The sequence below is a fragment of the Miscanthus floridulus genome, chromosome 4 (assembly GCF_019320115.1).
Source record: "Miscanthus floridulus cultivar M001 chromosome 4, ASM1932011v1, whole genome shotgun sequence".
Lineage (NCBI taxonomy): Eukaryota > Viridiplantae > Streptophyta > Magnoliopsida > Poales > Poaceae > Miscanthus > Miscanthus floridulus.
The window spans coordinates 103,457,264-103,529,352 of record NC_089583.1 but is presented as its reverse complement, the minus strand read 5'-3'; the positions used below and the strand labels follow the sequence as shown (position 1 = coordinate 103,529,352).

The following is a 72,089-nucleotide window of genomic DNA, read 5'->3' as shown; positions in this document are numbered from 1 at the left end:
GTCTAGATACATTGTAAAAACAATGCATCTATAAAAGCCAAAACGTCTTATAATTTGGAACAGAGGGAATAGTTTTAGTTTTCGTATATTTAGTTTCAAGTGATCGCAAAGCCAATTTGGTCATAACCTGATCTTATATTATTATTGAGCAGGTTGTGCGTGAAAATCAAGTAGTTGTGGTTGTTGGTGAAACTGGTTCTGGGAAGACTACTCAACTGACTCAGTATCTGCACGAGGATGGATATACTACCACAGGAGTTGTTGGCTGTACCCAACCAAGGCGTGTGGCTGCCATGAGTGTTGCTAAGCGAGTCAGTGAGGAAATGGAGACTGATCTGGGAGATAAAGTTGGATATGCCATACGGTTTGAGGATGTCACTGGTCCAAACACTATAATAAAGGTAAACTACTTGTGACTTGTTTACAGGTTAAAGTTCAAGCACCTTTAGACCTTTTTTTTCCTTCTATAATGTCAGGCTTTAGTATAGATATAGACCACATGTGTTTCCTCTCAGTTATAGCCTATAGGAAGGCTTATATTTAGCCCAAATAACATATGTCTTGTAGCCTAATAACTATTATTTGTGACCATGTCAGACTGATTGGCTGAAACTTGGTGCAGATTTACGTTGTCAAATTTACTTACCTTTGGTCAAGTTTAGTTGCTTAGCATGAGGTTTCCTGTCTTCCTGACAGTAACAAAATTATTTGTGGGTTGTTTGCAGTATATGACAGATGGAGTGCTTCTCCGTGAAACCTTGAAAGATGCTGACCTCGACAAATATCGGTATGTTGATAACTTGTCCCTTCCTTTAGTATTTTTTTATAATTTGGGATGTACCTCAGATGGTCTGAGTATGGCTTGCCATACTAAAGTTTTTTACCCCATTCTTTTGCAGTGTTATTGTCATGGATGAAGCACATGAAAGATCACTCAATACTGATGTTTTGTTTGGTATACTGAAGAAGGTTGTTGCACGTAGACGGGATTTTAAACTAATCGTCACATCTGCAACCCTAAATGCAGACAAATTCTCCAAGTTTTTTGGAGGGTAAGAAAACATGATAGGTACCTTCACTCCGAGTAAAATCTGCGCCTTACTTATCTCTGCAAGCCTAGTAACTGCTATCTTTGTTTGCAGTGTGCCTGTATTCCATATTCCCGGCCGGACATTCCCAGTTAACATTATGTTCAGCAAAACACCATGTGAGGACTACGTGGAAGCGGCAGTGAAGCAGGCCATGACTATCCACATAACCAGTGGCCCTGGTGATATCCTAATCTTCATGACTGGGCAGGAAGAAATCGAGGCTACCTGCTATGCGCTTGCTGAACGCATGGAACAGTTAATATCATCATCCACCAAGACTGTGCCCAAGCTAGAGATTCTGCCCATCTACTCACAGTTGCCTGCTGACTTGCAAGCCAAGATTTTTCAGAAGGCTGAAGAGGGCGCTCGCAAGTGCATTGTTGCTACCAATATTGCTGAGACCTCATTAACAGTCGATGGTATCTTCTATGTCATTGATACTGGGTATGGGAAGATGAAGGTGTACAACCCACGGATGGGTATGGATGCCCTTCAGGTTTTCCCCGTCAGCCGGGCAGCTGCAGACCAGCGTGCAGGTCGGGCAGGAAGGACTGGCCCTGGCACATGCTACAGGCTGTTCACAGAATCAGCCTACCAGAATGAGATGCTCCCTAACCCTGTGCCAGAGATCCAAAGGACCAACCTGGGGAATGTGGTGCTTTTACTGAAATCCCTCAGAGTTGAAAACTTGCTTGACTTTGACTTTATGGACCCACCGCCCCAGGAGAATATCCTCAACTCAATGTACCAACTCTGGGTGTTAGGTGCATTGAACAATGTTGGTGGCCTTACAGAAATTGGCTGGAAGATGGTGGAGTTCCCGTTGGATCCAACTCTGGCAAAAATGCTTCTTATGGGGGAGCAGCTAGAGTGCCTTGATGAGGTGCTGACCATTGTATCCATGCTATCAGTGCCCTCAGTCTTCTTCCGGCCAAAAGACCGAGCAGAGGAGAGTGATGCAGCAAGGGAGAAGTTCTTTGTCCCAGAGTCTGACCACCTGACACTCCTGAACGTATATCTTCAGTGGAAGTCTAATCAGTATCGAGGCGACTGGTGCAACGACCACTTCCTCCATGTCAAGGGTCTCCGCAAGGCTCGTGAAGTGAGATCTCAGCTGCTGGACATACTGAAAACCCTGAAGATCCCCCTGACATCATGCCATATGGAATGGGACGTGGTGAGGAAAGCCATCTGCTCTGCGTACTTCCACAACTCTGCCCGGTTGAAGGGTGTTGGGGAGTACGTCAACTGCCGGAATGGGATGCCGTGCCACCTGCACCCCAGCAGTGCGCTATATGGCCTTGGCTACACTCCTGACTACGTCGTCTACCACGAGCTTGTCCTGACCACCAAGGAGTACATGCAGTGTGTCACTGCAGTTGATCCGCAGTGGCTAGCGGAGATGGGCCCCATGTTCTTCTCTGTGAAAGAGACAGACACCTCTCTTCTGGACCACAAGAAGAGGCAGAAGGAAGAGAAGACGGCGATGGAGGAGGAAATGGAGATGCTGAGGCAGGAGCAAGCAGAGGCCGCGCGCATGGAGAAGGAGAAGGAGCGGGAGAAGAGAGCTAAGCAGCAGCAACAGGTTGCTATGCCAGGCCTGAAGAAGGGCGCGACTTATCTGAGGCCCAGGAAGATGGGTTTGTAGATAAGACCTGATAAAACTTTAACAGTCTCCGTGATTTTGTTACTAGGCTGAGGGAACTTGTAACGTAGCCTGCACAAGCAGCATGTAAGAACAACACGTGTATGTGAATGTATACAGCGTCGACATGTGAAGAAAACAAGAGAGAGAATCGGACCTAGATTTTGCATCAATTGATTTCGGCAGAGGTAGCTTTTAAAACTATGCTGTACATTTGATATGGCCTCTTAATTTTTTGAAACAAGTATGGCCTCTTCATGGATAAGATGATTCTCTCCTAAAACGGATGGTGATAATTTTTTGAAGGTGATAAAAAATTGATACCAATTGCTAAAACGGACGGTGGATAAGATGACTCCCTCCTAAAACGGGCGGTGAAAAAATATTGCTAAAATAAAGCTAAAACCTAAAACAGACGGTGAAAAATATCAAATGCTACAACGGACGTTGCTAAAACGAAAAAACGGACGGTGATACAAAAAGACGGTGAAAAAAAATTAAATTGATATCAATTGCTAAAACGGACGGTGATAAAAAAAGACGGCGAAAAAATTAAATTGATATCAATTGCTAAAACGGACGGTGACAAAAAAAAAAGACGCTGAAAAAAACTGACATCAATTGCTAAAACGGACGGTGCCAGAAAGAACCTAAACATCGTGGTTGCTGCCTGGTGCCTGCTCGGACGGTGGGAAAAAAAATGAAACTCATATTGTGGCTGCTGAGATTCGAGCCCAGGTCTCTACGGCCACAACGTAGAATTCTAACCACTAAACTACAGCCACTTTGTTGAATGTTTTTGTGCTATTATGATGATCAATATTCTACTCATTTCAATCAATTACTTCTGCAACCACTTATTTTAAGTTCACATAAATGTAGATACGGCAAAATTTAGATTTAGATGATTCCCTTCATCAATTGATTTTGGCAGATTCACAAAACACCTGCGTCCATTGCTTTTAAAAAAAACGTAACTTCGAAAAGGTGCTCCAGCTCCTGACGGCTTCTGCGCCAAGAGTAAGGGATGGCAATGGGGATATACCCGTTGGGTATCGCCGGAACGTTCTCTTCCCCGCTATGAAGAATTCATCCCGTCCCCATCCCCATTAGCTGTCTCGGGTATAGATTCTTGCCCATCCCCATACCCGTCGGGTATCGGTCGGGTAACAGATACCCGACGGGTACTGCATACCTGATAAACAAGGACACTTGGGGTCACAGCTTTGCAATCGGAGACGTTTCTTCTTCACCCGGGTATAAGTGTCGGAGTCTCGGAGATACCGAGGAGAAGGAGCGAAGTTGCGAGGAGGACGAGCAAAGGTGGCAGAGAGACCGAACTGAGGAAGCGAGGGGCACGAGCGCTCGTGAGACAGGCGTGCTTGTGCTACTGACGGAGATGGTGAGGAAAAATTGAACGAGGGTTCCTAGAACACACAAACTATATATATGACTGTTCAGATTTGGACCAAAATACCTATGTTGAGTTTCTTTGGGCCTAATACTCGTATGACAGCTCAAATAGTCGGGTTCCCCAACGGGTAACGGGGACGGGTAAACAGGGAACGTTTCCGTACCCGCTATACCCGTCGGGTATGGATTCTTTCTCATTTAGATGCCCGCGGGTAAAGATATGATCCCATCCCCGTCCCCTAATGGATCAAATACCCGTCGGGTATCGGGTATCGGGGCCCGTTGCCATCTTTACCAAGAGCCGGAGCCTACGAAACGGGCCTTAAAAAAAGCAGCATGAATGGCAAACACCTTTCTCTAACCATATTATCGGTGTTTCGGACCGGCGGGCCCTCAACCAACTAGTAAAAATACACTGCGTACCCCTAATCTCGGATGGTGATGCAAACAGACACAAGGTTTATACTGGTTCGGGCAATGGGTGCCCTACGTCTAGTCTGAGATACCGAACTTGTATTCCTTGCACCGAAATGCTCATAGTAGGGGGTTACAAGCAAGGCGAGAGAGGGAGTTAGTCCTAGGTCTCTGCGTGGAGCGATGTGAGTTACTTGAGATGCTGATCTCAGGCAGTGGGGAAACGTGCGCATTACATAGTATCGGGCGTGTGTCTGTCTACCTCATGAACCCGTCTATGCCTGAGTGTGTGAGAGCGTGAGAGTAAGTCTATCCTCATATATGTGTTCGTCTGTATCGTGTGCTCGGGTCCCCTAAAAACGGCCCTGGTCCCTCCCATTTATAGTTGAAGGGGGTCAGGGGTGATACATGCGTTCGCTATGCGGCGTCCTGTGAGCGGAGGTGGCGTTTCCGAGCCCTGTAGCTTGTCACTGTGGCGGTATGGTCAACGGAGCGGTCCTGTCCTTGATGCACTGGAGCAACGTGTCGGCCACGCCCGATCCTGTGCGACGTGGGAGCTCCAGTGATAGCCTGACGCAGGGCATGGCGGATGACGTGTCGGTTGCTGTGTGCTGATAGTGTAAAGAGCCGAGGCTCAGTTGGTGCCAAGGCCGAGCCGTCGTGGGGGGCTCGGCGGGCGCGAATCCCGAGGTTGCTGAGACCCTGAAGTAGACTGCTGAGGTGTGGGGGAGCAGTTGGTCTTGTACATTGATTCCGAGGCTATAGTAACCCAGACCTGACTCCGCATGCCACGTTGTCCCTGGAGCAGGAGTTAGGTTGCACAGTGTAGTACGGGCGCCGGTCGTGGGTACAGCACCGAGCACAGTGGCCGGTAACCCCCGCCCGGTCCTATCCTAGACGGCATGGCTTCGATGTGACTGGCGTCCAGTCGGCCACGCTGCTATGTCGAGCCATCGTTCGGCTGATATCGCGGGAGCGGTCGAACACGCTGGACGGACGTGACATCTTGTCTGAGAAGTTGGTTGAGGCGGGGGCGGCGGGGTTGTTGAAGGGTCGAGATGGTGACTAGAGGGGGGGTGAATAGTCTTTTCTAAAACTTAATCGCGTCGGCTAACCGATACAAATGCGGAATTTAAACTAACGGTCTAGCCAAGACTACACCCCACTATATAGGTTCACTAGCACCTTGCAAAGATAACAATTAAGCAATAAAGGTGCCAGGCTAGCTAGAGCTCTCCTAAACAATTCTAGGAGCAAGGTTACACAAACCTATGCCACTAGTACTTTAAGTGACAAGGGAGCTCCTACACATGCTAGTAAGCAAAAGCACAAAGCTAACTAAGCTCACTAGCAATGCTCAATAACAAGGCAACCAATGCCTAATTAGAGAGCGCAAATACTTAGCTACACAAACTAAGCAATGTGACTAACAAGGTTACTAAAACCAAATTAGCCACGCAAGGGAGCTACTTCTATGCTACACAAGCAAGAAGGTAATTAGCAAGCTACACAAGCTATCTAATTACAAGAGCAACTACACAAGCTTAATATATATAAAAGTAATTGCAAGCTTGTGTAACGGGGATGCAAACCAACGGGAAGAATAAGGTTGACACGATGATTTTTCTCCCGAGGTTCACGTGTTTGCCAACACGCTAGTCCCCGTTGTGTCGACCGCTCACTTGGTGGTTCGGTGGCTAATTAGCATCACCCGCTAAGCCCGCACGTCGGGCGCCGCAAGAACCTATCCCTTGAGTGAGGGTAGCTCAATGACACGCTTTACTAAAGTTGCTCTTCGCGACTCCCACGGGGCAAGCACAAGTGCCCCTCACAAGCACTTCTCCAGAGCGCCGCACAAGCTTCTTGCGCGCTTCGACAGAGACCACCACCAAGCCGTCTAGGAGGTGGCAACCTCCAAGAGTAACAAGCACCACCGGCTTGCAACTCGATCACCTAGTGCCACTCGATGCAACCTCACGATGCAATCGCACTAGAATCGCTCACTCACACAATCGAATGATCACTATCAAGTATGTGTGTGATGGAGGGCTCTCAAGCACTCACAAGCATGGACACTAAGTCCCCTTCGGTGCTCCGCACCAGCCATGGCCGAAGGCCACTTCTATTTATAGCCCCAAGGGCTAAACTAGCTGTTACCCCTTCACTGGGCAACGGTCGGGCCGACCGGACGCTCCGGTCGAGTTGACCAGACGCTAGACCTCAGCGTCCGGTCGCTCGCAGACGACCATGTGTCCCGATTCCAACGGTCACTTGACCTGACCAGACGCAGCAGCTATAACTGACCGGACGCTGGACCCTCAGCGTCCGGTCATTTCCAGTAAGCTCCTGAGCATGACCGGACGTGTCCGGTCAAATGCGATCGGACGCAGCCAGCGTCCGGTCACACTCCAGCTACTGCGTCACCGTACGTTAGCCTGACCGGACGCAGCCTTCCAGCATCCGGTGCATTCAGATCTAGCGTCCGGTCAGTTGACCGACGCCGGCATCTTCTCCATTCTCTTCACCCTTGCTTAAGTGTGCTAACCACAAGAATTTGCATCCGGCGCAATAGAAAATAGACATTCCATTTTCCTGAAAGCGCTGACATTTCCCACCCCTGCAAACACCACCTCCTTTGTAAATGTGCCAACACCACCAAGTGTACACCACCATGTGTTATGTGTGTTAGCATTTTCACAATCATTTCCCAAAGGATGTTAGCCACTCAACTTGCCACGCCACTCGATCCTAGCGATAATGCAAAGTTAGATCACTCGAGTGGCACTAGATGACCGATATGCAAACAAGTTTGCCCCTTTTGATAGTACGGCCATCTATCCTAAACCCGGTCATAAACTTCTCTACACACCTATGACCGGTGAAATGAAATGCCCTAGGTTATACCTTTGCCTTGCGCATTCCATTCCATCTCCTTCAACGTCGATGCAACACATGCACCAACACGATCAACAATGATATGATCCACTTCATATCATCACATGATCATATTGGTTCATCGATCTTGACTTCACTTGCTCTTCACCGTTGCCATTGTCCATCGGTGCCAAGTCTTGCTCAAGCTTCACCGCCACACGGTCCATCACTCCAAAGCCTTCGACTTGCCCTTCACGCTTGCAACCGGTCCATCAAGCCAAGTCTTGTCTTGATCTTCTCCACCTTGATCACATGACTCAATGTCATGTCTCATGTTCATTTAAGCTCCTTCATCATCACATGTGTGAGCTTCACAACATCTCCAAGCCATTTTCACCTCTATGGCATATGTTGCTCACACACATGTACCTGTGGACTAATCACCTATGTATCTCACATAAACACAATTAGTCCACCTAAGTTGTCACTCAATTACCAAAACCAAACAAGGACCTTTCAGTTGTCTTGCCGAGCCAGCCTTGAGCGAGGCAGAGAATCGGCGTCTCGTCTGAGGCTATACGCGCAGGGCCTCAGGCGAGACGGAGAATTGGTTCCCCGGCCGAGGCCTTTCGTGCGAGGCCTCGAGCGAGGCGGAAAATTAGTAGGCCGTCCGAGGCCTTCCGTGCGAGGCCTCTAGTGAGGCAGAGAGTAGGTGGCTTCAGACGTGGCTGGGGTTTAGCTAATAGTTGTCCCTTGGCTTTGATTCTGACGGGGTCTAAGTGATTTTTTTATTGTTGCTTAGGGGACCCCTTCTCGTGGTACCCGACAGTAGCCCCCAAGTCTCAGGGAGAGTGTGAGCGCTCTCTTTGAGGTTTTGTCGAGACTCAGCTTGCAGCAGCTCCTAGCGGGATGGTGTTTCGTACTCGAGGCCTCGGTGGGTGCGTGCGAGCGCACCCGCTGGGTGTAGCCCCTGAGGCCCTGGAGGAGTGGATTTATTCCTCCAGGGGCTTGTCTTACGTTGTGAGAGGGGTTTTATTGTGTTTGCCGAGCCCATGAGTGTGAGTTTGGGTCGCTGAGCCTCGGCAAGTTTGTAAAAAGAGCCCCCTAGCCTCTGCGTGGAGCGAGAGGGCCATCAGAGGTTCCCCTGGCTTTTTGTACGGCCCTCACATATCCTTTTCATTCGGAAGGAGGGGTGGTGGGTGCCATGCTACCCTCGGTGGGCACGAGCAAGGACACCCCCGGTGAGCTGTTATCGGGTAAGTCCGAGTGGAGGCCCGTGCCCCGTTCGATAGGGGTCGGCTAGCAGTCCAGAGACGCACTCCAAGAGTACCAAAGGGCTTCTCTAGTGGGTGCCAGGGGCGTTCGATGGGCCCCGGTGGCTCGGTGCCTCCCTATGGTGGGATCCCATTCAGAGACCTCCCTGCTGGTCTCGGACACGACTTAGGGTGTCCCGAGTGATCGTTTGCTCAGGCCTTGGCCATGCACGGGCTTGCCCATAGTTGTCCCTAACTCTGTTGCCCTGGGGCGGCTATCAAAACCCTCTGGGGCCCAGCCTTCGAACCCCAGGACCGTAACAGGCTCGATGCCCTTTATCGTGTTTTTTTGGGCCTTTGAGCGCGAGCTCGGGTCGCTTGTCTTCGTCCTGGGTGCAGGAAGAGCCCCCGAGCCTCCGCACGAAGTGAAAGGGTGGTCGGGGGTTCCCCTAGCTTTTTTGTGCGACCCTCAAGCATCCTTTTTGCTCGGACAGAGGGGTTGTTTGCCGAGCCCCCTCGAGTGTGAGCTTAGGTCGTTGGGTCTCAGCAAAGTTGCAGGAGGAGCCCCCTAGCCTCTACACGAAGCGAGAGGGCCATTAGGGGTTCCCCTGGCTTTTTGTGCGACCCTCACGCGTCCTTTCCGTTCGGACGGAGGGGTTGTTTGTTGAGCCCCCCTCGAGTGTGAGCCTAGGTCGCTGGGTCTCGGTAAGGTTGTAGGAAGAGCCCCCTAGCCTCTGCACAGAGCTAGAGAGCCATCAGGAGTTCCCCTGGCTTTTTGTATGATCCTCGCGCATCCTTTTTGTTCGAAAGGAGGGGTTGTTTGCTGAGCCCCCTCGAGTGCGAGCCTAGGTCACTGGGTCTCGGCAAGGTTGCAGAAAGAGCCCCCTAGCCTCTGCATGGAGCGAGAGGGCCATCAGGAGTTCCCCTAGCTTTTTGTACGACCCTCGCGTATCCTTTTCATTCGAAAGGAGGGGGAATATGCCAGGCTACCCTCGATGGGCGTGAGTGGTGGCACTTTCGGTGAGCTGTTATCGAGTAAGTCCAAGTGGAGGCCCGTGCCCCGTTTGATAGGGGTCAGCTAGCAGTCCAGAGATGCACTCCAAGAGTACTAGAGGGTTTGTCTAGTGGGTGCCGGGGCCGTTTGATGGGCCCCGGTGGCTTAGTGCCTCCCTATGGTGGGATCCCATTTGAAGACCTCCCTACCGGTCTCGGATATGACTTAGGGCATCCCAAGCATTTTGCTTGCTTAGGTCTTGGCCCTATATGGGCTCGCCCATAGTCGTCTCTGACTCTATTGCCCTAGGGCGGCTGTTGAAACCCTCGGGGGCCCAGCCTTCAAACCCCTAGACTGTAACGGGCTCGGTGCCTAGTTCCTTCACTCGAAAGGAATCAGGTAGGGGATATTTCCCCCATCGGTTTGGCAACAGCAGGCGCGCCTTTTGAGGCGATTTTCTCGGGGAGGCGGAATGGCGCCTGCCACTGCAGTGGTCGAATGCGACACCGTGTTAGCAGATGGAACATAACTATTCACACGATTAATGAGGAAAAGGTGGGTACATGGGCGGTAAAATCGGATCTAGATTAACTATGCCGAATCTGAGGGAAACTTTCTCGATTTCATCGCCCGCCCATTTCACCTCCTTCCTGCATAAATACGCAACAAGCCTCGCCCCTCCCCTCCTTACCTTGCCTACATTCGCCTTTACCGCCTTGAGCCGTTGCTAGAACAGAGAGCGCTGGGGAGAAGAAGAGAGAGAGGTGAGGTAGAGAGAGCAAGAGAGGCTCACCGCCATAGTCGTATTCTCCGTCGCACCCATGGCTGACGTCATTGTCATTGAGGCAGACCCTTGGGGTCAGTCTGATGTGTCCGTGGAGATGCTCCAGTCACTCGTTGATGATGACCTTCTTCATCCGGTTACCGACCCCAATAGGCTGGAGTGGATCGCTCCATCGGGCGAGCCAGAGCCGAGGCCACACGATGGCTACGTCATGAGCTTCGTATCCTTTCACGAGCGTGGCCACAGCCTATCGGTGGACTAGTTCATGCGAGCGCTCCCGTACTACTATGGTGTGGAGCTCCACAACTTCAACCCTAATTCCATCACCCAGGTGGCCATCTTCATCGCCGTTTGTGAGGGGTACCTGGGGATCGCTCCCCATTGGGAGCTGTGGCTCCACCTTTTCCGGGTGGGGCATACTACCAAGCCGATGGGTACGTCGAGCACGAGGAAGGCGGTGAGGGCTAGCGGATGCACTCTCCACGTGTGCTAGGACCGTCAGCACCTGTACATCCTAGCCTAGCTCGCGTCAACCAATCACCGCTAGTACACCAGCTGGTTCTATCTCTGCAATGACGACGGCATACTTCCCCCCTACACCGAGCGGATCGTGGAGAGCTATCTGGAGAAGTGGAAGTATGGCGTCCTAAAGGAGGATCGGCCCAAGCTGCAGCCGCTCCTGGAGGGGCTAGAGAGGCTGCGGAGCCGCTGCCTTACGGCGGCTGTGGTCGTGGCTGCCTTCCACCATCGGAGGGTGCTGCCGCTGATGGCTCGACGGTGGCGCCTATTCGAGATGAGACCGGATGAGCTGATCGAGGGCATCCGGATGTCCGCCTCCACCCTCTCTGATGAGGAGATTCTTTGTCGGATGAGGGAGACGGTGCAGGCAAAGCTGAGGAGTGGTGGCCTGACCCCCATCGCGATGCACCCATCGTGGGGGTTCCTCTCCCTGGTAAGTCACACGCCGCTGCAGCCCCCGAGGCCTCCTCGTTCCTTGCCATTTTCTAGTCCCTTATTTGTGTTCGCTGTTCCTTCAGGGGATGAGAGACGTGCGAGCCTCCCTGCCGCCCGTTCCTGAGGATGCAGCGTGGCAGGCGGTGAACCGGGCGCATGCCGAGGCGTAGAAGAAGCGGAAGGATGCCAAGCAGGCAAAGCGCAAGAGGAAGACCCTTGAGCATGAAGAGCTGGAGAAACACCGCCTGTGGTAGAGGCAGGAGGGCCTCCCGGTGGAGGCGTCTCCATCATTATCACTGTCGGCGGATTCTTCGGGCGATGATGACGTGAGCGAGCTGGGGCGGGTCCCCTAGACCATCTCCCTGACATCAAGGAGACTGCGCCTGGGGCATCGGTGAGTGGCCTGGCACTCCTAGGAGGAGGAGGAGGAGATGCCTCGGGGCCGACGATCGCCCGCCCCGGGGCCGAGGCCGACATGCCTAAGGCGTGGGCATTGGGAAAGCGCGCCGTTAGCCCGGTGGGCTCAACAGCAGAGGTGGAGCAGGTGGCAGCGTTGGTGATGCAACTGCCCCCGCAGAGGACCGAGGGGGCGTCGGGGTCCATCGAGGACCGGCCGGCACCGGTGGATACAGAGGCCGTGCCTCCGCCGCCACCACCGCCCTCGTAGAGGAGGGTCGCCGTGCCGAAGCGGTTGCAGCCCTGCTCGAGGTAAGCCTTTTTTCAGCATAGTTGCAGCATCTTTCGTTCGTTCTTTGGTCACATGCTAACCTCGTAAGTATCTTGTCTTTAGCTGGAAGCATCCTGCGGAGGTGCCCGCCCTGGCGCCACTTAAGGCGCTCAAGGTGAGCCCCAGCTCCACCACCCACTGGGTGGTGGAGGCGCAAGCCACCATACAATGTGGCGCGGCTTCGGCGAGGGCTGACCTGAAGGAGCCGGTCGCCCAAGGAGAGGCTGCCGAGGTGGCCCCTACATAGGCAAGGGAGGGAGCACCTCCGACCCGTGAGGCCGAGGCCTATGGGTCAGATGAGGCCAAGGCATCCTTGGTTGCTGAGGCCACCGAGGTTAAGGCCCCCGGGCCTCCGAGGCTGAGGTGATAGAGGTCAGGGTGCCCAGGACCACCAAGGCCACAATGGCGGGGGCTACAGCCCCTAGGACCACCGAGGCCACGGTGGCGGAGGCTGATGTGAGCGCGGTGAAGCCGACAGCCCAGGAAGTGGAGATGAAGGCGGTAGAGGCCTCGGTACCGCCCCTGGTCCAAGGCCTTCCGCTGTTGTAGGAGAGCGCCCGGGAAGTAGAGGTCCATTCGATCTCCTTCGACGATACTTCCTAGGGGAGGGAGGGGGCAGATGCCGAGGCGGTCAGCACCATGGAGTAGCCTACTCCGACCTCCGGTGAGGGAAGCTCGGCCCTCATGCGGGTGCAACCCAAGCCCCGCGGGTGGGATCACCCGCCTGTCTTATGGCGGAGCCAGGGCGACCCTGAGGGGGAGCCTCTGTTCGCCCTTGAGGATGTGGCCGAGGGGGGCGTTGGGACACCTTCGAGCAATATCACCAGCTAGTGGAGCGGTCACTACGAACAGCGCTGTTCGTCATGGCCGACGATCTGCCCGGGGTCGCCCAGGTACGTGCCTTCTTTTCTCATGTGGTGTCCCCTTTTACCGAGTTTTCTTTCAGTGCATGACCCCTGTTCTGCTTATCCAGGAGCTCGAGACCTGGTCCCTTGGGAAGTCAGTGTTCCTTCGATGGGAGAGGGACATCTAGGACCAGCTCCAGTGGCAGAAAGACTTGCTCGCTCACGCCAACGAGCTTCTGTCGGCATGGAGCACAAAGGTGGAGGACCTCCACCTACGCGGTGCCGATATGAAGGCTGCGGTGGCGGCGGCTCAGGAGTAGGTCGCCCCCTTGGTGGCGTAGGTCAAGGAGTTGGAGGAGGAGCTAACCTGCGTGGCCAGTGATCGGGACGCCTTCAGGTCCTAGGCTGGAGAAGCCACGGCCTCTGTTAAGGCCCTTGCTGGACAGCTGGGGATGGAGCAGGGTGCACACCAGCTGATGAAAGGTGCCTTGGATGAGGCCCTCAAGGTGGTTGAGGCTTCCTGGACCAAGGCTGTGGTCTAGAGGGGAAAGGCCGAGGGTGAGTTTTATTCCCCTTGTTTTATTTGTTTTTCTTGTGTTCGGCCCCTAACTCCTTGGTGTGATGCAGAGCTAGAGGAAGAGGCTTCTAGGGTGACCGAGGCTTTTTGGGTCGAGGTCCAGCGCCTAAAGGAGAAGGCCGAGGCTTATCAGGTTGAGTCCCAGTGCTGGAAGGAGAAAGCCAAGGCCTCTCGGGTCGAGGCCCGACGCTGGGAGGAGAAGGCTGAGGGTGAGTCCTGTAGGCTTTTGCCCCTATTTGGCTTGTTTTCCTTTGTGCTCAACCCCATTTAGTTTCTTTTGGTGCAGAGTTGGAGAAGGAGGTCACTCGGGCAGCCGAGGCCTCTATCGCAGTGCAGGCGGTGCTAGAGACCAAGACTAGGGAGCATGATGTGCTGAAGAGTGCCGCCCGTACCACCTGCGAGGCCTTAGAGGTTAAGGGGGTCCAGTCATGTAGCTCCCTCGGGAGCCGCCTGATTGCGTTGAGCGGCCAAGTGTGCGAGCGACTCTAAGGGGTGCTGCACATGGGCGTTAAGCGTGCCCTAGCCATCATCGCCTCGCACTACATCGACGTCGACCTCAAGGCCATCCGCGATGGCTACGTCCTACCTGATGATGATGGGGAGGCCAACGAGGAGGTCGCGAAGTTGATGGAGGCAGCGGAGGGCCTCGGCACGACGCTAGCCAAACTGTTCGAAGAGGAGGTGGTCCCTCCCACATCATCCGCTGATGCTGGAGACCCTGAGCCTTGACCTAAGCCCAAGAGGCCATGTAAATAGATTAGGGATTATGTTACCCTATCATAACGCTGGTGGCCGTCGAGGCCTTTTTAAAGTAATCATGCGTCTACGCTTCTTTAATCGTTTTTCATTGTATTTTCAAGCATCTGCCCTCTGTCTCGTCTCTGAACAAATCTCTTGCAAAAAACTTCCTTAGAGCCTAAGCTACCCCTCGGGCAAAAGGTGGTGAGGGAGTGCCGTAGCCCAGAGGCGTAGGCCGTCTCGCGACTCAGCCGGCCTTTTGGCCTTGAGACAGTCTTTCAGTCCTTAGGTTTTTTCACAATCGATTTCTCAGAGCATGCTAGAGAGTTTGGCGTAGGATTTTTTTCGAAAAATGACTAAAAAATGGTGCGTGGGACTTAGGGGGGAGTCCCCCCTCTTGCCCCCAAGGGAGGCTCAGTTCTACAGAGGCAGAGCCGTGTCCTGTGCGAGCCCCGCAGTGGGCACCTCTATAGAGGCAGAGCTGAGTCTCCCTTATGGTGTTATCGTAATGCCGAGGCCCATAATGGGCTCGGTGGGTTTCTCAAAAAATTAGAACAATTAAAGAACGCTTCTTAATTGTATTTTGAGAAACAATGTATATAATGCTTGGGAATTTAAGGGTAAAAGCGACATAGTTGTTCTATGTTCCAAGCGTTGGTGAGGATTTCGCCCTTCTCGTTGGCTAGCTTGTAAGTCCCGGGCTTTAGCACTTGGGCGACGATGTATGGTCCTTCCCATGGTAGGGTTAGCTTGTGGCAGCCCTTGTTGCTCTGCCTCAGCCTCAGCACCAGGTTGCCCACCTTCAGGTCTTGGCTTCGAACACGCCAGGCTTGATAGCATCATAGAGCTTGCTGGTATTTGGCTGAATGTAGCAGCGCAACGTCTCAGGCTTCCTCCAGTTGGTCGAGGGCGTCCTCGCGGGTAATGCGGTTGCTCTGCTCATTGTAGGCCTGAAGCCTTGGGGAACCATACTCCAAGTCAGTGGGAGGATGGCCTCAGCCCCATAGACCAGGAAGAACAGTGTAAACCCCATGGCTCGGCTCGGGGTATTCCTTAGGCTCCAGATGACTAACGGGAGTTTGGCAAGCCATTTCTTGCCAAACTTCTTCAACCAGTTGTATATTCTCGGCTTGAGGCCTTGTAGGATCATGTCATTGGCACGTTCTACTTGGCCATTCGTCCTAGGGTGTCCCACGGCCGACCAGGCCACACGGATGTGGTGGTCATCGCAGAATGTCAGGAACTTGCAGTCGGTGAATTGCATCCCATTGTCAGTGACGATGGTGTTCGGAACCCTGAACCTATGGATGATATCAGTGAAGAATAGCACCGCTTGCTCGGATTTGATTTGATTGATCGGACGAGCCTCGATCCACTTGGAGAACTTATCGATTGCTACCAATAGATGGGTGTAGCCCCTAGGGGCTTTCTGTAGAGGCCCAACCATGTCCAGCCCCCACACGGCGAAGGGCCATGTAATAGGGATGGTTTGGAGGGCTTGGGCTAGGAGGTGCGTTTGCCGCGCGTAGTACTAGCATCCCTCGTAGGAGCGTACTAGCTTGGTGGCATCGGCAACCACCGTCGGCCAGTAGAACCCTTGGTGGAAGGCGTTCCCGATGAGCATCCGAGGCACTGCATGGTGCCCATAGGCCCCTCCGTGCAAGTCCCAAAGTAGGGCTTGGCCTGCCTCGGTGGTGATGCATCGCTGGAGGACGCCAGATGGGCTTCACCGGTATAACTCGCCGTGTTGAGGATGTAAGTCTTGGCTCACCGTGCAAGCCATCTGGCTTTGGTCCTATCTGCAAGGAGCTCTCCTTAGATGAGGCAATCAAGGAATGAGACCCGCCAGTCCATGCCCTGGTTGGCCTCAGGAGGCTCTGCGTTTACTTCCATAACCTTGGTCTCGGCCACGGGGGTCTTGGAGACCGAGGGGGCCTCGAGTCCTGCAGTGGGCTCGACCGGTGGGCCCTCTTCTGCTGCCAAGGCGTAGTTGATGGAAGGCTCATGGAGATCTCTGGCGAAGACGTTCGGGGGGACCGGGGCCCGTGCCGATGCCATCTTTGCCAGTTCGTCCACGGCCTCATTGAATTTTTGCACGATGTGGTTGAGTTCGAGACCGTCGAACTTGTCTTCAAGGCGATGTACTAGCTTGTAGTATGCCTCCATCTTGGGGTCATGGCAGTTCGACTCCTTCATCACCTGATCGACAACGAGCTATGAATCGCCCCGTACGTCGAGACGCCGTACCCCAAGTTCGACGGCGATCTGCAAGCCATTGACGAGGGCTTCGTACTCGGCTGCGTTGTTGGAGGCGGTGAAGTGGAGCCAAATCATGTAGCGCATGTGTACTCCGAGGGGTGAGATGAAGAGCAGACCCACACCCGCCCTAGTCTTCATCAAGGACCCATCGAAGTACATGGTGTAGTATTCCACCTAGATTTGGGCAGGTGGCAGTTGGGTGTCGGTCCATTCTGCCATGAAATCGGCCAAGACCTAAGATTTGATTGCTTTTCGAGGTGCAAAGGACAAAGCCTCCTCCATGAGTTCGATGGCCCACTTGGCTATCCTACCTGAGGCCTCCCGGTTATGGATTATCTCCCTTAGGGGGAAAGACGACACCACGGTTATCGGGTGGGATTCAAAGTAGTGATGCAGCTTGCGTCGAGCCAAGACTATGGCGTAGATCAGTTTCTGGATGTGGGGGTAGCGTGTTTTGGTCTTAGAGAGTACTTCGCTAATGAAGTAAATAGGTCGTTGGATGGGTAGAGCATGCCCCTCTTCCTGCCTCTCGACTACTATGGCTACACTGACCACTTGGGTCGTGGCGGCGACGTAGAGCAAGAGAGCCTCGCCCTTGGCTGGCGGTACCAGGATGGGTGGATTGGTGAGCAATGCCTTGAGTTTGGTGAGGGCTTCTTTGGCCTCGGGGGTCCATGAAAAGCGTTCTGATTTCCTCAAGAGGTGGTATAGAGGCAAGCCTTTTTCGTCAAGGCGCGAGATGAAGCGGCTCATTGTCGCAAGGCATCCCATAACCTTCTGTACTCCCTTGAGGTCTTAGATCGGCCCCACGTTGGTCACGGCCGAGACCTTATTCGAGTTGACTTCGATGCCGCGTTTCGAGACTATGAATCCTAAAAGCATGCCTCAAGGGACCCCGAAGACACACTTTTTGGGGTTAAGCTTGATGCTCTTTTCCCTGAGGCATCTGAAGGCTATTTCCAAGTCACCGACGAGATCACTGGCCTTCCTGGACTTGACCACAATGTCGTCCACATAGGCCTCGATGGTCTTCCTGATGTGCTCGCCAAAGACATGAGTCATGCACTGCTGGTATGTGGCCCCTGCATTTCTGAGGCCGAACGACATAGTCACATAGCAGTACATGCCAAATGGTGTGATGAAAGAAGTCGTGAGCTGGTCGGACTCTTTCATCTTGATCTGATGGTAACCGGAATACGCATCAAGGAAGGATAGGGTTTCACATCCCGTAGTGGAGTCGATGATTTGGTCGATTCGGGGTAATGGGAAAGGGACTTTTGGACACGCTTTGTTTAGACCCATGTAGTCTACACACATTCTCCACTTCCTATTTTTCTTCTTAACTAATACGGGATTAGCTAACCACTCCGGGTGGGATACTTCTTTGATGAATCCAGCCACCAAAAGCTTCTGCACCTCCTCGCCAATGGCCCTGCACTTTTCCTCGTCGAATCGGCGCAGGCGTTGCTTCACCGGCTTGGAGCCGGCCTGAATGTCTAAGGCATGCTCGGCGTCCTCCCTCAGTATGCCCAACATGTCCGAGGGACTCCATGCAAGCATATCGGCATTCACGTGGAGAAATTCGACGAGCACGGCTTCCTATTTGAGGTCGAGGGTGGCGCTGATTGTAACAGAACCGACCAATTATATGAAATTAAGTAAGAAAATCATCCGCTAGAGCAGACGATTTAGCAAACTTAAGCCCGTATAATCCGGTAGTCCGTGAAATCACGAAGGATTTCAAACCAACTTCTATTCCAGCCAAGATCGTAATAAGTTTAGCGGTCACCATCACATATTACATAAAAGTTCACAATCTTAGATACATCAGAGTTTCAACATAGTTATTACAAAACAAGTTCGAATAAAAGTAGCAGAAGCCATTTGTTCAAACCACACACACACTCACGTGGAGTTCAAATATAGTGCCAGCGAATGATCATCTCCAACAAAAGCATCAGACGAGACGTAAGGAATGACCATGCCCATGGTCCTAAGCATCACCCATCGCAGGATAAAGGCAGTTGATACAGTAGCCGTAATACATCTGCCCATCTGCAACAAGTGGGAATAAAACCCTGAGTACGAGAAGGTACTCAGCTAGACTTACCCGACATAACCGAAAATAAGTGACACCAAGAATTATGACAGGCTTTATAGTAGGGTAGCTGACTCATTTGCAAAAGAAGCATTTTTAGCCTTTCAAGAACCTTCCTAAAAGCATTATTGTCAATTTAATTATTATTAACCTGTTGACTAGATTTGCACCTATACTAGAGCAAACATGTGATTAAGCAGATAATGATAACCAATGATCATTAAACAACTTCCATACTGTTATATTCACTATAACTGTCCAAGTGTTCCATAAACATTTACTATGATGAAGTAACTCAAGTCAAGTGCTCACTATCCAGGAGCGATGACGATTCGAATCGATTCCTAACCAGCTGGTGATTTATTCCTTACACAAACCTCACTCACCCGCTAAAGTGAGATATTGATCACCGAGTCAACTATCCAGGAATCTTGAGTTTGCCAGGAACCACATGTACCCGGGGGCCGACCGACTGCTTTTTGGTCTTATCATCTCGCCCCCGTGTCCTACCACACCTGCTCCGGCACAGTGCATTGCGGGCAATCTACTCAGCCCGAATAATCTCCCAGCTTCACGGTCAGAAGGTACTTTATCCGGCCAGCTAAATGTAAGACATGCGTTCAACATGACTCGAGGCCCAACAATGGTCGATCCTTAATCGACACAGACGGAAACACTACAGTCCAAAACTCTGCAAGTCTCCGTCCGGTCTCAACTTCATTTAACACTTAGTTATACCATGACTTCATAGTCATTCAAGCAGATCCAGGTAACCACCTATAGCTCGTAGGTGACCGAAAATCACCCGACTTCTACCGGTCTAAGCCAGCTAAGCATTGACTCGACTGCGGATACCCGGGTAACAAGGATATAGTATAACAAAGGTAGACAAGGTATAATGCAGCAACGGTTGCAAACAACTCCTGAACATAATGCATCAATTAAAGTAAAGCATTTAATTAAATAATTGCAAACTAGGAGAAAAATGCTCCGGGGCTTGCCTCTCTCGAAGGAGCTCGGGCGGTGATCGGGGCACTCCGGAAGTTCCTTAACGTCCTCCTCGTTGGCTTCGGGCACTTCCTGCGGCTATACCTCGAGCTGCTCCTCGGACTCCTCGAGTATGACGACTAGGTTCTCGGTTTGCAATCCTGTATGATGCAATGTGCGTAAGTGCTTATGAAATCGGTGCTTCGGATGAGATGAATACAAGGGATATGTTTGAATGCAAGGTAGTCAACACTATCCAAGAAAATATACTACAAGCACATGTCATCTACTGCATTCTCTTCTACTACTAATATGTTAATTCAACACATTCTATTAAATGCTTCAAAGATACACCAAAGCTTTACTAATTTCTTAAACACACATAAAGCAACCCTTAATTAAACCCTAATTAATCATAGGTTTGAATAGCAACCTCTATTTTTCTTGCTTAGAAAAATCTTAGAAAATTACTACAGCACATTACTACCCTAAGTAGTCTACCATCAGATTTTTATGGTGTTTGAATGAGTGGGTTAGCCTACACAAAAATAACAAGCTATGGCATGATTATGAACATGAAAATACTTTGTACTGTGAAAAGTGTCAAACAACAGAGTTAGTATTTTTCCTATGTTCTTCATAGCATACAATGACTGTATAAAAATTATCACATGCATGTTTTATACAAAGTTTGCCCTCTAGCTAAAATAACAAAAATCAGCCATTAAAGGTACTTGAACTACACCTCAAAATTTTTCCACAGCACATGCATGAAACATATTTTTCCTAGGAAGTACATTTCATAAGAAGATTAACAAACTTAGAAATCATATTTTTCTAAAGCCTATAGATTTTTCTACATATTTTTCAAGTTATCAGCAATATACATGATTAAATAAAAATTCTACAGCAAAGTATCTCAAAAATGACATGCAATAATTTTTCCAAGTAGATCTGATGATAAGGAACCTAGATAAATTTATTTCAATAGATTTACAGCAAATTTGAGTACCCAAACATTTTTCAAACCATTCCTATTTTTAAATAATAAAGAATAAATTGAAAACCATTTATCCTACTGCTACTGGGCCAGCCCGCTGGATTCCATTGGCCCACGGCCACTTTTGGCCTACGCGGCCTGAGCGGAGGGGAAAGGGAAGACGACCCGGTAGGGCATCGGCCCATGGCCTTTCGGCCTGGCTCGGCTGAGGCAGAGGCCACGCCGGTGCTTGCGATGTCACGGCGGCGTGGCTTGGCCACGAGGCCAGCGGCCATTGCCGGTCGTGGCAGGGCGAGCTAGCAGGAGCATGAGGTTCACGACAGGCTGGCGAATGCGGGAAGGTAGCTAGGTAGGGTTGGAGAAGAGGAGGAAGGTGACTGTAACACCCCAGGTGTTTGTCACTAGTTAAGCAATGGGTTTAAGCTCAACCATGACATGTTAAGTGGTGTTGGAGATGTCAAGGTCAAACCTATGGAAATAAGCCCCAACCTAAACTCGGATATTGCACCCTTGCTTTACCTATAGGCCCGTTTCAAGATATATGCTTGGCTGGTGTTATTGGAATATCTTCATGTGTCTCACATCAATACCCATCTATATGGAGTACTGGAAAAGTTTCATGAAGTTTGGAATCAAAAAGTCACATGAAATGATAAGTTATATCCTTATTGGAATGATTTTACTAAGTGCCTGAATTGCACTATTAAGTGAATGGAAATGTAGGCCATCAATAAAACCTTGCAACCTTGCCCAAATGACTCTAGATTAACTCTACAACAAAAGTCTTGAAAGGTTCATGTTGAGCAGAAGTCAAGAAAATGCCTCAATCGGTCAATAACTCTAATTTAAGCTTTATAGTGATGATACTTTGACCTATGTTGACCAATCACTTACATTGCTTGCATGGAGTTGCACCTTAAATAAAAGTTGAAGATTATGTAGAGTAGAACAAACTTTGTTTCTGAAACAAGAGCCAGATCAACTTGGAACTAGGTCAAACAGAGGCTCAAAAATTGAATCAGCGGCTATTTTTAGACTTAGAATTTTTCTAAGTCTGGAATTCATCGTCGTCGCCATTGGCATCTTACGTTCTCGTGATTTTGTTAAGCAAAGTGAGCAGGTCCCAAAATAAAAGTTGGAGTATACATGATGGAGAAGAGCATGTATGAAGATGACACTCAGTTGACTTCATTTTGCCCATCAATTTCTAGAGGTTGTTAATCGCCGTTAATGCACTGACACTGCCATCTTGGAGTGTCATTAACCGCTAATCTATTACCCCAATGGCTATGATCCCTTAATAAAGTTTGTAGATCGTCAGAAGTGGAACAATTTTTATTCAAGGACCATAGTCTAGTTTAGCACGCAAGCATCCCTATCATGGCCTCCAAGTCGAGCACCGCGACGCGCGCCACGTGTTCGACGAAATGGCGTCGTGGCAGCCATGCACTGGAGCGCGCCCCGCCATGGCTGATGTGTGTCCAAGCTCTGTGCCACGTGCTACCGAGTGCCCTGCTCCTCCATAACTGTGCGCCCGAGCGGCCCTTGCCTCCCTCCTCTCCATTCCCCTCCTCCTTCTCGTTGTCTCCTCCTCGCTCTACCGCTCGCGCCGGCGTCGCCCGCCACGGCCGGCTGCAGCCATGGCCGCCAGCAGAGCCCACTACCACTCAAGCTTCTCACCTCCAGACACCATGCGCATTGCCGCGGCCACCTGCTCCACACCCTGTGCCCCTTTTGTTGCCGTGCCCCGGACTGGGGTTAGCCGCCGCCGAAGCCAGGCCGTCGCCGCTGCCGCCTGGACGCCGTGGTTGAGCCACTATGGGCCTCTAGCCAGGCCATCCCAGGCCACGTCGCGGGCACCCACGGGTGCACAAGGGGTGCCTCGGCCCCTGCCCGCCGCCGCCAAGCCCCAAGCCACCGCCGCCCCTCTAGCCGGCCGAGTTGGCCGCTGGCCGGCAACAGAGCGTGCTCTGCATCTGTCTGTGTGTTGGAGAAGAAGCTGGACCTCGCGCGGCAATAAGGGAAAAGGCAGGGGGTTTTGTGAAGAACTTGTGACTCCTGTGAACAGTGCCGAAAAGGATCAATGTGTTCGTATTTAATTTGTCTTTTCCACAGGGACCCCGATGCAATATTTCAATTTCCTTGTTTTCTCTGGTTTTTATAGATTTGAATGCTACACTTTGAAAATCCGTATTAATTAGTAGAAAAATCCTAAAATAACAAATGTGGACTTTTTGGAATCCTTATGAAATTCTCTATGTACTAGATCAATAATATTACATGTTTTAGTTTAAAGGTTTAGCTGTAAAAATAGATTTAGGCAGTTAGGTTCTTAATGCTAGTCATGTCTTGTTCTTTTTATAACTGCAGTTATTTTACTCAAATAAATGTGAAATTTTTATGTAGTGTTACTGATGTGATTAGTGATGTCTGGTAAAAATTTCAGTATTTTAGGCTTGATAGTTTAAGATCTATAAAAATAACAAATTGCCTATATTGCCTTACCCCTATTCTAAATAGGCCTGCAAGATTAAATTAATTGGCCTAGTTAGGTTATGAATCATGACTTGGTGATAATACATGAGTTGTATTAATTTTATTAAGCTTTTCAAAAAGCTAAATATCATGATTTTTTGTTAAGTAGATCTTGAGTTATACTTGCTTAAATATCAGTGGCTGTTTCTGCCCAAACTCTGACAGGGTTACCTTGTTGGTATTGTGGGGCCTTATTAATTGTAGAAGTTGCTTTAGGTGTTTACAACAAAGTTGTTTAGAATTTGATAATCTTTCTAAAAAGTCTAGAACCACATTTATTGGATATGTATAACTCCATTTATAGCTGTTTAAAGTGACATGTCAGTTTCTATCTATGTTTTGGACAGAGATGCAATTATTGGATTAATTGACCCTTCTAACTGTAGAATCATCTTAAGATGATAATAATAAAGTTATAGATAACTCACCTAAATAGCTTGTGTTAAATTTTCATGGCATGTGGCCAAGTAGTTTGTGAGTTATGACTGTTCTAAGTTGGTCTTCAGAAATTGTAGCTTTCTGGAATTTCTGGACCAGCCTTGATAAATGTGCCTGTTTAACCTTGTTAACTTTGGAATTATGCTAATAGGTTTGAATATGAATTGTAGACAATTTCATAATATTTCCAAAATGTCTTCTTGCAAGTCATTTGGATTTGTGTAACTCCAGTTATAGCTAAATCTTGTAGCTGCTGTTTGCATGTCCAGAAATTGACAGATTCCAATTATAGTTGTTTGCTTGTGTTGCTAAGTGTGGCTTATGCCCTTGTTGATGATCAAGTTATGATACTTGTGACCTTGTTAAACTTGTGTCATGCTTGATGTGCTTGCTCTCTTTAGTTAGTTGTGTGATGTTAGTTAAAATAGCTATTGGTGTCTATGTCTTGCATAATCTTGTGTTTGTCTTGAAAGCTTATGTGATGCATGTTGTGTTATCCTTCATCACATTCATACACATGCATCTTGCATCTCATTTAGGTACGCTAGATGAACCACATGAAGGATGTGATGTTGGAGCCAAACCCGAAGACAGTGTTTGATGGATCTATCCCGAAGATGGAAGGACTGAGCAAGTGTTATGATGGCAGATGCTCGCCAAGCGAGTGTCATCTAACAAACACTAACCTAAGTGTTGGATCCCAGGCAAGCCCTGGAGCATTCTAAGCCTCCCATGTTTTTACAAATATCTTGAGTCTCTTTTATTATTGATGATGCATTAAGTATAGGAATTGGTTGGAACCAATTGTTGCATTATGCTTACCTTGTCCAGATAAAATCCTGTGAATCCTAATTAAGTGTAGGATCGAATGATGCTTAGCTATGCTTAGACCGATAGAAGTCGGGTGATTTCCTGTCACCTGCGAGATATAGGATGAGCTTTGGTCATGGTTGGCTATAATTGCTATCATGGAAAAGAACCATGTGTTAATAATGAAAAGAGACCGGGCGGGATGATGGTAGTGCAGCAACAAGGCATGGAGGTCTTGGGTGTGAATCTATCCCTGTCTGTGTTGTTTAAGGACCGATTTGCTGTACGTCCTCATGTCATGTTGAACGCATGCCTATCACTTAGTTGGCTGGATAACTCATTCCAACCGTGAAGCCGAGTAGTTCAACTCAGGCCGGAAGACCGAGAAGTGAAAGTGCGCACCCTGGCGGTAGTAAGGATGTGCGGGGAGCTATTGGCGTAAGTCCGAGGTGAGATTGACCACCTGGTAGAGTGGACTCCCTGAGGGTGCGGCGCTGCTCGGAGCCACGATTCCTGAGATGTACCAAATGTGACCCGAGGAAACCCTTGATCAGGTGGATTGGGTGAGTGTTAGGAATACCCCTCCAACTGGATAGGAATCGATTCGAATCGCCGTCTCTCCCGGATAGTGAGAACTTGACTGAGCAGTGGCAACGTAGATTCACTAAATTTAATGATATGGTTAAATGATGATGATGATGACTATGATAATGAGCCATGAATTACCTGATATGGTTATTATTGTTTGCAACTTAATTAAGTGATTGATTAGTACAGGTGCTAATATAGATGGTAGGTAATGGCTAAAAATCGCTGCTAGTATAGGCGGATAATGCTAATGATTACTCAAGCTTTTATGCAAAAAGGTTGTCAGCTCAGCTCCATCAAATAAAGCCTTGCATAATCCTTGGTGTCACTTTATTTCTAGTTTACGACGGGTAAGTCTGGCTGAGTACATTCTCGTACTCAGGGTTTATCCCACCTTGTTGCAGGTGGAGTTCTCGGCCTGTTGTAGATGGTGGCTAACCGCTGGTGGGCTCAGTGATTCTATACTTACTTCTCATCTCTATGCTTTTGTCAGATGATGTCACTTATGCTAGCAATATATTTGGAACTTATATTAATGTAATCATTTGAAAGTTATGTTGTTTTCACTAAGCGGTTTTGAAACCCAAACATGTACTATTATTTATGAATCTATTTGTAATATTATTTTCCGCTGCAACCCTGTGTATGTGATGTGTATTTGCTTAATCCCGCGATCTTGGTTGTGATGTTGATTTACTAAGGTCTTTCGGGACACTCGGCGGACTACCGGGTTTATATGAGTGAAAGTATGCGCATGTCAACATGTTAGCGGGGACAGCCGTACTTGATCTTGTATAAATTGGGCGGTTCTGTTACAGTGACTTCCATGGCGATCGAGCACGGCGGCACCATGGCCGACAGTGGCGAGGCTTGAGACATCACTACCTGAGCTCAGCAGGCGGCACAGGTGTGAGCATGATGTGATAGAGAGCAAGGTGGAGCTACGGGCGCACGATCACTGGCCGTGGTGGAGAAGGCGCTGTGGATTTCGCCGGCGGGTGTGGTGGCGCGGTGAGGAGGGGAGCGAGTGCGCGCGGTGCTTGCGGAGAGGAGAAGCAGCGTGGGAGTGAGCGAGTGAGCGCACCCGCTACGGCAAGAATAGGCGGGCGTGTGGGCGCAGGCGCAGGCCGGCTGCGATGCGCGGCGGCGTCGATGGCGCATGGCCACCACGCGGCGGGCAAGCTCTGTCGCGGTCGGGCGCGGCGTGGCGCGTCAGCGGGCAGGCGCGCGCGGAGGCAGGCCAGGCGCGGCGCTGGGCTAGGCTAGGCCGAGGCGAGGCGTGCGGCGCGGCGTTGCGGGAGGCTGGCTGGGCCGGCTTCGGCCGTGGGCCAGAAGCGAGGCGGCGGCCCACGAAGGAGAAAAAGCCCTTTTTCATTTGTATTTTCAAGGAATTTTTAAATGCCAACTTTTAAACATTATTTTGAGCAAGAAAATGACATCTTTTGAAAATGTACCAAAAATGAAAGTTGATTAGAATTTAATTCTCTACAACTTTGCTTTTATGACCAAAGCCAAATTCTTTCTAGATTTTGAATTGTAAAATCAAAGTCCATGTTTAACTCAAAACCCTAATTTTCGGGAAATTACTTTGGAAGCAAAATTTTGAATTAATTTGAATACAAACCTTGCCCCAAAAATTGAACTAAACATTTCTAGATGATTTACCATGATAGCCAGACAAGTTTTACTAACCTAGCAAGAAAAATCAGGGCAAAACAATTCTAACAAAGGTATGCAACATTCAAGTTTCACAACATGTTTCATATGTTTCGAAGTAGTGTTTCAATTGTTATTTACATGATTAGGCATGTATGATTAGGATGCTTGATGATACATGATATGTATGATTTGTAGTGCCTAAATGCAGGCATAACACCGAGGTGTTACACTGATCCTCAGCGCCCGATCGTCGGGGTAGGTGGGGTCGATCGGGACAAGCTTGATGGCCTCTGCGGGCTCGAAAGTCCTGATGCGACGCTTGGAGTCGGGCGCCTCGCTACCGAGTTGGTCGAGGTTGACGATGAGGGTCTCAGCCTCCACGATAGCCTCAGCGTACTCGATGCACTCGACATCGCAGTTGTATGCATGCTCGTATGTGGACTCGATAGTGATGATGTCGTTGGGGCCCGACATCTTGAGCTTGAGGTACGTGTAGTTGGGGACCGCCATAAACTTGGTGTAGCACAGCCGCCCTAGGATGGCATGGTAGGTTCCCTTGAACCCAACCACCTTGAAGGTGAGGACCTCCTTGCGGTAGTTGGAGGGAGTACCAAAGCAGACGGGCACGTCGATGCGCCCGAGGGGCCACGTGCGTTTCCTCAGCACAATGCCGTGGAAAGGCACGGCGCCACCCCAGAGCTATGACTGGTCGAGCTCCAGGAGCCCTAGGGTGTTGGCGTAGAGGATATTGAGGCCACTGCCTCCATCCATCAATACCTTAGTGAGTCGGGTGTTGCCGATAATGGGGTCGACGACAAGTGGATACTGCCCGAGGTTCGGAACATAATCGGGATGGTCATCCTGGTCAAAGGTGATTGCCTCCCGAGACCAGTTGAGGTACCGGGGAGCGGCCACCTTCACCAAGAAGACCTCGTGGTGCTCCCTCTTCCGCTGTCGTGCCATGAGACACGCTAAAGGCCTGCCGAAGATCATGAAAGCATTGTGCACTTCGGGGAATCCGTCGTCCTTATCGTCGGTGCCCCTCCTTTTGGTATCATCGTCGGGGAGCCCGAGCTTGGTGTAGTAATGCCAGAGCATGGTGCATTCTTCAAGGGCATGCTTTACCGAGCCCTGGTGGTAAGGGCAGGGTTTCTTGAGCATATCATCGAAGAGCCCAGGGCCTCTGGGGCCTCAGGGATTTTTGCGCTCCATGGCCGCGACTAGGCCGACCTCGAGGACTTCCTGCTTCCCCTGGCACCCCTTTTTCTTCTTCTTGGGGAGGTGGGGAGCCAAGGCCCCGGGGGCCTCGTCCCTCCGCTTCCCCCTGGCGTCGTCGTTGAGGAAGATGGCCCCAACAGCCTCTTCGCCCGAGGTGAAGTTGGTGGCGATGTCGAGGAGTGCGGCCGCCGAGGTTGGCACGTTCTGGCCCAATTCTTAGACCAAGTCTCGGTAGGTGGTGCCAGAGAGGAAAGCCTGGACAATTTTTGAGTCACCAACGCTTGGCAACTCAGTGCATTTCTTGGAGAAGCACCGGATGAAGTCTCGAAGAGACTCGTTCGGGCCCTGGCGACAACTTTTGAGGTCCTAGGAGATCCCAGGGTGCACGTATGTGCCCTAAAAGTTCTCGACGAAGACCCTTACCAAGTCATGCCAGTCGTGGATCCTTGAGGGAGGGAGATGTTCAAGCCAGGCTTGCGCCGAGTCTGACAGGAACAACGGGAGGTTGCGGATGATGAGCAGGTCATCGTCCACGCCACTTAGCTGATAAGCCAGGCGGTAATCGGCCAGCCAAAGTTTAGGATTGGTCTCGCCGCTGTACTTCATGAGGTTGGCTGGTTGTCGAAACCGGGCCAGAAAATGCACAGCGCAGATGGCTCTGCTAAAGACTTGGGGACCAGGCGGCTCAGGGGAAGGACTGCGGTCTTCCCTGCTATCATAGCGGCCACCTCGATGTGGATGGTAGCCCTGGGCAGGCCCCTCATTATCGTGTCGCTGTCGCCTGCTGACCACCTCGTGGTCGCCCTGTGCCTCGCGTTGGTTGCCGAGATGGTCGTGTAGCAAGGGGACCATGTTGATCGTCGGTGCGCGAGTGGGTTTGGGGTGAGCCAAGGCCTCCCTATCCTACCGAGGCAGTGTCGTGGGAAGGTCCGAGGCACCTCCACGCCGTCGGGGGGCAGAACTCTCGGCCTGCTGCACCGCAGCGGTCTCGAGGAGATCCTAGAGCTCGCCGTGGACCTGTCGTCCCTCCGTGGTAGAGGGCTCGGGCATCGTTTGGACTAGCATTGCTGCAGCCACGATGTTCTGGTTAGCGCGATTAAAGATTGGGGGTTGCTCACCCCCTTCGTCGTCGTTGATGCGGTGGTGGATGTCGCGGGCCCTCTGCCGGGCTCCTCCGCCATCACCACAACCCTGCTGCTCCTGCTCGAGAGTGTCTCGGAGCTGCTGCAGAAGGAGTCAATCTTGCTCGACCTTGGCCTAAAGCTCATGGAGCTGCTCCTGGTCCGAGCGTCGAAGTTGTCTAAGGGCGAGGCTCTCATTCCGTGCTGCCGGTGGGACAACGCGTGAGGGTGTGGCATCACCCGCTCCCTAGCAAAGTGGGGTATGGTTGCTTGCCCCCTCGTCCTCATCGCCCGTGCTCGGCATCCTGAGTCCGACGTGGAAGCACTCACGAGTGGGATCGTAAGTGCCTTTGTTGTCGGAGTCAGAGTAGCCGAAGCAGTAGTCGCTCGTGGCTAGGAAGCGGCACATGGCTTTAGGGTTGCGAAGTCCAGAGAAGTCTGCTCCGGCCCATGCCTCGTCCTCCTCCGAGGAGTCAGTGTGGGTGTGAGTCGAAGTCGTGGTGCCAAAGTCGAGGGCGAAGCATTGGTGGCGTCCTGAGGGCTCTGCGTGAGCAGAAGTGTAGGCGGAAGCATAGGTGGTGGCGACATTTCTTAACCCGAAGGGGTACGGGGATGGTGCTATTGCCAGACTTTGCTCCACCAAAGTCGACTCCTCAGGAGGTGGCGGGGCCGAGCTTGATGACGGGGTGTCGTCGTACGCCACCGGCTCCTTTCCCTTGTCCAGGCTCAGGCTAGACAGGTCCCCGACCAGGGACCTTGTGCCAATAGCTGGGCGTGGGATATCAGTGGAGCGCGGCGTGTCGCCCTGAGTTCGTGTGGTGTCGAGGTGGCCCCGCTCGCGTCGTGCCTGGCGAGCGCGACGAGAGCGGCCGCCCGGGTGCCGCCTGCGCCTGGGCTGTGGGTGCGTGATGTCGTCATCGATCAGTGGGGCTCGAGGTGTGAGAAGTACCATATCGTACTCACATCCTATAGACATGAACTCTAGGCTCCCGAACTAGATCACCGTGTCGAGACGCAGTGGTCGTACGTGATCTGCCATCTAGAACTTGTTAGGGAGATGAAGCTGACACACAGAACCCCTACCTGGCGCGCCAACTGTCTGTGTTTCGGACTGGCGGGCCCTCAACCAACTAGTAAAAATGCACTGCGTGCCTCTAATCTTGGATGGTGATGCAAAGAGACACAAGGTTTATACTGGTTCAGGCAATGGGTGCCCTACGTCCAGTCTGAGATTATATTCCTTGCACCGAAATGCTCGTTGTAGGGGGTTACAAGCAAGGCGAGAGAGGGAGTTAGTCCCAGGTCTCTGCGTGGAGCGGTGTGAGTTGCTTGAGATGCTGATCTTAGGCAGCTGGGAAACGTGCGCGTTACAGAGTATCGGGCGTGTGTTCGTCTACCTCATGAACCCATCTATGCCTGAGTGTGTGAGAGCATGAGAGTAAGTCTGTCCTCCTATACGTGTTCGTCTGTCTCGTGTGCTCGGGTCCCCTAAAAATGGCCCCGGTCCCTCCCTTTTATAGTTGAAGGGGGGTCAGGGGTGATACATGTGTTCGCTATGCGGCGTCCTGTGAGCGGAGGTGGTGTTTCCGAGCCCTGTAGCTTGTCACTGTGGCGGTATGGTCGACGGAGCGGTCCTGTCCTTGATGCACTGGAGCAACGCGCCGTCCACGCCCGATCCTGTGCGACGTGGGAGCTCCAGTGATAGCCTGACGCAGGGCATGGCGGACGACGTGCCGGTTGCTGTGTGCTGATAGTGTAAAGAGTCGAGGCTCAGTTGGTGCCGAGGCCGAGCCATCATGGGGGGCTCGGCGGGCACGAATCCCGAGGTTGCCGAGACCCTGAAGTAGACTGCCGAGGCGTGGGGGGAGCAGTTGGTCTTATACACTGATTCCGAGGCTATAGTAACCCGGACCTGACTCCGCACGCCGCGTTGTCTCTGGAGCAGGAGTTAGGTAGCACAGCGTAGTACGGGCGCCGGTCGTGGGCACAGCACCGAGCATAGTGGCCGGTAACCCCTGCCCGGTCCTGTTCTGGACGGCATGGCTTCGATGTGACTGGCGTCAGTCGGCCACGCCGCTGTGTCGAGCCGTCGTTCGGCTGATATTGCGGGAGCGGTCGAACGCGCCGGGCGGACGTGACATCTTGTCCGAGAAGTTGGTCGAGGCGGGGGCGGCGGGGTTGTCTTGCCGAGCCGGCCTTGAGCAAGGCAGAGAATCGACGTCTCGTCCGAGGCTGTACGCGCGGGGCCTCGAACGAGACGGAGAATCGGTTCCCTGGCCAAGGCCTTTCGCGCGAGGCCTCGAGCGAGGCGGAAAATCAGTAGGCCGTCCGAGGCCTCTAGCGAGACAGAGAGTAGGTGGCTTCGAACGTGGCCGGGGTTTAGCCAATAGTTGTCCCTTGCTTTGATTCTGACAGGGTCTAAGCGATTTTTTCGATTGTTGCTTAGGGGACCCCTTCTCGTGGTACCCGACACGTATATAACTACAATATACATTGATATGTCACTATTCTTTTTTTTTGTATTTTTTTACAGAAGGTCCAGTTTAAATAGACCTGGAACATCTACAACATACATTAGCACATCTCCACATGACAACCACAAAACTGGCAGCAATGCTCAATTATTGTACTCCAACATACGCTAGACATTCTGGTGCAGCTAGGTTAGATGACACAGCAGACAACATGCATGAAGTCAAACTTCTTTTACTCCACTTATGAGGTTGCACAGTGCCACAGTGGTGGAATAGGTTACATCATAGAATGAGAGGTACACTATTGACAGCAGCTGATCTCTCCTTCCTCGACATCAGCATTCTGGGAGGTTGACACGCTGTCCTCCATTTCATGTTCGACCTCTTCCTCGATATCTTTCTTCATGAATAGGCCAAGTGCCTCCAGTGGGCTCCCTAAGCCCTGTGGCAACTCAATCCCATGGACAAAGTCTACGATTAATTTGCTTGGAGGATTCAATTGCCACTTTTGGCACAAGTTCTCCAGGTCCTTCAGAAAGTCGCTGTTGTCAATATCAACAGTCTTCTTCATCTACACGCAAGGAGAACAGCATGAATAACAATAATGGGGCATCAAGCATAGCATTTTTCAGGTAAGAAAATGATGAGCAGGAAGTACCATGTGCAGTGCCAGCCGTGCAGCCTTTCTTTCCTGCTCGCGCTTCCTCCTCATCTCTTCCTCTAGTTTTAATTGTGCAGCAGCTTCAGCAGCCTTTACCTGGGCCTCAATTCTTGCTTTCTCTGAAATTTGAAAATGAAGCCATGTAAGTTCAACATTCACAGAACATTGTGGACATAACTCTTGCCAAAATAGTTACAGAGTAGAGAAGTAACTAGCATAAGTAAAGCCGATAGGTAAATAGTGAAATAAATAACAGGAGTGAGAAAAAAAAAAGAAATGGCTCGATACACATATATGTAACATACTCCAATAAACCCCTTAAAACGCATTGTGCGCTTCACTGAGTTTGGAGAGGCATAAGCTATGCCCGGGACTATGGGAAGAAATCAACTAGCTGGAGCTACTGAAGGCATAAGGAAAGGTAAAAACAAGCATCCACACCAAATATAAGGTGAGCTAATAGTTTAAGGGATCAGGAGTCATGTTGATCAGCACATGAACTATGATCCAAATTGAAATTTCTTCTGAATCGATTTGAAAGCTTGGAGTTTGCCTGAGTAAATACCAAGGAATGTTATGTGGTGGGATTTGGACAAACATAAAGTCCCAACGAAGTACGTTGGGCTCATTAAGGACATGTACAACAATGTTGTGACTAGAGTTCGAACAAGTGATGGAGACACGGATGACTTCCCGATTAGGATAGGACTACATCAAGGGTCAGCTTTGAGCCCTTATTTGTTTGCCTTAGTGATGGATGAGGTCACAAGGGATATACAAGGGGACATCCCTTGGTGTATGCTTTTCACGGACGATGTAGTGCTAGTTGATGAAAGCCGAACAGGAGTGAATCAGAAACTGGAGTTATGGCGGGAGACTTTGGAGTCTAAAGGTTTTAGACTCAGTAGAACTAAAACTGAGTATATGAGATGTGACTTCGACACTACTATTCGGGAGGAGGAAGATATTAATTTGGAAGGTCAAGTAGTGCCTAGGAAGGATACCTTTCGATATTTAGGATCAATGCTACAGACAGACGGGGATATTGATGAAGATGTTAGCCATAGAATCAAAGCAGGGTGGATGAAGTGGTGGCAAGTATCTGGTGTCCTATGTGACAAACTGACAAAAGGGTACCACAGAAGCTAAAAGGCAAGTTTTATAGGACGGCGATTAGACCTGCTATGTTGTATGGTGCAGAATGTTGGCCTACGAAAAGACGACATGTTCAACAGATAAGTGTCGTGAAAATACGTATGTTGCGTTGGATTTGCGGTCATATAAGAAGGGATCGAGTTCGGAACGATGATATACGTGATAGATTAGGGGTAGCACCAATTGAAGAAAAATTTGTCCAACACCGGTTGAGATGGTTTGGACATGTCCAACGGAGACTTCCAGAGGCACCGGTGCGTAGTGGAATCGTAAGCCAGGAGAGTAACGTGAAGAGAGGCAGAGGAAGACCGAAGTTGACTTGGGTAGAGGCAATAAAAGGAGACTTGAAAGGATGGAATATACAAGACTTAGCCTTAGATAGGAGTGCTCGGAAGACAGCTATTCACGTGCCTGAACCTTGATTGCTTCTGCTGGGTTTCAACTCTAGCCTACCCCAACTTGTTTGGGACTTAAAGGCTTTGTTGTTGTTGTTGTGGAGTTTGCCTGAGTATTTTTTTTTTAAATGAAGTTTGCTGGCATCTAGGGTATAACGAATTGCCATGAACAGGAAATGGCAGGGATTGAAAGATAGCAATAAAAGTCTATTATTCTTTGCTTCCTTTGGTAAGGATCCATTATTGTTACTTGTCATAACTCATAATGAATGTTCATATAGTTGCCCTGACCTGCATTAGGCCACCATCTTGAATTTACACAAATGCAGTTCACAAGGCATATGCTTTTCGCGGACGATGTAGTGCTAGTTGATGAAAGTCGGACAGGAGTGAATCAGAAGCTGGAGTTATGGCGGGAGACTATGGAGTCCAAAGGTTTTAGACTCAGTAGAACTAAAACTGAGTATATGAGATGTGACTTCGGCACTACTACTCGGGAGGAGGAAGATATTAGTTTGGAAGGTCAAGTAGTGCCTAAAAAGGATACCTTTCGATATTTAGGATCAATGCTACAGAGAGACGGGGATATTGATGAAGATGTTAGCCATAGAATCAAAGCAGGGTGGATGAAGTGCCGCCAAGCATCTGGTGTCCTATGTGACAAAAGGGTACCACATAAGCTAAAAGGAAAGTTTTATAGGACGACGATTAGACCTGCTATGTTGTATGGTGCAGAATATTGGCCTACGAAAAGACAACATGTTCAACAGATAAGTGTCGCGGAAATGCATATGTTGCGTTGGATTTGCGGTCATACAAGAAGGGATCGAGTTCAGAATGATGATATACATGATAGATTAGGGGTAGCACAAATTGAAGAAAAGCTTGTCCAACACCGGTTAAGATGGTTTGGACATGTCCAACGGAGACCTCCAGAGGCACCGGTGCATAGTGGAATCCTAAGCCAGGATAGTAACGTGAAGAGAGGCAGAGAAAGACCGAAGTTGACTTGGGTAGAGGCAATAAAAGGAGACTTAAAAGGATGGAATATACCCAAAGACTTAGCCTTAGATAGGAGTGCTTGGAAGACAACTATTCACGTGCCTAAACCTTGATTGCTTCTGCTAGGTTTCAACTCTAGCCAACCCCAACTTGTTTGGGACTTAAAGGCTTTGTTGTTGTTGTTGTTGCAGTTAACAAGGCGTCTTAGCAAGCCTAGGACCATGAGGCTTCTTGAGTCTTGACACATGTCTTTATTTAGACTGTGACACGTGTAACCTCTATGGCTCACCATTACAAAAGGAAAATCTTCGTGTCCAGGCAAGAAAGAGAGATCTTAGAACTGAAAGGTTTCAGGCTTATGTTGTCCTGACGTGGAAAATGAGATGGCATTGGCCTCGTATGTCATGCTTCTCTCTTCTCTCTCTTCCACGATGACCCACCCTGTCATTTCTTTCTTCTCCCTTCTTCCTTCCCACAGTACCACTTTGTGGGCCTCCATGGCAACAGATGGATGTCTGTCTGCTCAAGCACCAAATCATGCACTGAGCGGGAAAGCGAGTAGGCAACACTCCAGATCTGGCAGCGTGGTGAATGTGGAACAGACAGCTTTTTTGCAACGCGATTATGCAAGTGTGAAGGATGGGAGAGACATGATGGGTAGAGACCAGGGGGGTACTTGGGGCAGCAACAAGCCCGAGTAAGTGTGAAAGAGACAATAGAGAGAATAAATATAGGAACAGTAAGTGTTATCATAGCCACACATAATGTGACCATGTCAGCGAAACAGACTCCAAAACTAGCTTTGGGGGCCATTTAGATGAGTATTTAATAATCAGATGATAGATACCTAGTTTATACTCAAAGGGATTAAGCCACATCATTTTACCATGTCACTAAAATCACCTCCAAAACCAACCTTGAGGTCCTTCAGATAGTATTGGGGATATTCGAGTGCCCGATAATACCTGAGGTTATACTCGAAAGGGGTAAGTAGACGAACCTTAATACCTGCCAGGGCTAATATCTTGTTGTTCACTTGTAAGCTACCAAACTTACTTCAAACAAGGTTTAATCGTTCTACTCGATAGCAAAAGAGACCACCTATTGAGCAAAGGCATCAAACAAGGTCACATGAGCACAAGTTTCATCAAATTCATGATCACTCTCTCTAAAACCCCCATGTGCAAGCCTTGTAACACCCAACAGTGTCATAAAAACATATCGACCTACTTACACGTGATGGGAGAAACACATGCAAGGTTCCTTAGCAGCAGCAACATTAGAAGCAGCAAGCTTTCATTCAAGGAGTTGCATATGTAGCACACGATAAGATGTGGTCTAAGAAATTATAAGGAAGGAAATAGCAACCATGAGTCCTAACTGACCAGCATAAGCATAATGGGGCAATTTTGAAACAGAGGCTCCTTGAGAGTTAGGAGTAGTAGGCTAGTAGGAACATGACATCACATCACAAAAGGTAAAAAGCAGAAGTGAAGAAACAGACGATAAAGGACTACAGGAAAGAGAAGATGAAGAATGGCTCATGACAAGGAGACGTACAAGTCAGAGTAAAAAATTGTGGGAATCATGATCTACAATGGTGCAAATAGAATGGATGAGCTGCATAGTAAGTACAGGCACAAGAAAAAGAGAGGCCAAAAACATACTACATTGAGGATCTACCAAGGACAGACAATTTTTCACAAACTCAGTGAAATGAGGAAGTCGTAGAGGTGAGAGCATCTCTAGCTTCACAACTTTAAAGGCAAAACACACACAAGTGTGCACCATGACCAATAAAGACAAAGCTATGCCACATGACAATCAGTTACCCAGATAACTCCTGAAGAAAGAAACTATTTAAGAAGGGGTGCCACATGCACTAAAAGCAAAGGGCATCACTTCATGGAATCTGGAGCTTGTAGTGGAACGGGTAATCTATATCTATGTCTATATCTACATCCACATATCTTATAAAAACAAACCTCACTAGCTTTCTCTCACACCACACAAGCTATCCACGTCATCTCCACTAAAATGCTGAATCACCCCCAACCAGCTTTCTATCTCAACATGCAAGCTAACCACATCATCCCCACTAAATGTCATATTATGTCTCACTAATTTTCAATCTTTTCATGCAAGCTATCCATAGCATCTCCCACTATGTGTTACTATTTCCAATCTCTAAAAAATACAAGGCATCCAAATAATGCCGTTTGTTTTGACGTTCCATCATCTTATAAGCTTTATTATCTCCACATGCAAGCTATTCACCTCATCCCCCACTAAATGCCATATCATTTTCCCACTAGCTTTCAATCTCAACATGCAAGCTATCAACATCATCCCCACTAAGAGCAACTCCAGCAGGAGTCCCCAAATCAGGGCCCCAACTTTTGATTTGAGGAGTCCCCAAATCAGGGCCCCTACTTTTGATTTGAGGCCTCCCCCTACTCTTGAGGGTTTTTTTGTTTTTTTGTTTTTTGTTTTGCATCTACTCCAGCAGCCCTCAAATCCATTCCAGTAGACACTGGCATATAGAACCCACTCGTCCTTCGGCCATATCTACCATGCCACCATGGGTACAAGAGAGGAGGGGGAGGAGCACCAGAGATGGCATGGTGAGGGCAAGGAGCATCGAAGACCGCACGGGGAGGGGAGCCACGGCGGGGTCAACTTCCTCAGGCGATGGAACAAGCAACGGGAGGTGAGCCGCGCTAGGCTGAGGAGCTTCACCGGGGAGGGAAATAGGGCGTCGGCGCGAGAGTCAGGACAAAAAGAGAGACTGGAAAAAAATCCTAAGTAGGGAGCTCCTATGCACCCTGGGAGATTAGACTGAGAGAAGAGATTTGGAGGCCTCCATAAAGTAGGGACTTGAGTTGGGAGTTAGGGCCCTGTAGCTCTGGCACCAAAAAGTAGAGTAGAAGCCCTGTTTAGGGTCCCTGTTGGAGATGCTATGATGTGGTTCTTTTTCTCCGGCCGGAGGCAACGGATATTGCTGTCATAATGAACATCCTCCAACTTTTTGGTGATGCTTCAGGTCTCAAAACCAATTTGCAGAAAAGCAATGTGTTACCAATCAGGTGTGGGCATACAGAACTGGCCTTGGTACAGGAACTTCTCCCCTGTGCGCTCATGGATTTTCCCTGCAAATATTTGGGGTTGCCTCTCTCTCTCAAGAAGTTAACTAAGGAACAAATCCAACCTACTATAGATAGAATAGCTGATCGGCTTCCGGGATGGAAAGCAGACCTCATGACACGGGCAGGACGAAGGATTCACGTGCAGTTTGTCCTCACAGCCATGCTTATTTATTTGGCAATGGCAGTTGATTTCCCACCATGGGCAATTAAAGCCGTGGACAAACTGCGGAAAAGTTTTCTTTGGAGGGGCCGCAAAGATGCTCGTGGAGGACACCGTCTTGTGGCTTGGGGAAAGGTTACCCGTCCACTTGAACTAGGTGGGCTTGGCATTTCTGACCTCAAGCATCTTTGTTGGGCACTAAGGATGAGATGGGTTTGGTTGAAAAAAACTGAACCTCATCGCCCATGGGCAGCCCTTCCTATTCAGATCCCGGGCCAAGTTTATGCCTTCTTCTCGATAGCCGTTATATCGGAAGTGGGCAATGGGAATCACACTTTGTTCTGGACTGATCGTTGGATCCATGGACAGTGTATCGCTGACCTTGCACCGAGACTACTCGAAGCCATCCCGAAGAGAAGGGTGAAGCAACGTACGGTACAGGAAGCTCTTACTGGTCGCAGCTGGGTTTTGGATATTAAGGGAGCCCGCACTGTAGGTGTTATTGTCGACTTCCTCCATCTCTGGGAATTGCTGTACAATTTTGAGTTAGAGCCTGATGTTGAAGATGTCCACATATGGCGTTTCTCTGCTAGTGGGAAATACTCAGCCAAGTCTGCCTAGAGGGTTTCTTCCAGGGATCTACTGAGTTTGGTCCATACGAGAGGATTTGGAGAACCTGGGCACCGCCCAAATGTTGTTTTTTTCTTTGGTTGGTGGCCCACAATCGGTGCTGGACAGCAGATCGCCTTGCGTGTCGTGGGCTGCCTCATCCTGTGCAGTGCCCTCTCTGTGATCAGGAGGATGAGACTATCAACCACCTCCTAGTCTCCTGTGTCTTTGCTAGACAATTTTGGTATCTCCTTTTGAGACAGGTCGGCCTACACTCCTTGTCACCACAGCCTTCTGATTCTTCCTTTGATATATGGTGGGAAAAGGCTATTCGAGCAACAAGTGGATTAATGCAAAAAGGTCTCAACTCTCTTATTGTGCTTGGTGCTTGGACTCTTTGGAATCACCGGAATCGTTGCGTTTTTTATGGAATTACCCCCAACCTTGGACGAGCTCTCTCCCTTGCTGGAGAAGAGCGCCGGTTGTGGAGTGTAGCAGGAGCCAAGGGTCTATCCTCCTTGACAGCCCCTCTCTTTGGTAGTTAGCTTAGTGATAGTGTTTGGTCGCCTTTTGTCCTTGTCAGGCGCGAATGTTATTTGTGTGGGGTTGTGTGTGGTGTGTGTTGTAGGGCTCTAGCCCCTTTCTTTCTTCTTAATATAATGATGCGCAGCTCTCCTGCGTTTTCGAAAAAAACATCTCCCACTACCTTTCAATCTCTTCATGCAAGCTATCCATGTCATCCTCCATATGTGTTACTATTTTCAATCTATCAGTCAAAAAATATAAGGCATACAAATAATGCTATTTGTTTTGTTGTTCCATCAACTTATAATTTGATCTAATATTCTATTATTTTTTTGTTGGATTCTTTCATTACCTTTCCCAATTTTGACCAGAACCGATACAATAACATGGGTCCAACTCATACATGCAATGGCTTTAGTTCTAAGAAAGTCTCGTAAACAAGCGAGGTATCCTTCTAGTTTTCCAAATTGTCGCCTCATGCAATACCACATATGATTTGTTATGATGTGGAGAGAGGGATGTGAGATAAACATGTCATTTCACAAAGCAACAATTTGATAAGTTAAATTTTATGACTACGGGATTATTCCAGCATCTTGTACCAATTGTCATTAAAATGCAACACCCTTTTTCTCTGCACAAATTAAGGATTACATAGTACTCCCTCCGTCCAGGAAAGTGCAATTCTAGCATAGTATGGAGTCAAATAATTTTGAGTTTGACCAAGTTTATACAAAAGTATCAATATTTTATTTCATGATACCAAATAAGTGTCATTAGATTTATCATTAACTATATTTTCATAGCATACATATTTGTGTTGTAAATGTTGATATTTTTTCTATAATCTCGGTCAAAATTTAGAAAGTTTGACCAAGGATAGAGCTAGAATTGCATCCTTTTTCTGGACAGAGGTAGTACAATATTACATGCCAATATGGTATGGCATGAAGAAGTGGTAAAATGGCAGTGCACTAGCTAAGCAGAACATGATAGGCAAGACTGGATGAAGGTTGGTCATCCATTGCGATACTCCAATTGGGGTGACAGTCACTGTTGTGTGCTTTCATCACGAAGTTCAACATTACAAGGTACCTACATTTGTTCGCTTAGTTGGTGATAACCAGTTAACCACCAAACAAGTTGGCAGGTCTATCCATTCTGACAAAGGCATATGAAGAATTGAAGATGATTCTCAAAGTTCATCAACACAACCAGTGCCTATGAACACAATCATATGTACTCTAGCAATACATGTAGGATCACCCATTCAACACCTCTTGCAGCTTGCTTTATTCTCATCAAGTTTTGCCCGTGTTTCTTACAGTAGATATGGAGCTACAAATCTATAATCGAGGATCTTTTCCGATCTTTGTACTCTGGTTTCAATGATCAATCTACTTGAATTCTCAAAGAAAAAAAGAAGAGGTACTAGCATGAGAGCGTTCAGGCAGCTATTGGCTCACCTAGAGATAGCAATGGGCCACGTTTCCTGATTCCCCATGGGGGATTCCCCTATTAGAACAAGGCTAATAATACAGCCTTTAGCTCACTGTATGTATCCTTACAGCCCATTTATTAGCCAACTCATATAGTAGTTGGTTTACTTATAGCCCATCCCTTCCTCTCACACAGTTTCTTGGTTCCTGTGCTTCAGCTGGCTGCAAACCGACAGCCCACCTTTCTTCTCTCTCCTCCTTTCACCTCAGCATACAGCCTACTAACAGCCTTCTATTATACTTGCTCTCAGGGGACAGGGATGGTTGTAATTTCATCCCCACGGGGATATTAACAGGGAGAAGTTTCCCCCGTCGGGTATCATGGAGACGGGGACGGTTCCCTATTCCCCGTCCCCATTTCCCCATTCCCCACGTAGTATTTAATTTCTATGAATTGGCCCAAGTAAACATCTATAGTGTTCCCCACTAACTAATACTCCTCCGTCCCAGAAAGAATGAAATTTTAGATCAGTGCTACGTTAAATTCTGTCAAGTTTGACCAAATATATATAAAAAATACTAATATTTATCGCACTAAATAGATAACATTAGATTCATCATGAAACATATTTTCATAATATACTTATTCGGTGTCATAAACATTAATATTTTTACCTATATATTTGGTCAAATTTTAGGCACAAAAACCGAGAATGCATCTAAAATTGAATTCTTTTTGGGGCGGAGGTACTAGGCCCATCCAGCCACTAAGCCCTAACAAGCTAACTGCTACCCTTCAAGTAGGTATCGAAGCTCACCAATTTGACCAAAAATTCCAAAATAACACACGCCACAGCTGCCGGAATGATTTTCGCTCCCAGGTAGGTGCAACTTCCTGCCAATCTGCCCCTCTCGCAATACCACTGCTTGAACCTCATAGGTTCCTCCTAGATCCACCCCTCGCCTTGCATCTTCTCGGCGCAGAGGCACCAGAGCACGGGGGGCGCTGGGGTGGTGGCACGCGGTTGCCCATGTCATCATCAAGCTGAAGACCGTCCCATTCAATTGCAACAAATCCATGGAGGGGTGGCGATGGGCTTCCAAGCTAGCGGGTTGCTGCTTGGCTGCCCATTGAGCGGCTTGGGTGCCGATGAAAGGTGAACTCCTGGCCTCCTATGGTGATTGAGTGTTTCATAGTCACGGGGACGGGGACCCTGTCGGGCACAAATAATCGGGCGGGGGCGGGGATAGGGAGGGAACTCTCCTACCAGCTTTAACGGGGACGGGGACGAGGACGGGGAAATTTTATCTCCGCTGGGATGAGGATGGCGACTCATTCCCCGACGAGGGAATTCCCTGTTGCCATCTCTAGGTTCACCAAAGTCAACAAGCACAGGATCATCACATATAAAAGATAGCATCTTGGCTAATCAAAATGGTAGAAATGATTGTCTGAGGTCATTAACTGTCTAAGGTGCAGCAACAGCACAATCAAGCAAGGCACTATTCCTGACGGTGAATGAGCAACAAAGAATAAAAGATCGGTGGAAGCTGTTCGGCTGATGGTTTTTTGTGGCTGATAAGCCGGCTGATGCTGTTTTGTTGTGAGAGAAAAACATGTACCATGGCTGATAAGCCAGGCTGATACGTTCAAGCGAACAGGGATGGAGAGAAATTTTGGGTTCAAGCCCAATCCAATCGTCCAGTTTATAGGAACTGAGCTTAGTTCAACTGTGCGGGTGCACACATCAACATGTAGGTCTGAGTTCTCTTTACCTTGCATCTAGATGCCATTTTCTTCTTATTTACAAAGCCACCTAGTTCCTCCAGGTTTGTCAAACTATTTTATACATATACCAGGGCAAGAAAAGGCATAAATGCCCCCAATATAGTATACATGCATCTAACAAAATCTCAGTGAACACTACACAAGCCTAAACCGACAAGATAGATACTTCCAAAAAAAATTCCCACAGTTTTTGAAGAGGAATTCAGGTCACCCATAATATATTTAGGACTTGTAACTCATTAGCATTCACAAACGAATAGCGATAGCTTCAGGAGTGAAGGTTCTATACCTTCACAAACTGGCAAAGCCCTAACTACATTAATAACCATTAAGTAAAGGCCAAATAAAGTATTCCTAACAAATTGGCAGTGAAATTTCATTAATATAAAGTGTTAACCGCCAACAAAAAACTCTCCAAATTAACCATTTAAAAAAAAACCATAAGCTCACCTCTCTATCTATCACGTTCACCTTCTTAAGCAAAAAGCTACATCACTCTAACATGCCACGTGATATGGATTTGGTTGGGATAGTATGAAGAATCGGCTAGTCACCCTCCACTTAGAGTATCTGATTGCTTTTACGGTTCTTCTTCTCTCTCTTCTCTTTTATATATGACTTATATCACCCCTAAGCAAAAATCCTAAACGAATCAATCTATTTAATTATCTCTTTCCTAACAAACCAACTAACCTAATATATTCCTTGGTATTGTTACGTGTATCGTTAGACGTCTTGCCGTACTGGTGGGCGAGGCCTAGGGCTGGCCCACTACTATCACGAGTAACTAATCTCAAACCAGGTCCTGTTGATAGCACTAATCGCGAAGAGATTGCTAAAATAACCTATGGTACTTCAGTTGCAAACCAGGCAATGATTAAGCTGATTGCTGCCAGTAGCTAGAGAAAGTTGGGTCAAAATAAATCTATGTATAATCTATTTTATGCTTTTTTCGAGAATGCTGCCACTCGGACTCGAACCGAGACGCATGAGCACTGCTTTCTACAAGCAGCGTGTCTACCATTTTCACCATGGCAGCTGACTCGAAATAAGAGGTAACTTTAAATAAGGTAAATGCTATTTTCTCAAGAAAATGGTCAAGATTGGAGATTCATTAGAATTTAGGAACATCATCGCTCAAACTGGCATCACATGATACTACATATCGTACCTGCGCTTGGCACTATATTGAACACTGGGCACACATGGCACTTAGGGCCCTGGTTTAATAGGCAAGAATTTGGTCTAATCCCTCAAACTGGCATAAAAGAGTGTTTGTTTTCCTTCATAATCCAAAGGGGGGACCCATCTATCCACACAAACACGCACTGTTGGGATCATTGTTTACACATAACTTTTAGGGTGTTTGGTTTGAAGAATCGCTCCATCCTAGATGAGGTACCGGTGGTGCATCATGGGTCCATTCCTCAAATTTGGTGCAATTCCATTCCTCAAACTAGTACTACTTATTAGTTTGTGAGGAATGAGGTGATGATGGATCAACCCATTCCATTCCACAACCAAACAAAAAAGTGAGGAATGAGTAGATGATGGACTCACTCATTCCTCAAACCAAACACCCTATTTATGAAGCAAGAGATGTAATGCAAAGTTTGGGGCACTGAGTAGCACAGCAGGTTCACCAACAAGTAACTCTCCCATTTTTTTTAAAAAAAGTACAGTACTAGTGAGAGCTCTTCGTCATGAAAACTAAGGCAAAGTTGAAATGGACAAACTTGGCAGAGGCAATTAAACAGAAAAGCACATATAGCGTCAGAAAATTGGGGCGAGTTCCTACCTTCTTGCTGCCTTTTTTCCAGCCTCTCTTTTTCCAACTGCAACTTTGCAAGGTCTATTTCCTTACCCTAGAAAAATAAAAACAGCATTCAGTAAGAGATATACAAGGTTGTCTTCTCAAAAGGAATAGCTTTCAGTATCCATCTCGCAAGAAAAAAAAAGTATGTAACCAGAAATATTACATGATCCAGAAGTGCATTTTGTTGTGCCTTAACGATTGTTCCAGCAAAACGCCTCTTGAGCATTGCTATACGGAGGGCTTTACTCGGCGACAAAGGTTCAATGTGTAAATAACTTTCCTCCCCTAGAAGACATCAGTACATCATAAGATCCACTACATTAGCAAACTATGTCTGGAAAATAGTACCTTAAATTCCTAGATGTTATAACTATAAAGTAAGAATGTATAACTTAAACATAAGCAGGCACTCAAATATATGATGATGACTACCTTGCTCAGAGGAAATAGGAGGTGAAGAAGAATTACAAGACAGTGACTCGTTTCCTAAGGTCACAAGCAAAGCTTGTTAGCTAATTGATAACATGATATGGCATCATAAAATTAGGTTGAAATCATCAACATACCATTTGATAAATTGCTGTTCTCATTTGATTGTATGATTGATATTTTATCCTCCTGAAGATAGAATTATAGAAGATATTGCATAAGAGGGATAATGTACAATCAGCTACTGGTGACACTAGCAGATCAAGATAATTACAAGTAAGAAAAAGGAATTCTAGCCCAAACCTTTGTGCAAGAGAGTGAATTATCTAAAGAGCACTCTTGACTACCAGCTGCATGGAAGGACAAAAAAAGAAAGAAAGAGCAAACCATTAACAATCCTCGAGTAGACAGGCTATGGTGACAATCAAATCATCCAATCAAACCTTTGAGAGGGGTATTATCAGACCCTCGCACAAAAAATCTAATTTTTACCTGTGCAAACAGCAGATAGCAATACATTAAAACGATATTGTCATAAAAAAGAATCATAGAGCAAAAAGGCATATGATTATCCTACTTTGGAGGACATTGCATTTATTGATTGCTCCTTTGCTAGTGAATTTGAGCATGTGACCGACCCTCTAGGGATTGCAGACTTCAAGTTTATGGCAGCTTGAGCCTTTACTGCCTTCATTGGTGGTTGTTCTTGTATTTGGTTCCTGCCGCTCCATTTTCTTACCACTGATCTCCATTCTGAGTCAAATATTCTATTCAACTGTTCAGCAACTGCATGGACATCATTTCCTGGAGGATTATACTTCATTGCATTTGAGAATGTAAGCCTCACATCTGCTGCAAATTCACTGGCTGTAACATATTGCTTGTTTGTGAGTTTCTTCTTAACAGTGCCCAAGTCCATTGGGTTGCGGATAACATCAAAGTAATCAGGAATCCCATAAAGAATAGGGTCAACTGGTTTATGAAAAAGCCAACCACCTTTGTGATCCATGAGCTTCTTCAGAATTTTCCCACACAGCCTTGTCTTGCTAACATTCATGATTTCAGCCATGTTCTTACAGAGTGACTGGTGCTCAAATATAGAATATGATGTCACCTCAGTTTATTTTTCGAGTGTTTACTTCTCTGAACCTCAGAATCTGTACTATGGCAGACTGATTCACGTCTTATACAAACTGCCTTCCTCGTTTCACTCTTGCGATCTTGGCATACCTGGTAAGAATCTTTCTGGTTTTGATAACTTCAGACTTCTCAATACCTCTCAGACAGCCACACAACGCGCCAGGGCTGGAAACACAAGATTCATATAGAAGAATATATAACATGCACAAAAAGAAGGTAGGTCCAAAAAAGGAAAAACAGCAGAACCACAACAGAAATTGCTTATGCAATTCATTTTAAACAGTTGTTGTTTCACAAAACTTTTGACAGAGTGACAGTAAAAATTGCATGGCAACAACTATACTGCCCATGCAGTGACCAGCCAAATGATACAGAACAATAGGATATAAGCGTTTTTGTCTTGCACATTTCATTGAAACAGCTTGTCAATACTCCCAATAGGATATTTAATACTTCTAAGCAATGATCATACTTCATATATGGTTTTCAAAGAGTGGAAGTCCATATGCCACCTTATTTCCTTTGTTTCCATCATGTTGCTAAGTATATATTAAATTTACTTAACATGGGAGTGGTAGCAATCTAAAAGTGGTCCATGCACGATGTTAAACATTTTTTCAAGAGAGAATTCCCATACCTGAACTCCAAACAAGAACTCCTTATCCCCAAAAGGGGAAACATAGTAGCATTCTTATTTTCAAAACAGGTTTTCCAGTTTAGAATAAGTTCTAACACCATGATGTCCATGAACAATGATCATGTGAACTAAGGATCAAGATAGCCAGCACAAATGGCATGCTTCAAGGGCTAATGGCTGTTTTCTCCGAAGCATGCGTCACATGCTATGCACCCTTTTTGCAGTAGCCACACACTATATATCAAGTAGCACTATGAAAGCACAATCTCTTTTCATTATCTGGCATGCCTTCTTTCGGCGGTATGGTTTATACCATGTAAATCTAAGTTCCATATGGTAACTTTCGAGATTATATTGTATGTCGCCAATACCAACAATGCATAGTGTGTTCAAATATTTTTGTTTCACATAGTAGTAGCATTATTACAATGGTCCAATATTCCATTGGAACTACCACACCGAGTCACCATAAGTGAAACTAACCATGCAGGAGGACCATGCAAAACAAAAGCATGTCTAATGGTCTTTTGCATTGAAGGTGACCAACGGTCAAACAACCAAATTCTGTTTTTTTTTTTCATTTTCCACATCAATTTCTGCGATTTGTGCCAGGGACTACCCACAGATCAATCAAGGAACCAAGTAGCATGGCGATTCACATGAACATAACTACAAGGCCAAACCATCACACAAGAAACCACAGGCATGGGCATGCAGTCACCTAAACCTAGCTCGATAAGCCCAATGTCCACCTGTCGGCTGTGGCACATACCACCTCATACAACGAACACAAATCCTACAAGCCCCAATTAAGCCTAACTGCCTATCGCCCAATTATTAAATCCAATAGACGGAAAGCGTGCAGCAGCTCGAAGCAAAGCCCATGGAAGCTTTAAAACCCTAGGGGCAGGGTCAATCGACCCCGCGACAGCGCCTATGGTCCCCTCACGATTGGGGCAAGGAGAGAAGAACCAACCTGGTGCCCGCTCTGCCGTCCCAGAGAGCACGGGCTGCCGGACGAGGCCTGCCCGAATCCTCAGCCCCCGTGGGGTCGGGCGGCCCCTCCCTCCTTCTTCGCGTACCCACGACCCCCACAGATCCCACAGAGGCGCGGGGTAAGTCGTAGATACGCGCGCGCCAACAGATACGCCGCCCCAGCAGCAGCAGCAGCTCCGCTGCCGCAGGTCCGGCTTGATCTTCACCGGCGAGCGAGCAGCGGCGGGGAAGGTGGGGGGAAGGGGAAGGGGAACATGGGCTGCGGACGCTAGGGGTTTTAAAGCATCTCTACCGGTCCTCCCGTACATCTAAAAAAAAATGGTATTAGGGTACAGAAATGCTATACAACCCATGTGTTTTAGCATTAAAAATTACATACATTTTTTTTATATCTATGACGTCTAGAGTCCACATGTTATAACCGACGTGTACAGAGGCACCACGCTCGTGCCTCCCTGGCCTGCTGCTCGCGCTGCTTCCCTGCTACTGCTTGCTGCCCCGCGTGGCCCGCAGTCCTCCCAGTCGACGACGGACGAGGCGCAACTGCTGCTCCAGATCAAACGCGCATGGGGCGACCCGCCCTTGCTCGCCGGATGGAACGCCTTGGCCGCGGGCGCACGTTGCGCGTGGCCATATATGACGTCTAGGGCCCGCGTCGACCATGGCAGTGACGGTGGCGGCGGTGACGACGGCAATGGCGGCAGCGGATCCGGCTCCAGGTAGGCCTCTCCTCCTCCTCCATTGTGATATGTGATTTGTCTTTCTATAGAAAAAAATTGTTTCTTGTGATTTGTGATCTTTGGATCTGTGACCTTGTGATTTGTGATTGTCTAGATGTAGAAAAAGGCTGGAGGCTGGAGGTAGAAGAAGGATGAAAACTGTTGGATCTTAATCCTATGGTACAAAAAAAATCATATGTTGAAACTACATAAAACGCATGGTTGTGTAGTAGACAAACTCTAGGATAACCTAATATCACTTTCTACATTTATTAGGCTAAAAAGATAGTATTGAGTTGTCCAATATAACTTTCTAAATTTATTGGATGAGATGTTGCAGCAGTATCCAATAATTTCTCCAATACTTATATAAAAGGTGGATACCACAAGAGTTTAAGAGAAAATATAGCTCAAAAGTGCTAGTTGGGATAATCCTATAGTTTTGAGAGAATTGTATCTCCCCTTTTCTAAGGAAGATGAGAAAAAAAATTAGGACGGTCCACGCGCTTCGCTGCGCGCGCAGGTTGGGTACCAACCATTTACATAATGTTTGAGAAAAAAATAATATACCAATAGGTGAATCAAGAGTATAAATACATTACTTTGCCTTTTCCTTGTACAAAACATTCAGGAAAGACTCTTGAAAATCGGCAACCAAAACATGCTTATGAGTCTCATTGGCATTCCAATTATATAGAGCATTGCAGCTACAACGTGTATGACAAATACTTGAGCCGTTGAAGACGGGAACATGTATACCATCACATCAAACCTCATGAGATTGATGGACAGCATAAGCTCCTCCTGGGTCCATAATATATTTAACTTTGAAAGTTGAAAGTGGCAGGCAGCTATAACATGTCCCGTTCTGCATTTCTGCTCACCTCCACAATGAGCTATCAGCCAACACCAAGAGATCACAAACATAGATTTTCTAAAAACGTGATCACACGTCCCATGTAGAAATGGCCATAAATAAAATAATAAAAATGAACCACAACCAATAGCAGAATAATACAACAGTATGCATGCTCATTAAACTTGTACCTAGATACTGGATACCATAGTTGAACTTGTTTGAACTTCGTGAGGACAGGATAAATATAATCAGAGGCAGTGTATGTCTATTCTCTCACCTAGAGAGAGTTTTGCTTGGATATACTACTACAAAATTAGGACAGACAAATGCATGGGAAACTGCAGCTAACCTTTAGTGCAGTTAGAACCATCTTGCCTAAAACAAAATCACCAGGGCAATCTTTGGTTGCTTCATTCAATAGATCAAGGCAGCGAAGAGAGGTTCAGACTGGGAGAGATTGAAGCCAAACATTAGTTTCATAACACACACATATGCTAAATCAAGAAATAAGATATGGAATATGATAGAGTTGTAGCTAAGCAGCTACAAATTGCAATTTAGACCTGAGAAGCATCATGAGAGTATGCAAGACCCTTAAGCCTAGTCGGGAAATTGACATCACAGGACCCAACAATGTTCTGAATCTCGGTACTCCTAAAAACATAGTTGGCAATGATTTATCAAACAACTGAACCACACACAAGCCTTAAGATTGGAAATAGATGCCTTACAAATTTGGTAGAAAAAATCAAGCTTCTTGGGTGATGCAAACAGCAAAACAATTCAGACACCCTTAGCACTTCAGCAGAGTAAGGGATCAAGCATATTTGCATGAAGAAAAGACAGATAGCTCTCTGACAAAGTTCAAGATAAAATACTTACATGAAGCGAAATACTTCCGTAGCGACAAGCTGAAATAGTTGTTCACATTTTCGCTCCAGCACAGACCTAGATGACACACTTTGTTGTGCCCATATATTCAGCACTGAATAAAGAGAAACTAATATGTTACATCAACTGGTGATATCCTAACTATATTTACTGTAGGAAACCTAAAGACTCCTTTGCTAAAGTAAATTCTAATGATGGTTTGGATTGATCACGGATGAACTTTGAATAGCATTATTCATTAGGAACATGCCATTGCTCCCTTCGGTGTCAAACTACAGCAAAGCATACACGATTTGATGCTGATTGCTACAGCTGTAACACCCGGTTTTAAGGACAAAGCCGAATGCACACCATATGTGAGCCCTAGTAATCAAACCTCACATATAGCTACAAATGAAGGGGCAGTATCAATTCACAATGCTTAATATATAGCGAACTTAGCAAAAGAGATAACCTTAAAAAGCAATCAACGGATAGACAACTCTGATCTCCGGGTGCAGACTTCACTCCCCTGGATCCAACTGACTGGTTGATCACAAGCCTAACTCCTTCAGACTCCAGCAGCCTGAGGTGTGGGGGAAATTGCAAGAGTGAGTCCATGTCGAACTCAACAAATATAGCAACAAGGTATTGTAATCCATAACCACATGATCAAGTGTAATTGAATAATAAATAGCTCAAAATAACTCAGTTAAGCATGATTTAACAAGTGCTCATCTTTGGCGTAAGAATCCCTTGGCCGCTCGTGACCGTGAGCACGGCTGTTATATCAGTTTATTAAACTCTGCGCAGAGGTGTACACTTTCACTATGAGTCATGATTTCCAAATGTACGGGTTTGCAAGGTCCAAACACCGGAAATCATATAAAGCTGCTCAGAAGTTCGTCTAACCGGGAAGGGCCGCAGGGTCATCGAATATAGGAACCCCCCTTCCATTAAAAGGCCACTTCCATAGCAAGGCACAACAGGACAGAGGCTGTCCTATACCCAACTCGCAGTATCCTCTAAGCCTGCTAGAAAAGGTCTCCCAAGCAACTAGAGCCAGAGCCATATAGCCCTCACAGCTGTACTGTAAGTCCCGGATGATCACTTACAAATGAGACCTTGTGGAGAGGGAATTTAACCCTCCTGTTGTTGCTAACAAGTCATCTCTTGTGTTTATAGCATATTCATTAATCAAGCTTCAAGATCATGGTCACAGAAAGAAAACCCAAACTATACTTGCCTTAAACACCGATCCCTCGGTAAGCTTTAATCTTCAACGTTTTCTTCTTCTTCTTCTTGATCTCCAACTTCTTATAGATCACCAACGCAAAACTCACCACTGGACAAGACCGAAAAGCACCACACAAGCACCCGAACAAGCATGCATAGCAAACATACTAGATTAGAACAATACACCAATCAATGAAAAGATTCGAAATCTAATCTATGCATTGCTACGATCACACGCACGCGAAAGGCACACTAATCGGAGCTACGGTAAAATAGAAACATCCATCGAAGGATTTACGTTGGAAAGAAAACTATATGCTTTATCTATTTTAATGATCATAAAACATGTATAAGATATCACAGGGGGAATATCTAAAATTGAGTTAAGTCATTTTATACTTGAGTTATTAGATTTAGAAAACTAAGATAAACTATTCATATCTTAATTATAATTATTTTGATATCATTTATGCAAATTAAATTGAAATATAATAACAAATGAGAGTATATATATTCAAAGTATATATGTCACATTTAAACTTGGCAAATTACAATTTAAAGACATACATGTTTACGTCACTAATTAATCATATTTTATTAATCAACATATCTCATATTATATAAAGTATTTAAACTTTACTTTAGAAATATAGAACATGTGAGAGCAACTAATAGAACAATTATATTATGTCTCATAATTGATCTAAGCAAGTCATAATTAAAAAGGCATTAATGTTGGCATACATCATATTTTATAATTATAAAAGATTATATATATACTTTTAGTCATTTAAACATCTATAACTTAAAAACATAAATCATGTGGCATGAAAACCATTAGTGCTACTGCGTAGAGCGCTTCGACATACAAGCAAAGATATACAAATAAATAAAAGCAGTACACCAAACATGATAAACAACTTATGAAAAGGTTACTCACGCGTAGGTCTTGTTACTACGATCGCGTGAGCGCAAAAACCACTGAAAACGGAGATCAGACGGAAAAGATATAGACTCCGGAAGATTTATCGCGAGGAGGGGCATTTTAGGTATTTCACTTGAAAAGCGCTGAAATAAATAAAATCATTAGTATTGGCGGGATTAAACAATGATAGGAATATATATTGGAGAGATGAAACAGAAAGAATCGAATTCGGATTTGATATGAAGGAATAATAGATGAAAAGGACGGAAGTTAAATGAATCAGGGACCTATCTGCGATTTAAGAAAATTTTTAATCGCGAATATGCCCTTCTTCTATCTCTGGATCAGATCGTTACAGTAGAAATCGCGGTACTGTTCATGTGCGGCCAACAGAGAAGCAAAGGGAGGTAAGGGGAGACCATGGGGGCTAGGGCCAAACTCGGCCGACTGTGGGAGGGGGCTAGGTGCAGGGCGGCCGGCTAGGGAGGATGAGCGGTCGGCCAGCGGCCAGGGCGCCGGGCTGGGGCCACGGCACAGCAAGCAGCAACGGCGGCCAGAGAGCAGCGGCGGCGGCCAGCTAAGCTGTGGAGCGAGGGAGGAGGCGGCCTCGGCCAGGCAGAGGGCTTGGCCGGTCGGCTGGCATGCAGCAGCAGCGGTCATGATACAGCAGAGAAGGAAGGGAGTGGCCGACAATGGTGATGCTCGCCGGAGAAGGAAAAGAAAGGATGGGAACGGGTCAAACGGTGACGGATTCGCGAAACAAAACATGGAACGGTGTAGAGGAGATTGATACGAACCTCGTGATGGTCTCGGAATTCGCAGGGGACACCGGAGTTGGCCGGAAAAGCTCGACGAAGGTTCGCCGGAAACCTAGCTGTGGAGAACTTCGGCGTCCGATCTGCGGGGCTACGAGTGGCGGCTCGAAAAACGGACTGTACTTCTAGAATCCTCGCGTCGAGGGCTACGCCGGCATATATATATACGTAGGGTTTAGATATTTTGGAAATCCGAGATATTTTAGTAAATATTGATTTTCGGAATTAAAATAATTACAGAAAATCGGGAATTACTATTTAGGCTCCGAAAAATATCTCTGAGCTCCGAAAAATACTAGAAAAATTCCTGGGGATAGATGGAAGAATAAGGAACACAACCAAAGTGGTTTAGCTCCCGAAAAAGACTTTTGCATTGATCAAGGAAAAAGACAAAGCTCCAAGAAACATGAATTTAATCCCGAAAAAGGTCAGAAAGATTCCCGGAAAGAGAGGCATCGTCCTAACGTGTCTCAAAACCTTTTTCAAGCCTTTAGATTTTAAAAACAAGGCATCTTATCTAACTTTTGTTTTTGCAAATTTTCAAATTCTTTTTAAACCACTACTTGAAAGCAATATTTTAAAGATTGAGATTTGAATTTATTTTCCTAACCACTCATCACAAAAGTATCAATGCAACGGCATGTATGCACAAACATGTTGTTACCCTTATGTTGGATTTTAATTTAAAGAAAAATTTCTTTTACCTATGTTTTTATGAGCACAAAACTACAAAATAAATCATTTTTACTCTATTTCTAAAAGTGCAAAATTTGGGGTGTTACAATTCTACCCCCCTTAAGATGAATCTCGTCCTCGAGATTTGGAAGATAATGATCAAGACACTGGAATACACACTGCCATTGGATCTTCTTCACTTTCTCGAGTAGTTCCACCGTCTTGACAAAGATTCATCTTGACTTTTACTCCAAATAGCATACTCGCTGATCCCAAGATGTTGATAGGCCCTCTAATTAAGTCTCAAGTATCCACAAACCAACTCTCTGGTACTCTTCCAATTGTTAGGCCTCTTCTCTTTTCCTTTTTAACAACCTCAATGAACTGTTGCAGCTGGGTGCTAGCTTATTCTTCACACTGACACTCCATATGCTTCTCACAAAGACCACTTTGGAATCCATTGAGCGACAAACTCTTGTCCTCACTAATTCCAAAATGTAACACAATACTTCTCAACATGTCTTGCTAGATTTTTTTAGTCCAAGATATCAAATCGACCACTTCATACATCCATATTCCAATTGATCCTCATGTATTACTCTCTTGGTCCAAAATAGATTCCAACTTCAAAACACTATTAACTATATATATGCTCAGGTTGAGTTGTGACTCTTAAACACAAAACTTAATCCATGGTGTCGTTCAATCTTCTTAGCATAGCTCTTCCAATTTGCTAACGGCATTGGCAACGACTTTTATTTCTTCTAAAGATAACACATACTTCTAAACCAAAAACATTTGGTTACTTGAACCCAACACTGATGTCACAATCTCAAACCAACTTACTGAAAATGTCCCTTAGATTCTTATGATTCACGTAGATATCACTCTTCATGTCCAAGTAGATAATACCACTATGCTCCACAATGGATAACTCCAGATCTCATATGTCAAATAGTCCATCTCAAGCCTCCATAGTTGACTTGATGCATAATTCACTGCTTTTCTTACATAGAACACATCCATATCCTTGCCAACCGCTTTATAAAAGAAACTCTTGTGTTCAACACTATAATACCTCTAATGAACGTGTGATAGAATCTTACCATTCCGAGGAACTCTGAATCACTCTTGCATACTTAAGCGGGTTCCAGCTCGACACATCTCTCTTGAGCGATTGTCCGTATGATTCTATCAGTAGAGACATCCCACAACCAAAAAGAGAACTCCATCCAAACTAAACTCACTTAAGTTGCCAAAGAACCAACTGTAGAGAAGTCCAATCATCATATTTTCGTATGCCATCAGTGCCAACTTGTCTTGAGTTGAAGGTTGAACTCCCAAGTGATGATAGCTTGAAGCGAAGACCAATCCTGACAAAATATTTGAGCTCCTTGTAGATGATCCAACCTGTTAACAATCTTGAACAAAGATCCTTGTGTCTGATAGTGATTTCTCAACCATAGGAATAACCGATACTTCCAAGTGAAGCTCTAGATTGCATGAGACCTCCATCTTGCGATTCCTTTAAGCCTTGGCTACCCCCCTTAAGAAAAGATCAAGTAGGGCACCAAAGGATAGCTTGAATCTTCTTCTAAGTGAGTTAACTTATCAGGATGACCTTTGATAACCAGGAGGAACTCATGTGTATAAGTAGGAACAAGTAACCTCAGTTTATCCGCGAGTAGAAAAACAGTAGTGCAGTAAAACTACTATAATTCCTGTTCTGTAAATCCAATAATGTCGTACTTTACACCGTTGGAAAGCTCATTAAATCCTTTATAACTTTCATGTAGAAGACTTCTCCAGATTCTACAGCTAAGTTGGTCGAAAATAGTGCACAACAGAAACTGTTCCAGGTTTTAGACTGCACAGAAACTTCAACTTGTGATGACTATATTTCCCAAATTAAAATAGCTATGAGGGTGAATCTAGAGGCATATGATAGGTACAGAAGTCCAGTTGATCCCATCGAAATTTTGTAACATTTTCTCGAACAGGTATTGTGATATAACCAGAAAACCACATACTACTCCAGATCTCAGTCAGCACAGCTATATCCTCTTGAGATTTTGATAACTCCATAACCAAATTAGATATCAGGGTGATTCTTGCGGTCAAAGAAACATGTTGAAGTCTACTATTCTCCAAAATTTTGTCATGATTTTTAATTACCCAAGAATAGAGATATAAACCAAAGATGATAGGTTGCTCCAGAAAGATAGGATAGGAAAACAGGAGAAAACCAAAACCCAACTATCTATTCCTTAATCCTTATGTCTTATGCTTATAAACTAAATGAATTTGTGGAAAATCCCACAAAATCATTGCACTCGTTACAAAGATTCAAAACAAAACATAATCATAATGACAAGCCAACAAGCACTTATGGTGCACAATTCAATCATTGACTTAAACTTGCGATACTATCGTCTTCTTCATATTATGGGTAAAGATCCTATAGCTTAACTTCAAATTGCGCGAGAAGGTGGTAAGACAAGATTCTAAAAGCATATCAAAGCAAGGAGTAGATGGGAACAAAAAGCTTTTAAAGAAGCATCAAGGAGGGGACGAATATCAAGGGTAAAAATGTAGTAGGGAAGAAAATATCAAGGTTTATAGAACAAGGATTTTTGTTGCAACTTTTAAACCTTAGAACAACCAGTTTCTACTAGGCTTACGTCCTACAGTCAGCATTGCTCTGATACCACTTGTAACACCCGGTTTTAAGGACAAAGCCGAATGCACACCATATGTGAGCCCTGGTAATCAAACCTCACATATAGCTACAAATGAAGGGGCAGTATCAATTCACAATGCTTAATATATAGCGAACTTAGCAAAAGAGATAACCTTAAAAAGCAATCAACGGATAGACAACTCTGATCTCCGGGTGCAGACTTCACTCCCCTGGATCCAACTGACTGGTTGATCACAAGCCTAACTCCTTCAGACTCCAGCAGCCTGAGGTGTGGGGGAAATTGCAAGAGTGAGTCCATGTCGAACTCAACAAATATAGCAACAAGGTATTGTAATCCATAACCACATGATCAAGTGTAATTGAATAATAAATAGCTCAAAATAACTCAGTTAAGCATGATTTAACAAGTGCTCATCTTTGGCGTAAGAATCCCTTGGCCGCTCGTGACCGTGAGCACGGCTGTTATATCAGTTTATTAAACTCTGCGCAGAGGTGTACACTTTCACTATGAGTCATGATTTCCAAATGTACGGGTTTGCAAGGTCCAAACACCGGAAATCATATAAAGCTGCTCAGAAGTTCGTCTAACCGGGAAGGGCCGCAGGGTCATCGGATATAGGAACCCCCCTTCCATTAAAAGGCCACTTCCATAGCAAGGCACAACAGGACAGAGGCTGTCCTATACCCAACTCGCAGTATCCTCTAAGCCTGCTAGAAAAGGTCTCCCAAGCAACTAGAGCCAGAGCCATATAGCCCTCACAGCTGTACTGTAAGTCCCGGATGATCACTTACAAATGAGACCTTGTGGAGAGGGAATTTAACCCTCCTGTTGTTGCTAACAAGTCATCTCTTGTGTTTATAGCATATTCATTAATCAAGCTTCAAGATCATGGTCACAGAAAGAAAACCCAAACTATACTTGCCTTAAACACCGATCCCTCGGTAAGCTTTAATCTTCAACGTTTTCTTCTTCTTCTTCTTGATCTCCAACTTCTTATAGATCACCAACGCAAAACTCACCACTGGACAAGACCGAAAAGCACCACACAAGCACCCGAACAAGCATGCATAGCAAACATACTAGATTAGAACAATACACCAATCAATGAAAAGATTCGAAATCTAATCTATGCATTGCTACGATCACACGCACGCGAAAGGCACACTAATCGGAGCTACGGTAAAATAGAAACATCCATCGAAGGATTTACGTTGGAAAGAAAACTATATGCTTTATCTATTTTAATGATCATAAAACATGTATAAGATATCACAGGGGGAATATCTAAAATTGAGTTAAGTCATTTTATACTTGAGTTATTAGATTTAGAAAACTAAGATAAACTATTCATATCTTAATTATAATTATTTTGATATCATTTATGCAAATTAAATTGAAATATAATAACAAATGAGAGTATATATATTCAAAGTATATATGTCACATTTAAACTTGGCAAATTACAATTTAAAGACATACATGTTTACGTCACTAATTAATCATATTTTATTAATCAACATATCTCATATTATATAAAGTATTTAAACTTTACTTTAGAAATATAGAACATGTGAGAGCAACTAATAGAACAATTATATTATGTCTCAGAATTGATCTAAGCAAGTCATAATTAAAAAGGCATTAATGTTGGCATACATCATATTTTATAATTATAAAAGATTATATATATACTTTTAGTCATTTAAACATCTATAACTTAAAAACATAAATCATGTGGCATGAAAACCATTAGTGCTACTGCGTAGAGCGCTTCGACATACAAGCAAAGATATACAAATAAATAAAAGCAGTACACCAAACATGATAAACAACTTATGAAAAGGTTACTCACGCGTAGGTCTTGTTACTACGATCGCGTGAGCGCAAAAACCACTGAAAACGGAGATCAGACGGAAAAGATATAGACTCCGGAAGATTTATCGCGAGGAGGGGCATTTTAGGTATTTCACTTGAAAAGCGCTGAAATAAATAAAATCATTAGTATTGGCGGGATTAAACAATGATAGGAATATATATTGGAGAGATGAAACAGAAAGAATCGAATTCGGATTTGATATGAAGGAATAATAGATGAAAAGGACGGAAGTTAAATGAATCAGGGACCTATCTGCGATTTAAGAAAATTTTTAATCGCGAATATGCCCTTCTTCTATCTCTGGATCAGATCGTTACAGTAGAAATCGCGGTACTGTTCATGTGCGGCCAACAGAGAAGCAAAGGGAGGTAAGGGGAGACCATGGGGGCTAGGGCCAAACTCGGCCGACTGTGGGAGGGGGCTAGGTGCAGGGCGGCCGGCTAGGGAGGATGAGCGGTCGGCCAGCGGCCAGGGCGCCGGGCTGGGGCCACGGCACAGCAAGCAGCAACGGCGGCCAGAGAGCAGCGGCGGCGGCCAGCTAAGCTGTGGAGCGAGGGAGGAGGCGGCCTCGGCCAGGCAGAGGGCTTGGCCGGTCGGCTGGCATGCAGCAGCAGCGGTCATGATACAGCAGAGAAGGAAGGGAGTGGCCGGCAATGGTGATGCTCGCCGGAGAAGGAAAAGAAAGGATGGGAACGGGTCAAACGGTGACGGATTCGCGAAACGAAACATGGAACGGTGTAGAGGAGATTGATACGAACCTCGTGATGGTCTCGGAATTCGCAGGGGACACCGGAGTTGGCCGGAAAAGCTCGACGAAGGTTCGCCGGAAACCTAGCTGTGGAGAACTTCGGCGTCCGATCTGCGGGGCTACGAGTGGCGGCTCGAAAAACGGACTGTACTTCTAGAATCCTCGCGTCGAGGGCTACGCCGGCATATATATATACGTAGGGTTTAGATATTTTAGAAATCCGAGATATTTTAGTAAATATTGATTTTCGGAATTAAAATAATTACAGAAAATCGGGAATTACTATTTAGGCTCCGAAAAATATCTCTGAGCTCCGAAAAATACTAGAAAAATTCCTGGGGATAGATGGAAGAATAAGGAACACAACCAAAGTGGTTTAGCTCCCGAAAAAGACTTTTGCATTGATCAAGGAAAAAGACAAAGCTCCAAGAAACATGAATTTAATCCCGAAAAAGGTCAGAAAGATTCCCGGAAAGAGAGGCATCGTCCTAACGTGTCTCAAAACCTTTTTCAAGCCTTTAGATTTTAAAAACAAGGCATCTTATCTAACTTTTGTTTTTGCAAATTTTCAAATTCTTTTTAAACCACTACTTGAAAGCAATATTTTAAAGATTGAGATTTGAATTTATTTTCCTAACCACTCATCACAAAAGTATCAATGCAACGGCATGTATGCACAAACATGTTGTTACCCTTATGTTGGATTTTAATTTAAAGAAAAATTTCTTTTACCTATGTTTTTATGAGCACAAAACTACAAAATAAATCATTTTTACTCTATTTCTAAAAGTGCAAAATTTGGGGTGTTACAATTCTACCCCCCTTAAGATGAATCTCGTCCTCGAGATTTGGAAGATGATGATCAAGACACTAGAATACACACTGCCATTGGATCTTCTTCACTTTCTCGAGTAGTTCCACCGTCTTGACAAAGATTCATCTTGACTTTTACTCCAAATAGCATACTCGCTGATCCCAAGATGTTGATAGGCCCTCTAATTAAGTCTCAAGTATCCACAAACCAACTCTCTGGTACTCTTCCAATTGTTAGGCCTCTTCTCTTTTCCTTTTTAACAACCTCAATGAACTGTTGCAGCTGGGTGCTAGCTTATTCTTCACACTGACACTCCATATGCTTCTCACAAAGACCACTTTGGAATCCATTGAGCGACAAACTCTTGTCCTCACTAATTCCAAAATGTAACACAATACTTCTCAACATGTCTTGCTAGATTTTTTTAGTCCAAGATATCAAATCGACCACTTCATACATCCATATTCCAATTGATCCTCATGTATTACTCTCTTGGTCCAAAATAGATTCCAACTTCAAAACACTATTAACTATATATATGCTCAGGTTGAGTTGTGACTCTTAAACACAAAACTTAATCCATGGTGTCGTTCAATCTTCTTAGCATAGCTCTTCCAATTTGCTAACGGCATTGGCAACGACTTTTATTTCTTCTAAAGATAACACATACTTCTAAACCAAAAACATTTGGTTACTTGAACCCAACACTGATGTCACAATCTCAAACCAACTTACTGAAAATGTCCCTTAGATTCTTATGATTCACGTAGATATCACTCTTCATGTCCAAGTAGATAATACCACTATGCTCCACAATGGATAACTCCAGATCTCATATGTCAAATAGTCCATCTCAAGCCTCCATAGTTGACTTGATGCATAATTCACTGCTTTTCTTACATAGAACACATCCATATCCTTGCCAACCGCTTTATAAAAGAAACTCTTGTGTTCAACACTATAATACCTCTAATGAACGTGTGATAGAATCTTACCATTCCGAGGAACTCTGAATCACTCTTGCATACTTAAGCGGGTTCCAGCTCGACACATCTCTCTTGAGCGATTGTCCGTATGATTCTATCAGTAGAGACATCCCACAACCAAAAAGAGAACTCCATCCAAACTAAACTCACTTAAGTTGCCAAAGAACCAACTGTAGAGAAGTCCAATCATCATATTTTCGTATGCCATCAGTGCCAACTTGTCTTGAGTTGAAGGTTGAACTCCCAAGTGATGATAGCTTGAAGCGAAGACCAATCCTGACAAAATATTTGAGCTCCTTGTAGATGATCCAACCTGTTAACAATCTTGAACAAAGATCCTTGTGTCTGATAGTGATTTCTCAACCATAGGAATAACCGATACTTCCAAGTGAAGCTCTAGATTGCATGAGACCTCCATCTTGCGATTCCTTTAAGCCTTGGCTACCCCCCTTAAGAAAAGATCAAGTAGGGCACCAAAGGATAGCTTGAATCTTCTTCTAAGTGAGTTAACTTATCAGGATGACCTTTGATAACCAGGAGGAACTCATGTGTATAAGTAGGAACAAGTAACCTCAGTTTATCCGCGAGTAGAAAAACAGTAGTGCAGTAAAACTACTATAATTCCTGTTCTGTAAATCCAATAATGTCGTACTTTACACCGTTGGAAAGCTCATTAAATCCTTTATAACTTTCATGTAGAAGACTTCTCCAGATTCTACAGCTAAGTTGGTCGAAAATAGTGCACAACAGAAACTGTTCCAGGTTTTAGACTGCACAGAAACTTCAACTTGTGATGACTATATTTCCCAAATTAAAATAGCTATGAGGGTGAATCTAGAGGCATATGATAGGTACAGAAGTCCAGTTGATCCCATCGAAATTTTGTAACATTTTCTCGAACAGGTATTGTGATATAACCAGAAAACCACATACTACTCCAGATCTCAGTCAGCACAGCTATATCCTCTTGAGATTTTGATAACTCCATAACCAAATTAGATATCAGGGTGATTCTTGCGGTCAAAGAAACATGTTGAAGTCTACTATTCTCCAAAATTTTGTCATGATTTTTAATTACCCAAGAATAGAGATATAAACCAAAGATGATAGGTTGCTCCAGAAAGATAGGATAGGAAAACAGGAGAAAACCAAAACCCAACTATCTATTCCTTAATCCTTATGTCTTATGCTTATAAACTAAATGAATTTGTGGAAAATCCCACAAAATCATTGCACTCGTTACAAAGATTCAAAACAAAACATAATCATAATGACAAGCCAACAAGCACTTATGGTGCACAATTCAATCATTGACTTAAACTTGCGATACTATCGTCTTCTTCATATTATGGGTAAAGATCCTATAGCTTAACTTCAAATTGCGCGAGAAGGTGGTAAGACAAGATTCTAAAAGCATATCAAAGCAAGGAGTAGATGGGAACAAAAAGCTTTTAAAGAAGCATCAAGGAGGGGACGAATATCAAGGGTAAAAATGTAGTAGGGAAGAAAATATCAAGGTTTATAGAACAAGGATTTTTGTTGCAACTTTTAAACCTTAGAACAACCAGTTTCTACTAGGCTTACGTCCTACAGTCAGCATTGCTCTGATACCACTTGTAACACCCGGTTTTAAGGACAAAGCCGAATGCACACCATATGTGAGCCCTGGTAATCAAACCTCACATATAGCTACAAATGAAGGGGCAGTATCAATTCACAATGCTTAATATATAGCGAACTTAGCAAAAGAGATAACCTTAAAAAGCAATCAATGGATAGACAACTCTGATCTCCGGGTGCAGACTTCACTCCCCTGGATCCAACTGACTGGTTGATCACAAGCCTAACTCCTTCAGACTCCAGCAGCCTGAGGTGTGGGGGAAATTGCAAGAGTGAGTCCATGTCGAACTCAACAAATATAGCAACAAGGTATTGTAATCCATAACCACATGATCAAGTGTAATTGAATAATAAATAGCTCAAAATAACTCAGTTAAGCATGATTTAACAAGTGCTCATCTTTGGCGTAAGAATCCCTTGGCCGCTCGTGACCGTGAGCACGGCTGTTATATCAGTTTATTAAACTCTGCGCAGAGGTGTACACTTTCACTATGAGTCATGATTTCCAAATGTACGGGTTTGCAAGGTCCAAACACCGGAAATCATATAAAGCTGCTCAGAAGTTCGTCTAACCGGGAAGGGCCGCAGGGTCATCGGATATAGGAACCCCCCTTCCATTAAAAGGCCACTTCCATAGCAAGGCACAACAGGACAGAGGCTGTCCTATACCCAACTCGCAGTATCCTCTAAGCCTGCTAGAAAAGGTCTCCCAAGCAACTAGAGCCAGAGCCATATAGCCCTCACAGCTGTACTGTAAGTCCCGGATGATCACTTACAAATGAGACCTTGTGGAGAGGGAATTTAACCCTCCTGTTGTTGCTAACAAGTCATCTCTTGTGTTTATAGCATATTCATTAATCAAGCTTCAAGATCATGGTCACAGAAAGAAAACCCAAACTATACTTGCCTTAAACACCGATCCCTCGGTAAGCTTTAATCTTCAACGTTTTCTTCTTCTTCTTCTTGATCTCCAACTTCTTATAGATCACCAACGCAAAACTCACCACTGGACAAGACCGAAAAGCACCACACAAGCACCCGAACAAGCATGCATAGCAAACATACTAGATTAGAACAATACACCAATCAATGAAAAGATTCGAAATCTAATCTATGCATTGCTACGATCACACGCACGCGAAAGGCACACTAATCGAAGCTACGGTAAAATAGAAACATCCATCGAAGGATTTACGTTGGAAAGAAAACTATATGCTTTATCTATTTTAATAATCATAAAACATGTATAAGATATCACAGGGGGAATATCTAAAATTGAGTTAAGTCATTTTATACTTGAGTTATTAGATTTAGAAAACTAAGATAAACTATTCATATCTTAATTATAATTATTTTGATATCATTTATGCAAATTAAATTGAAATATAATAACAAATGAGAGTATATATATTCAAAGTATATATGTCACATTTAAACTTGGCAAATTACAATTTAAAGACATACATGTTTACGTCACTAATTAATCATATTTTATTAATCAACATATCTCATATTATATAAAGTATTTAAACTTTACTTTAGAAATATAGAACATGTGAGAGCAACTAATAGAACAATTATATTATGTCTCATAATTGATCTAAGCAAGTCATAATTAAAAAGGCATTAATGTTGGCATACATCATATTTTATAATTATAAAAGATTATATATATACTTTTAGTCATTTAAACATCTATAACTTAAAAACATAAATCATGTGGCATGAAAACCATTAGTGCTACTGCGTAGAGCGCTTCGACATACAAGCAAAGATATACAAATAAATAAAAGCAGTACACCAAACATGATAAACAACTTATGAAAAGGTTACTCACGCGTAGGTCTTGTTACTACGATCGCGTGAGCGCAAAAACCACTGAAAACGGAGATCAGACGGAAAAGATATAGACTCTGGAAGATTTATCGCGAGGAGGGGCATTTCAGGTATTTCACTTGAAAAGCGCTGAAATAAATAAAATCATTAGTATTGGTGGGATTAAACAATGATAGGAATATATATTGGAGAGATGAAACAGAAAGAATCGAATTCGGATTTGATATGAAGGAATAATAGATGAAAAGGACGGAAGTTAAATGAATCAGGGACCTATCTGCGATTTAAGAAAATTTTTAATCGCGAATATGCCCTTCTTCTATCTCTGGATCAGATCGTTACAGTAGAAATCGCGGTACTGTTCATGTGCGGCCAACAGAGAAGCAAAGGGAGGTAAGGGGAGACCATGGGGGCTAGGGCCAAACTCGGCCGACTGTGGGAGGGGGCTAGGTGCAGGGCGGCCGGCTAGGGAGGATGAGCGGTCGGCCAGCGGCCAGGGCGCCGAGCTGGGGCCACGGCACAGCAAGCAGCAACGGCGGCCAGAGAGCAGCGGCGGCGGCCAGCTAAGCTATGGAGCGAGGGAGGAGGCGGCCTCGGCCAGGCAGAGGGCTTGGCCGGTCGGCTGGCATGCAGCAGCAGCGGTCATGATACAGCAGAGAAGGAAGGGAGTGGCCGGCAATGGTGATGCTCGCCGGAGAAGGAAAAGAAAGGATGGGAACGGGTCAAACGGTGACGGATTCGCGAAACGAAACATGGAACGGTGTAGAGGAGATTGATACGAACCTCGTGATGGTCTCGGAATTCGCAGGGGACACCGGAGTTGGCCGGAAAAGCTCGACGAAGGTTCGCCGAAAACCTAGCTGTGGAGAACTTCGGCGTCCGATCTGCGGGGCTACGAGTGGCGGCTCGAAAAACGGACTGTACTTCTAGAATCCTCGCGTCGAGGGCTACGCCGGCATATATATATATACGTAGGGTTTAGATATTTTGGAAATCCGAGATATTTTAGTAAATATTGATTTTCGGAATTAAAATAATTACAGAAAATCGGGAATTACTATTTAGGCTCCGAAAAATATCTCTGAGCTCCGAAAAATACTAGAAAAATTCCTAGGGATAGATGGAAGAATAAGGAACACAACCAAAGTGGTTTAGCTCCCGAAAAAGACTTTTGCATTGATCAAGGAAAAAGACAAAGCTCCAAGAAACATGAATTTAATCCCGAAAAAGGTCAGAAAGATTCCCGAAAAGAGAGGCATCGTCCTAACGTGTCTCAAAACCTTTTTCAAGCCTTTAGATTTTAAAAACAAGGCATCTTATCTAACTTTTGTTTTTGCAAATTTTCAAATTCTTTTTAAACCACTACTTGAAAGCAATATTTTAAAGATTGAGATTTGAATTTATTTTCCTAACCACTCATCACAAAAGTATCAATGCAACGGCATGTATGCACAAACATGTTGTTACCCTTATGTTGGATTTTAATTTAAAGAAAAATTTCTTTTACCTATGTTTTTATGAGCACAAAACTACAAAATAAATCATTTTTACTCTATTTCTAAAAGTGCAAAATTTGGGGTGTTACAACAGCAAACCATAGATGAAGATTAGTCAAGGGACAATGCCTAAATAAAAGGGGGAAAACAAAATACGTGGGACGCCCTTTGAATGTTTTGGTCGTTCCTGATTATGTCTGGAAGCAAAAACAAAAAAAGATTGTGAGATTAATGTCAATATAATAAAGGAATATCAATTAATAAAGACAGAATTAATTCTGCACACAACTCAAATAAGGCAAATCACATGCAAAGAAAGGAGGGCATTTCTATTTTGTTATTTCTAATTTGAACATCACATGTCTGACAAATAAATGAGGTATGTTGGCATAGGAGAGTTTGAAATAGATCATGTAGAAACAATGCCATAGCCCATAAGGAAGATGAAAAATAAATTAGTTTTGCAAAATAATATAAGTACACGTTTTTAACTTGTAATGAGTTTTTTATGTTATGGCGGGAACCAGAAATGTAAGTTAGTAACCTCTATTTTAACATAACCAATTAGCCTTTCCTTATAGTCACAGGGAATAACTCTTTTGCACTGAAAATTAAATCCATAACCTGCAAAATAGAGGTATCAAAACAAACAGTAACTGCATACATGAAACAGAATATGAATATTTGTGGACCTTTGGGACATAGGTATCACATAATTGTTAGCCAGGTAAAAATATGAAAAGGTAGCCTGACATCAGCAAAGACATATACACAGTATATTAGTATTACATCTTGGAACACAGCATGGATTTAGTAAAAACACCATGAAGAAAGTTTCTCAGACGTACAATAAGAACAGACCTGGAAACATAATAAATAAATCGGACACAACTGGTTTTATATCATTGTTTGCCCTATCACTGAAGTTAGAATAAACAAATCACAAAGTAACTAAATTTTCAGAGAGAGGAGAGCAGAAAGATTCGCAGCTTCAAATCCATTAGCAGGCAATCTATAGCAAATCCAAGGTGTTCTATTGCACAGGCTACATAAAAAACTAAGAATGGTCATACTTGAATCGTTGCCTAGCTCTTCAACGACTGCAAGCCGGCCACCCATCACCAGACTTTGACTCCCAGACGGCTTGCATTTTCGGCGGTGTGTTTGGCACCTCTGCTAGCGCCCCACCGGCGGAGCCCTGCCCCTGCCTCATCCTTGTGCATGCGGCCAGCACGTGCCGTGCGACAGCGAGGACTGGGAGTGGAAAATGACGGAAGCCGTGCACAACACATGAGATCCAAAATATAGCAAGTGTAGACGAATCGAGAAGAGGAAGCAAGACGGGGATGAATCGATGGCCACGAGGGAGGCACAGATCTGTGTAGATGCAGCAACCTCGACGGCAATGGTGCAGCCACGGCAGGAGTAGTCGGGCCTATCGAAGCAGCCATCCGGAGAGGAAAGGCAGGGAGGAAGGGAGACAGAGGCATAAGGCACAGGCGACGGATGCGAGGCAGGGGCCAGCGCGAGCGCCGAGGTCGCTGAAAGGTCCTAATGGCTAGAGGGGGGTGAATAGCCTAATAAAATTTCTATAACAACACTTAACAAAAGATTAGACAACTATGAGGCGAAGCAAGTGTTGCGCTAGCCTACTCAAAATGCAAGCCACCTACTACAATTCTAGTTTAGATAGTGTCGATTCACACAAGAGCTATGAAACTACTCTATGTTAGTGTGCTCTCAAAGGCTAACTAAAGAGCCACACCAACCAAGCAAGCTAGCTCTCACAACTAGCTGCACTAAAGAGCTTGTCAACTAGTTTGCGGTAAAGTAGAAAGAGCGATCAAGAAAGTTATATCACTGTGTAGATGAAGGTACCAATCAATCACAAGGATGAATAACAATGAAGACCAATCACCTCGGAATCAAAGATGAACACAATGATTTTTACCAAGGTTCACTTGCTTGCCGGTAAGCTAGTCCTCATTGTGGCGATTCACTCACTTGGAGGTTCACGTGCTAATTGGCTTCACACGCCAAACCCTCAATAGGGTGCCGCACAATCAATACAAGATGAGGATCACACAAGCCATGAGCAATCCACTAGAGTACCTTTTGGCGCTCCACCGGGGAAGGTCAAGAACCCCTCACAATCACCACGATCGGAGCCGGAGACAATCACCACCTTTGCTCGATGATCCTTGCTGCTCCAAGCCATCTAGGTGGCGGCAACCACTAAGAGTAACAAGCGAAATCCACAGCGAAACACGAACACCAAGTGCCTCTAAATGCAATCACTCAAGCAATGCACTTGGATTCTCTCCCAATCTCACAAAGATGATGAATCAATGATGGAGATAAGTGGGAGGGCTTTGGCTTAGCTCACAAGGTTGCTATGTCAATGAAAATGGCCAAAGATTATGAGCTATAGCCGGCCATGGGGCTTAAATAGAAGCCCTTATGAAATAGAGCTGTTGTACCCCTTCACTAGGCACAACGCGGGGTGATCGGACGCTCTGGCCCGATCGACCAGACGCTGGCCCTCAGCGTCCGGTCACGTGATTCACGCCATGTGTCCCCTGCTTCAAATACTATTCGTCAGATTTCAACGGTCATCTATTGACTGGACGTGTCAGTTAGAAAGTGAACGGATGCTGGACCTTAGCGTCCGGTCATTTTCAGTAAGGTTCCAAACGCGATTTTTCCCAACCGGACGTGTTCGGTCATGCTTGACCGAACACAGCCAACGTTTGGTCACACAATGTCTCCTCTGTACGCCCTATGTTAGTGTACGTCAGCACTGACCGGACGCATCCTGCCAGCGTCCGGTCGCTGAGCGACTCAGCATCCGGTCATGAGACCGAAACGCACGTCCTCTGCTGCCACTGACCGGACACTCCGGTCCAACCAAGTCCAGCGTCCGATCACTCACAGTGACCTCCATCTTTTCTATCTAGGGCACCGGTGGCACCGTCGGACTGTCCATACTCTATGGACGGACACTCCACCGGTGGAGCTTCTTACCCTTGCACCCAAACTTCACCACCCTTGATCAAATGTGCCAACCACCAAGTGTATCACCTTGTGCATATGGGTTAGCGTATTTTCACAGACATTTTCAAGGGTGTTAGCACTCCACTAGATCCTAAATGCATATGCAATGAGTTAGAGCATCTAGTGGCACTTTGATAACCATATTCCGATATGAGTTTCACCCCTCTTAATAGTACGACTATCAAACCTAAATGTGATCACACCCTCTAAGTGTCTTGATCACCAAAATAAAATAGCTCCTACAAAATATATCTTTGCCTTAAGCTTTTTGTTTTTCTCTTTCTTCTTTCCAAGTCGAAGCACTTGATCATTACCATGCCATCATCATCATCATGCTATGATCTTCATTTGCTTCACCACTTGGAGTGTGCTACCTATCTCATGATTACTTGATAAACTAGGTTAGCACTTAGGGTTTCATCAATTCACCAAAACTAAACTAGAGCTTTCAATCTCCCTTTTTTTGGTAATTGATGACAACACTTATACAAAGATATGAATTAAAATTCAATTAAATCCGTGTTGCTTGCCTAAGCATATTGACCATGTGTAAAAGGATATGGACAAGTTTTATGAACCCCAAATGGTAGCAATTGCTCCCCCTATATATGTGCTAAGAGTTTGGATTGTAGCTTGCACATATGCTTAGATAGGAAATATATGAGTCAATATCTACCACATGATGCTAAGGTATAAAAGATGGACCTTTGAAGCGTGATACCAATCAGAGTGCACCAATATATCATCCTTAGCACCATGATTAGCTCAATACCACTTGGAAACATACTTTAGAAAGATACCACTTGTAAAGACTTGCTTGGAAATAAAAGTTATCTAGTGATTTTATTTCATCATTCAATCTTACAACTAACATACATCACACAAGCATGGATGTTTAAATTTAATACTTGTGCCATACAAGTAAACATATGAAATGCACATTCAAATGCACCATACAAGTTCATGAGCTTGCTCCCCCTACTTGTGTGCTAAAAAAATTTAGTTGATCCCTTTCCTTTGTCATATCTCTCCTCCTATGTCATATATCAAGATATCTTTATGTTTCTTTTCTTTTTTCACTATCTTTGCTACTATCTTTGTTTCTTTCCCCCTTTGTCATTAATGACCACAAAGGTTCTAAATATAGATAGTATTACTTATAGGGCCGAGATTATCAATGTCAGTTAATGGGGTGAGGATCATTTTCCCAAATTTGGTCCAATCTAGATTATTTGCCAAAGATTTTTAACTCGGTTTGATCCAAGGACAAGCTTCTTCACGCCTCCAAATAAGGGTTATCTTGTACCATGTTGAGTTAAACACTTAGAGCTCATTTTCTAGATTAAACACTAGGTTTACAAGCCCATAAACATGTCATATGCTATCACTAGATCAAGTCAAGCATAGAAGCAATAGTGATATCATATAAACATCAAAATCATTTGATTTTCATGAATGAGCCTAATAAAATAGAACCACTAGAAAGGTCCTAATAAAATTGAAAATATAACTAGATACACTAAACATGTCGTTAGCAATGATGTATGCCATGCCAATCAACTTTTACCTTAGATCGCTCAAAGGAGAGGCATGTCATGTAAATGGGGGTGCATCAACACATATTTGAGAAATCCAATATGTTCAACTCATTCCTTAGCTTGTAAAACCTTTTCTCATCCAATGGCTTAGTGAATATGTCGGCAAGTTAATCTTCGGTGCCTACACTCTCAATGCAAATGTCCTCTTTTTGTTGGTGATCTCTTATAAAATGGTGGCAGACATCAATGTGCTTTGTTCTTGCATGTTGAACCGGATTGTTGGTTAGCTTGATTGCACTCTCATTGTCACATAGCAATGGCACTTTCTTGAACTTGATTCCAAAGTCACTCAAAGTGGCCTTCATCTAAAGTATTTGTGCACAATAACTACCGGCGGATATGTATTTGGCTTCAGCGGTTGATAATGCAACACTATTTTACTTCTTTGATGACCATAAAACGAGTGATCTTCCCAACAATTAACATGTGTCCGAGGTGCTCTTCCTTTCAACCTTGCATCCCGCATAGTTCGAGTCGGAATAACCAACTAGCTCAAACTTTACTCCTTTAGGATACTACAAACTAACATTTGGTGTATGCTTTAAGTACCTCAATATTCTCTTTATAGCTTTCAAATGACTTTCTCTTGGTGAGGCTTGAAATCCTGCACACATGCACACACTAAATATGACATCTGGCCTTGATGCGATCACATAGAGTAGGCTTCCAATTATGGACCGATACAACTTTTAATCCACCATATTTTCACTTACATCACTATCCAAGTTGCCATTGGTTTCCATGGGTGTGCTAATGACTTTGCTATCAATCATGCCAAACTTCTTGATCATGTCCTTGATATACTTGCCTTGACTTACAAAAGTACCATTCTTCAATTGCTTAATTTGAAGACCAAGGAAGTAACTCAACTCTCCGATCATGGATATTTCAAACTCATTAGCTATTATCTTTCCAAACTCATCACAAAAATCTTGATTGGTTGATCCAAATATGATATCATCAACATAGATTTGCAATACAAATAGATCTTTTCCAATCTTCTTGATGAAAAGAGTGATGTCAACCTTGCCCATTGTGAACCCTTTAGAGAGTAGGAAATTCTTCAATCTTTTATACCATGCTCTAGGTGCTTGCTTCAAGCCATACAATGCCTTCTTCAACTTATACATATGGTTGGGCTTCTTATCATCTTCAAAACCGGGAGGTTGCTCAATATATACTTCTTCATTGATGTAGCCATTAAGAAATGCACTCTTAACATCCATTTGATAGAGCTTGATGTTGTGGGCACAAGCATAGGCTAGCAAGATTCTTATTGCTTCTAATCTAGCAACCGGGGCATATGTTTCTCTAAAGTCAAGACTTTCAACTTGTGTATAGCCTTATGCTACTAATCTTGCTTTGTTCCTTACAACTATCACATCTTGATCTTGCTTGTTTTTAAAGATCCATTTGGTTCCAATTATATTGTGTCCCTTTGGTCTTTCTACTAATTCCCATACTTGATTTTTTGTAAAGTTATTCAATTCTTCATGCATAGCATTTACCCAATCAACATTCTTCAAAGCTTTATCTATCTTCTTTGGTTTAATGGATGACACGAATGAGAAGTGTTCACAAAATTATGCCAATCTTGATCTTGTTTGTACACCTTTTGAAATATCTCCAATTATTGTATCCAAAGGATGATCTCTTGTAATACTTGTTGGTTGGAGCAATGGAACTTGATTGCTTGCACTTGCTAGATCATTGGGTTAAGATGATGTACTAGCCACTTGATCTTGTTTATTATCATGAGATCCACTTGCACTAACTTGATTTGTATTATCTTGCACATTTGAGTTGAAGAGCACTTGCACTTGATCATCTTCATCATCATTCACTTGCCTAGGCCTCAATTCACC

At 45.5% G+C, this 72,089-nt stretch overlaps 3 protein-coding genes and 1 non-coding gene across 5 annotated transcripts in view; 1 reads left to right on the top strand and 3 right to left on the bottom strand.

Moving 5' to 3' along the window:
* The window catches only part of LOC136550198 (pre-mRNA-splicing factor ATP-dependent RNA helicase DEAH7-like), a 9,588-nt gene extending 6,587 nt beyond the window's left edge, over positions 1–3,001 (top strand). The window contains exons 13-16 of the mRNA XM_066541686.1: positions 153–401; positions 726–787; positions 900–1,052; positions 1,143–3,001. Coding sequence (XP_066397783.1) covers positions 153–401; positions 726–787; positions 900–1,052; positions 1,143–2,739 — 2,061 coding nt within the window. The 3' untranslated portion in view covers positions 2,740–3,001. The remainder of the gene's footprint in view (positions 1–152; positions 402–725; positions 788–899; positions 1,053–1,142) is intronic.
* A 448-nt stretch (positions 3,002–3,449) lies between these two features.
* On the bottom strand, positions 3,450–3,521 carry TRNAH-GUG (transfer RNA histidin (anticodon GUG)). The gene has a single exon. It is a non-coding gene; the product is annotated as a tRNA-His (tRNA).
* A 12,603-nt stretch (positions 3,522–16,124) lies between these two features.
* LOC136548962 (uncharacterized) lies at positions 16,125–16,475 on the bottom strand. Its single transcript, XM_066540304.1, has one exon. It carries the CDS (start codon positions 16,473–16,475, stop codon positions 16,125–16,127), a length of 351 nt encoding a protein of 116 aa, XP_066396401.1.
* Positions 16,476–31,509: 15,034 nt separating this feature from the next.
* LOC136552409 (transcription factor GTE12-like) lies at positions 31,510–47,666 on the bottom strand. Of its 2 annotated transcripts, XM_066543970.1 has the most exons (11): positions 47,376–47,666; positions 45,737–45,927; positions 45,200–45,489; positions 45,066–45,114; positions 44,926–44,972; positions 44,760–44,811; positions 44,626–44,679; positions 44,357–44,478; positions 44,176–44,242; positions 32,155–32,276; positions 31,510–32,067 (listed from the first exon to the last, which is right to left on the bottom strand). In XM_066543970.1, exons 3-11 carry the CDS (start codon positions 45,443–45,445, stop codon positions 31,798–31,800), a joined length of 1,029 nt encoding a protein of 342 aa, XP_066400067.1. In that variant the 5' UTR covers positions 45,446–45,489; positions 45,737–45,927; positions 47,376–47,666; the 3' UTR covers positions 31,510–31,797. The 2 variants fall into 2 exon arrangements, with proteins under 2 accessions (XP_066400067.1, XP_066400065.1); XM_066543968.1 differs by having other exon boundaries at positions 45,200–45,927.
* Positions 47,667–72,089: the final 24,423 nt, after the last annotated feature.

What these genes read in the sequence shown, in the direction of transcription:
- LOC136552409 (XM_066543968.1), bottom strand. Translation starts at nt 45,691, where the DNA reads ATGGCTGAAATCATGAATGTTAGCAAGACAAGGCTGTGTGGGAAAATT. An exon ending in TGATAATACCCCTCTCAAAG is followed by an intron (nt 44,973 to 45,065) that starts GTTTGATTGGAT and finishes CCTTCCATGCAG; the next exon opens with CTGGTAGTCAAGAGTGCTCT. An exon ending in CACGGCTGGCACTGCACATG is followed by an intron (nt 32,068 to 32,154) that starts GTACTTCCTGCT and finishes CCTTGCGTGTAG; the next exon opens with ATGAAGAAGACTGTTGATAT.
- LOC136548962 (XM_066540304.1), bottom strand. Translation starts at nt 16,475, where the DNA reads ATGGAGGCATACTACAAGCTAGTACATCGCCTTGAAGACAAGTTCGAC.